This window comes from Tenrec ecaudatus, chromosome 4 (genome assembly GCF_050624435.1).
Source record: "Tenrec ecaudatus isolate mTenEca1 chromosome 4, mTenEca1.hap1, whole genome shotgun sequence".
NCBI lineage: Eukaryota > Metazoa > Chordata > Mammalia > Afrosoricida > Tenrecidae > Tenrec > Tenrec ecaudatus.
Genome location: NC_134533.1, coordinates 64,873,064 through 64,943,264, shown reverse-complemented (window position 1 = coordinate 64,943,264; position 70,201 = coordinate 64,873,064). Strand labels below are relative to the sequence as shown.

At 51.0% G+C, this 70,201-nt stretch overlaps 2 protein-coding genes and 1 pseudogene across 5 annotated transcripts; 1 reads left to right on the top strand and 2 right to left on the bottom strand.

The window, feature by feature from the left end:
* Positions 1-9,076: 9,076 nt before the first annotated feature.
* Positions 9,077-9,477, bottom strand: LOC142446741 (dolichyl-diphosphooligosaccharide--protein glycosyltransferase subunit TMEM258 pseudogene; annotated as a pseudogene).
* A 29,291-nt stretch (positions 9,478-38,768) lies between these two features.
* SMPD1 (sphingomyelin phosphodiesterase 1) lies at positions 38,769-43,647 on the top strand. Of its 2 annotated transcripts, none has more exons than XM_075546159.1 (6): positions 38,769-39,665; positions 40,654-41,423; positions 41,937-42,108; positions 42,380-42,456; positions 42,619-42,764; positions 42,943-43,647. In XM_075546159.1, the coding sequence occupies exons 1-6, from the start codon at positions 39,366-39,368 to the stop codon at positions 43,350-43,352; spliced, it is 1,875 nt and encodes a 624-aa protein (XP_075402274.1). In that variant the 5' UTR covers positions 38,769-39,365; the 3' UTR covers positions 43,353-43,647. The 2 variants fall into 2 exon arrangements, with proteins under 2 accessions (XP_075402274.1, XP_075402273.1); XM_075546158.1 differs by having other exon boundaries at positions 38,774-39,665; positions 40,651-41,423.
* A 101-nt stretch (positions 43,648-43,748) lies between these two features.
* APBB1 (amyloid beta precursor protein binding family B member 1) lies at positions 43,749-69,669 on the bottom strand. 3 transcript variants are annotated; one of them, XM_075546156.1, is made up of 15 exons: positions 69,262-69,401; positions 66,269-66,439; positions 61,528-62,265; positions 54,395-54,570; positions 54,230-54,286; positions 54,062-54,147; positions 53,882-53,945; positions 53,337-53,486; positions 52,663-52,790; positions 52,155-52,269; positions 51,883-51,967; positions 51,563-51,646; positions 44,722-44,837; positions 44,408-44,584; positions 43,749-44,324 (listed from the first exon to the last, which is right to left on the bottom strand). In XM_075546156.1, exons 3-15 carry the CDS (start codon positions 62,249-62,251, stop codon positions 44,157-44,159), a joined length of 2,130 nt encoding a protein of 709 aa, XP_075402271.1. In that variant the 5' UTR covers positions 62,252-62,265; positions 66,269-66,439; positions 69,262-69,401; the 3' UTR covers positions 43,749-44,156. The 3 variants fall into 3 exon arrangements, with proteins under 3 accessions (XP_075402271.1, XP_075402272.1, XP_075402270.1); XM_075546157.1 differs by lacking the exons at positions 66,269-66,439; positions 69,262-69,401 and adding an exon at positions 69,652-69,669; XM_075546155.1 differs by lacking the exon at positions 66,269-66,439 and having other exon boundaries at positions 69,262-69,412.
* Between the last annotated feature and the right edge of the window lie 532 nt (positions 69,670-70,201).

The following is a 70,201-nucleotide window of genomic DNA, read 5'->3' as shown; positions in this document are numbered from 1 at the left end:
TAAAGGATGCTGTCGAGCCTGTGTGGGTCTTGGGCTCCCCACGCCAGAAGCTGCCTCTCACATTCCTTCAGACAATCTGAGGCCTTCAGAATGAAAGAAAATGTTAGAAGAAATCAGATTTTAAATGTCAAATTCTTTGAGAAACAAGAACAGAACAATAAACCCAGATTAGAATGAAAATCTCAGAAAATGGGTAGATTGAATATATATATATAATAAAAATAAATACCAAATTTAAGTAAAAGTTCAATGCCAACTGGGTGTACTTGCTGACTGGGTTTAAAAAGTAAAGTTGCCCTTTGTTTTGTCTGTCCTCTAGGCAGCCAGAAGTCCCCTGGGGAAAGGCCTGGTGATATGTTCCCAGAAGGGTTGCAGCCCCTAGACTTGCAGGGGTCCCCAAGCTTTTTAAACAGGGGCCTGTTCCCTGTCCCTCAGACCCGTTGGAGGGCTAGACTAGATTTTAAAAAAACTATGAACAAATTCCTATGTGCACTGCACATATCTTATTTTGAAGTAAAAAAACACCTGGCAGGCAGGATAAATGGCCTCGGAGGACCACATGTGGCTGGCAGGCCTTAGTTTGAAGACCCCTGCCCTAGAGCCTTAGGAGACAGCTCGACTCGATCACATGAAGTTCTTATCAGTCACAACGGCCTTTGCAGCACCTAAAGACAATAACTACATGTTACCTGTCCTTTTAAGCAGTACCTAAACCATTTAGGAGTCCTGGTGATGAAGTGGGTTATACTTTGGGCTGCTAGCCACAAGGTTGGAAGTTCAAGCTCACCAGTCCCTCCTCCCTCCAGGGAAGAAAGGTGAGGTTGTCCTCATGAAGACTTGCTGTATCAGAATTACTGTGGAGTAGTTCTAATTTGTACTGTACAGTGGTTATGAGTTGGAATCAACTTGATAGCAGTGAGTTTGGTTTGATTTTAAACAGATTAGGGACTCCATTGGTGGTATTAACCATGAATACGCTCACTGTAAAAAAAAAAAAAAGTTGGTCATTGGAGTCTACAGAGAGACACCTAAGAAGAAAGGACTGGTGATATGCTTTCTAATACCCAGCCTTCGAAGCCCTGTAGAGCACAGTTCTACTCTAACACACATGGCATTACCATGAAGTCAATGAGACAGCAACTGTTTGTTTTGTTAGGTGGACTGGCCCAACCCTTCCTGTCTGAAGGGTCTGACCTCTCGGTGAATGAGCCTGGGACTGTGCTAATGTTTTCATTAACCCTTCCCACCAGAAACAGCAGAGGTCATCCCAAGGGCCTCTCCCCTTCTACATGGATTCTAGTCAGCCATTACTTTTTGGAACAGAGATCCACTTGGCTAGAACTTACTTACCTGTTCTTCCCCTGATGAAACTCTTCTCCACTCCATACAAGAAACACTACAGTGTTGGGGCCAGAATGCACCTGACTTTAAACAGCAGGGCCTTACCCATATCCAGTTCTCTTCTAAACGGGTGGTTGTCAACACTGACTCGGTTTACTTAAATGAAGACTGCTTTGTTGGAGGTGTAAAGGTAGTGGAGGCCACCGCCACCCCATCACCCCGCCCTGGAGTACACTGCTAAAATGGACCTTATTGGGTCTGGAAACCTTCCTGAATTAACAAAGGCGGAGCCATTAAAGGATAATATCACCTATTTATCATTTCAATAGCTTCCCAGGCAGAGCAGGAAAGAAACCAGACCTCTTCTCTGAACAGTAATGGGGCCCACTAACTCTGGGGGAAAGGCGAGATGCACTTCTAATTGAGGAAATATATCCTTTCTCAATATGGGCTTGGACTGTACTCTCTAAAAATTAATGTCTGTTTGTAGGAACAGTGCCTGGGCCAACATCACAACTGTATTAGTCAAAGGAACTGGCAATATTCTTGTTCACACATGTAGGACTATTGGAAAGAAAAATCAGGCAAGAAGCTCTAAATCCCCCCTCTGCTAAGGACCACGAGATCTCTACTTCTGCTGCCTGCCCCAGTGTAATTCTGTAAGACTTGGGTGGCTGTGAGAGCCCTGGGGGCCTTGGGTGGCATACACCATTGAGCGGGCAGCTAACTAAAAAGTTAGCAGTTCAAATTTACTCGGGGGCTACTAAAAAGACCTGGGGATCGACCTCCTAAAGGTCACAGCCATTGAAAACCCAAGGGAGCACAATGCTACTGGGACATGCACGGGGTCGCCATGGGTCAGAAGAGACTCAACAGCAAAGATGTCATCTTTCAGTAAGAATCTGGGAAACCCACTTCAGATTGGCCCACTCAGGTAAGGGACGCTGGGATGGGGTGTGGGGAGCATGGTGAGTGTAGAGGGGTCAAGCAATGAGATCCCTTTCTGTGGAGAGGAATTAATTGGTGGGGTTTCAAATGAAAGGCATTTTAAAAGGGGAGCCTTTGAAGCAAGAGACTGTGAATCTGTAAAAGCCCTGTGGAGGAGCGAGGTCTGTAGGTGCCATCCCTTTGAGAGGCACAGAGAAAGTCTAAATTAAGGTGCTTTGTCCCTCCCTCTTTGACACCTAATCTCTCTCCTAAAGATGCCTGGGGGCTTCATTGGGGAAATCGGCATATAACCTCCCAGGCGGTTAACTAGCTTAAGGAATGGGCGCTCAAAGGGAACCCGAAGGGAAAGGGATCCTGCCCTAACCAGTCTCCTCCATGGCCTCACTGGAAAGAGACACCCGCTTCTTCATCGGTTGCAACATGTGCTCCTGGTGGTGACAGGTCAAGGAACATGCCCACAGGTCGGGATACTACTGCGAGATGATCACCACAAGGGCCGCAAGACTGAACCTTCCAGCGGTGTGCACCACTGACCCAGCAAGACTGAACCTTCCGGCTGTGTGCACCACTGACCCAGCAGATCTACAAGTGCCTCCACCATAAAAGTTCTGTCTGCCTAATCTTCAGAACGGATTGAGGAAGGCCCCAGGATCATCAAGAACTTTGTGTCTATTGTCAAGTTTGGGGACTTTATTTGATCATATACAGCCATTGTCAGGAAGCCTCCGGAGATTTCAAAGAGTTTTGTGAAGCTCGCTCTGGTGGCAGTATGAAGGGTGGCCTGGGGAAGGATGAGGCCCAAATCAGAAGACCCAGGGTGGGACAGCATTCACGGTGTGGCCTTAGGGCACTACCCTAGCCTCTCTGAGCTCTGATTGTCTTATCCCAGAATGAAGGGAACTGCTCCTACTGTACAGAGTTGCCATGATCAATGATATAATGTATGATCGATATTTATTGTTTAGGAAATGCTCCCATTTATCATTTTCCTAAACTCCCAACTTACTTACCTTTTAAATCTACCTCAATACAAAACCTTGTTCCTATTTCTCCTAAACACCTGCTACTCCCATCCGTTTTTCTCTTTCCTGCGGCGCAGTGGTTACAAGTTGGCCTACTAACCGCAAGACCAGCCACTCGAAACTACCCGCCGTTCTGTGGGAGAAAGATGAGGGGTAATTCTTCCCTGACCTATACAGGTTCACTATGAATCCGAATGGACTCAATGGAAGTGAGTTCTTTGTTGGTGTTTTTGAGTATACTTCTACTTTAAGGAGCCCTGGTGGCTCAGTGGTTAAGCACCTGGCTGCGAATTGATGGGCTAAGTGGATCAACCTGGCAATCTGCTTCTATAAAGAGTGGAGCCAAGAAAAACCCTACGAGGCAGTTCTACTCTGACACTTGAGTTCACTGTGAATTGGAATCAACCCTACCAGAGATTCCCACTTTACTTATCAGTTCTAACATGGTTGCCCATCTCGGTTCCTGCCTGCATTCTGGCCTCCTCCTGTTCAGGCCACAGCTGGCCACAAGCGTAATTAGAGAGAAAACTAAGAATCCCATCTGCCTATTTGAAAACACTCAGGATTCTTCATCGGTTAAGGGGCTGATCAACAGTGATGGGAAAACAACTTGATGGTCATACTTTCACCACCTGCAGACTCCATGTGAAGGGATGTTTGGGGGGAGTGAGGCAATATGAGACAAGGGCAGGCCCGGGGTCTCAGAGTGTGACTTCATTTCAAACAGGCTGTGATATAATCATGATTGCTGTCACTGAATTATACATGTTGAAATGGCAAATGATTTCTCACATATATACTTACCACCTCAACAATTAAAAAGAGGACTTTGATCAATCCCTATACGTCGGTGATAAAGTTCTCAGTGATCTTACCCCACATGATGTATTTCTCATTTTCACGCCTCCTCATGCTCCCGCCCACCCCTTCTTTCCCACACCGCCTGGTCTGTGCAAAGACCTCTCTGCACCCTAAGTCCCACCACCCCCATGTTCTTACTCATACTATTACCTCTGCCTCTCCTTGGTCCGTGCCTTACAAACAAAACTTGTAGTCATTCTTAAAGACCCTGGCTCAATGCTATCTCTTTTTCCTCTGTGTTCACAACCTCCTGAGATTGTACACGCTTTCCCTTCCTGGAATCTCACGGCCATGTGCTTGACCCTGCGTATGCAGCCCTGATCACATTTACAAGTGTGTTCAAACAAGTCACCTTTTCACCTCTAAGACTATAGAAGTCTCCATCAAAGTGACCTTGTTAAACCGCTCTGTATTCTCAATGCCTGTGGTAACATCTTGCATGCATTGAACGTACATTTACTAAATAAAAGGATTTATGAAGGAATTAAAAGTACAAAGTTCAGCTGAATTTGGAAGGAGTTGGTTTGATGATCATAGGTGCTAGTGGCCTGTGCTTAGGGGATCTGCTTTCGGCCATCGGAGCTTGGTTCCTCGCTGCCCCTGGGAGAGTGGTCAGGGGCCAACATAATTCCCCCTCTCACTAGTCTCAACTATCTGCACCTGGGTCCTGCCTTGGGAACCAAAGCCCACTGCCCCTCCTCTATGACACTGTAGCACCATCTACTGGTGACTAGAAGACCTACAGTCAGACCGAAAACAGAAAAGTCTCAAAGACCATCCTTCTTCCGTCCTGCTTTGGAATTTCAGTTATTGAACCCCCTCAGTGAACTGTTTTGTCATAGATCTGAGTACAAAGTTGATGGAGGAAGCCTCTTACTTATACTTGCCATTGACCAAATGCCCTCAGTCATGTCTCGGTGTCCAGAGCCTGTCTGCAAAGCTCTCAGAGCCAGGGACACGATTCCCAATCTTTGCGGAAGCCAGTGACCCTAACTCAGTGACCCAAGTTCCTCAGCCGTCCTCCCAGAGATGAGAGCCTCTCCTTAAGGGTCCATGGACCTCTGTGTCTCACCCAAGGATTTGTGACTGGAGTCCTCTCTCTGGCTTTGATGGCCAGAGACTTCCTAGAGCCCCTTAGCAAGCAGGCTCCCTCCCTCAGTCTGCAGTGACTACAGAGCCACAGTGAGCACCCACCTTGCGACCCCCTCCCTGGCCAGGGCCCTGACCTCGGCACCATCAGGGACCTTTACTCAGAGAGCTCAGTGACTGTCCTCAGCTGAGCAGCCCCTCGGTGATCAAGCACCTGGTACCCCCGGCCTTGAGAACCAGGTACCCTCTTTCAGGCCCCTCATTACTTAGGACCCTCACACCGACCCCTCAGTGATTATAGCTCTTCAATCGCCTCCCTTCACAACCAAGCCCCCCACTCAGATCTCTGCAGTCCTCACTGGAGGGCTGGGCTCCCATCTCAGGCCCCCCAGCCGGATGGACTCCACTATAGATCCACAACACAGAAAACAGGGGGAGAAAGTTTCTAACAAAAACATGACATTGGCAAAGATGCGTCAGTGTGGCCATCATGGAATAAACCAGAACGCTGGGACTTTGTTGGACTTCTATGCATTTATTTTATTGTTCACAATGTTTTATTTTGAGTGGCATAGAGACCAAGTATCATCTTTAAACTATGTAGGCCTCTATGACTTGTTCCGGCCCCATCACTCAGGGCCAGTGACTGACGGTTCCTAACGAGGGTCTAGAGGCAGACCTCCCGGCTGCCCTCTCACCACTCCCTGGAGAAGCTGCCAGAGCCTCCTGTGCTCCAGGGCTTCTGCCCCCGCTTTGTCCCCAAGCCCTGTGTCCAGGCAGGGGCCACAGCTGTGCCTTGGTCTTGTGAGGAGGCGGGGGCCCTGATGGGATAATTGGTGCAATCCCAGGGATTGTCCCCCCAAGGGGTATCTGGGTGATTAGCAATGACCTTCTTTGAAATGTCCCCATGGCCAGGGACCCAGGTCACCAGTGTAACAGGTAAACAAGCAGACTTTCCCTTCTACCTCAAATCCTCTAGGAACATAGAGCAGGGTCCAAAGTAAATAGGATTTTATGAGAAATTAGTGGGTCAGGTGTAGGAAATTATGACTCATTTGATCCCTCTGTTTGTGGCCTCAGCTGGCTCCGTCTGCACCTGGCCGGGCTGCCCAAGGCGTCCCTTTAACCATTAACCATTGCACTTGAGACCAAAGACGGCCCCTTTCACAAACAAAGGCTTAACAGAAAAACCGCTTTTCAGAGAAACACCGCCACCTCCTGTTTATTCAAGTCAAAACCAGTCAATTGCTCACTGCAGATTCCTTCATTCATTCACTCCTGCATCCATTCTTACCATCCATCTTGACTGGCACCTACTTTTTCGAGGGAGAGTGGTGGTTCAATGGCAGAGGTCTCGCTTTCTGCTCGAGAGAACTGGGTTTATCTCCCGGCCAATGGGCTTCAAGCGAAGCCTCTACTTAATTGTCAGTAGAGGCTTCCCTCTTGCTCTGAGACAGACTGTGTTTCAGCAGCGTGTCCAGACTTCAGACAGATGAGGAAGAAAGGCCTGGCAAACTCCCTCTGAAAACGCAATCGATGAAAACCCTGGGGATCACAATAGTCTGACCTGGGTGCGCCCTGGGTCATCATGGGCAGCCAGCAACACGTTCTAGGTCAGTGGTTCTCAACCTGTGGGTTGTGATTCCTTTGGGGGTCGAACGACCCTTTCACAGGAGTGGCCCGATCAATTCATCACAGTAGCAAAAAGACAGTGATGAAGTAGCAACAAAAATAATTTTCTGGTTGGGGTGCACCACAACATGAGGAACTGTATTAAAGGGTCAAGGCATTAGGAAGGCTGAGAACCACTGTTCTCGGTGCTGAGACTAAAGCGTTAAACAATGGGAGACACGGATATTAGACACAGCACAAGGTTATATCATAAGAAGTGTGAAACATGCCACAAGGAAGATGGACCTACCCTGTGACCAGACCTGTCCAACAGGCTCGGGGTGATAGAGAAAGGGGTGACACTAGCCTATAGTCATAATCCAGGTGAGGAGCCAGGTTAGAACTCCAGCCACCAGGCCTGGGAGGAGCAGGTTAGAGAAGTCCCTCAATCTACATACTCTCCAACTGTAGTGTGAGGACCACAGAGATCCCTGAGGGCTGGAAAGGGAGAGAGCTGGCTGGGTAACGAGGCCCAGACAATAGGGGCGCCAACAAGGAAAGCCAACTAAGCTTATACTACTTAAGAGCAAAATGCTAGTACCCTGGGGCCAGCAAGTGGGGAACAGAGAAAGTGGGGTTGCTTAGAGTCTGAGCAAAGGACACCCCGACTTCACAGCCACATGGGTTCCTTCGCTCATTTGTGAACGCTTGTCCACTGATCAATGGCAGGCACTGTGCTGGGTCCCAGGAAAACGGCCGGCCGCAGAAGGGCTTCGGGGGGTGGGGGGAGAGGGAGGAATAGACAGGTCACCTGACAGGTAGAGCAGGAAGGCTCTGCTGGCTCCCCGGCTCCCTGCCTGGAGGAAAAGCAGCTGAACTCCTCTGGCAGAGGTGGCAGCGCCCAACACCGGCTGGAACACCGGCTGGGCCTCTCCACCGGGTCCCTCAGCCTGACTGTTGAAGACGCTGAACGTTGTTTTAATGTCACCCAGAACAATAACTCTTAGTTGGAAGCAACTCCCCCAAACCAGAAATCCGGACAAAGGAACCATTGCAGGAAATAAAACATCATAATCGCTATGAAAAAACAGATGCCTGCGGCTTAACAAGGCCCTGCCGCTCAGGTTATCCCTACAACCACGTCATCGTCACTGATTCGGGAGACACAGAGGTGGCCGGCCAGCCGGCACTCAGCAATAGCTCTCCCAGAGCCTGCGCAGCCGGCCCTCAGCGGGCAGACTGCGAAGAGATGGACGGTTTCTGATTGTCCTATCGCATGCAGAGGCAAGAGTTCCTTTGACCCCCAGCCTTGACTTCCTGCAGCATTCTCCCCGGGTTTAGATAAAATTGGGTGTGACCTTTGAGCGCTTGCATGAATATGAACGCCATCAAGCACTTCTGTGGGATGAAGCAGAGCCAAACCCTGCTGCGGGGGAGGCACGTCCCCGAGCCGAGAAAGGGAGCTGAGTAGGAGGACCCGTGGAACAGAGCTGCGAGTGGGAATGGGGTATGTGGCTGAAAGCATTCCAGTGTTCACGATGCCTCTCCCAAGCAGCAGGACTTGGAAGGTTCAGATGCAGGCAGGCCTGGCGCCAGGAATGCCTCTTAGCAAGGCCATACCAGTTTCCATGGGGTCAGTTCCAGTGAACAGTGCCGCCACGTGGGTCCGAGTGGAACTGCGCTCCATGGGGTTTTCAATGTCTGCTTTGTTCTTAGAGTAGATCACCAGGCCTTGCTGCCGAAGGGCCTTTGGCCTGGCTGCTACCAAGAACCTTGTGGTCAGCAGGTCAGCGGGTTGACACCTCCCAGGGACTGCCATGGGCAGGAGAGGGGATCTTATTGAGGCTGCAGGCCCACTGCTTGTATACGATTTGTATTTCTCTTCCTGCCTGCTCTTCAGGAAGAGCTTCAGAAAATGCCAACTATCTCTGTAGTTGCACCCTTGCACAGGCACTACTTGTGGAAATGTTCAGAGATTTATTTATTTAAAACAATATAAAGGAAAGACCCTAAAGCGGAAATGCCCGTGTGGGCTGTCTTCAGAGGAATTGGTCCACATCCCCATCAGAGTTGTTAAAAAGTTGCAGCCCGACCCTGAATAGAGTTTTAGGCAGGAGTGAACAGTTTTTTAAGACCGAAATCTTTAAGGCTACTCTGGGTCAGGCATGAGCTATAGATCGCTGGACTTTGGCTCCATGGTCCCATTTTTTTTTTTTTTTTGTCACACCTCTGCCTTTATTGTGAGCATAGGGGCAACTCTTTCAGAAAGGGTTAAAAAAGACCCAAAGTGTAATTTACAAAAGGAGGGATCCAGTGAAGCTGCTGGTTGGTGCCCCGAGGGGCTGGGGGTTGTCATACGTAGATGCCGACCCAGAGCAGCAGGAAGAGGACCCCAAAGCCCATAAAGAGCGAGGCCACCAGAGAGATGAGGAGCTCTTTGTAGATGTCCCGAGTGTACTTGGTGGAAGTCACCTCGTAAACGAAGAACCAGGCGGTGAAGAACATGCTAATGGCCAGGAGCACCACAGTCAGATGGGGGAAGACAGCCGGGTTCACCGGGCTGGTATACCTGCTCATGGCCTCGAGCTCCATTTTGCCAGGCACTGGATCCACCGCCGCTTTGCCACCAGAAGAACGGTCCCAATTTTAAAACACATATACACACACACACACACACACACACGTCAAGCCAGGTGCCACCAAGTCAAGTCCAGCTCCCGGTGCCCCATGTGTTTCAGAACAGATTTGTGCTCCCTTGGTTTTTCTGGGCTGTGACCTTTCAGAAGCAGATCTCAGGACTCCCTTCCAAGGCACACTGGGTCTGAACCACCAACAGCTAGGTAATAGCCACCCAGCTACTCCTTGGCTCCACGCCGATCACCACCAATTCTCTGCTAGACTTCTCTGCTGTTCTGTGGCATGGTGTCTCCACGAGAAGCATCATGTCCGGCAGGCTGGATAATGATTGACCAGGGAGAGTCTATGAAAAAGTCATGCTTTGAGTCGCAAAACCCAGGCAAAGTCCAAAGGGAGTCAGAAGACAGTAGGGAGCAGAATGGCCCCAGAAAGATGGGGCATCTCTCCCCTCCGTCCCCTGAAAGTCTCTTATGTCAGGGACAAGCTCACACTCCATCCTGCCTGTGGAATAGTCGCTGGCTCTTTTGGCCACCACTGCCTTCTCCCTGGAATGGATCTTCAGTTATGAAGATTAAGGAGGATTCCATTTCTTTCCTCCCCAGGAAGCCATCTGATCGCATATATACTCTGCTCGTGTATTTATCCGGGGCCGCAGGGTTTCTTTTTCAATTTGTGGAAGTTCCTGCCCGTGGCTGCAAATATTTCCCTGGTTTGTTTCCTTACTTTGCTTTGGTTACCTTTGACTTTTTGACACATTAAAAATGTTCACCGCGCCTATAGTCAAGTCAGTTAATCTTTTTGCTTTGCAGCTGTTTCTATTCCTTCTAAGATGGAAACATTACTTCCTTCCAGATATTGGATAAATAGTTCAGTGTTTCCAAGTTTGTTTTTTTTAAGCTCTTTATTCCATCTGGAAAGTACTTGGCATGCAGGAAGAAGAAAAGTTCTAGACCTTTTTCTTTTTTCCTTTGATGCCAAGTACTTTTCCAGGGGCCCTGGGAGCTCGGGGACTCTGAGTCAGGTGGCTAACTGCAAGGTCAGCAGTCAAAAGCAGAGTGTCTCCAAGCTAAGAGAAAGCTAAGGCTTTTTGCTCCCATGAAGAGTTACAGCCTCAGAAACAAGCAGGGCCCGTCCTACTCTGTCCTCCAGCGCGGCTATGAGTCAAAATCGACTTCATGGCAGTGGATTTTAGGGTTTAACCACTCTTCCCCAAACCATGGACAAAATATATTTCTTCCTTTCCCAGTGATTGATGGTTCCACCTTTCTGGTAGGCTGAATTCATATGTAACAAAAATAACAACAAAAGAAAGAAAGAAACTTGCTCGTGAGTTGATTTTGATTCAGGGCAGCCCCTTGTGTTTCCGAGAAGAACTGTGCTCCCGGAGGTGATCATGACCACGGCCTTTCCTAAGTAATCCCCAGCCTTCCTTCTGAGGGATCTCTGAGTGAACTTGAGCCATCAGCCTTTCCATTTGCAGCCGAGTGCTGACCCAGAAAGGGCCTCCCACATGAAACAAGGCCCTCTTTTCCCCGGCAGCCGATTCATTTCCAAGCAAATATTGTTTTGACACTTGATTTGTACACTCTGCATTACTCTCTATTAATATGACCCTAGATTATTTGAAGGAAAAAACAATCCACATATCTTCCTTCCGAGTACTCATTCAACAAATATCCATTGTTGACTATGGGCCAAGTGCTTGCTGGGTGCTGGAAAGAGAGGCTAAATTGGACACAGTTCCTGACGCTGCTCAATTTATAATTAAATAATAAGAAAGTGTGGAAGGTGTTTAGCGGCAATCCACATGTCTTAGAGGTAATGAGAGGAATGGGTTGAAGCAAGGCCCCTGGAGACTTCCGCAAGTGCCGAACCAAATGAGCAGGCACTCGTGCAGGTTGCCGGAGTCGGGCAATCTACTAGAACCTTGGTGCCAGCTTCCTGGGATGAGTAGGGCTCAGAGAAAAAGCAGATACAGACAGGAACCCGATGAGCCCAGCTTGGCTGTCCTGGGGAGGAAAGGGCAACTCTAGCTCCAGCTCTGTACCATCAGCATGCCAACACCTTCCTACGATTGTCACTTCATTCTCACAGCCATCCTTGTGGCCCTAGGGTCCTTGTGGTCACACTGCATAGGGGAGGAGACCAAAGCTTGGATCGTTTCTTTCCCACATTCGCTAGGGACGTGGGATGCAAGTCACTGCCTGGGCAGCCACCTTGTCTGGTGACCTTCTTCAGGGGGCAGCTGCCATCTCTGAACCTTTGTGCTCCATCCTGGGTTTCCTACCATGCCATCCCGGGTCGAAGTCTTCATAAGACAGTAGGGCTCAAGTAGAAAGCAAATGTTTTGAGAATGATGATGGCAACAAATATATAAATGTGCTTGACTGGATGGATGGATGGATGGATGGATGGATGGATGGATGGATGGATTGTGATAAGAGTTGTATGAGTCCCCAATAACATGATTTAAAAACAAAACAGAAGACAAGAAAAAAACACAATAAAAGAAAGTTTTCATTGGTCTTATAAAAAAAACAGTGCTGGCTCACCAGAGTTCTTGGTCTCCCACGTGCCTGGGTCAGACCTTGGGACCCCCAGGGGTCATATCTACCCTTTCTTGACAAGACCTAAGCTCTCCACCCAGGTACCCTTAGAAGGGTAAGTATCTCCAGATACTTCCTCAGAAGCTGTAGCACAATGCATACAAATGCAACAGCCTTACCAGGGTCCTTTGGGGGCTTCCTTCCCGAAAGCTTCCCACCTTGGCACTCCGTCTCATGCCTCCCATGGCCTCGGCATCCCACACGCTCTCACTTCCTCAGCCTCTCGGTGCTCCACTTGTTCGTGCTGGTTGTCCCCATGCCTGCCCCTGCCACTCCACCCTAAATGCGCCAGCTAGTCGGTATGCCACAGAGCCCTGGTGACATGGAGGGACAAGCGTTGGGCTGCTAACTGCAAGGTTCACAGTGCAAACCCACCAGCCGCTGCTCAGGAGAAAGATGAGGCTATCTAGTCCCATCAAAATGCACAGCCTCAGAAGCCTGGTGGAGCGGTCCGACTGTCCGGTAGGCCAGAGTGGACTTGACAGCAGTGGGCATTCTCCAGAAGCACTGCTGTAGGTGTGGTCAGCAGACTGGTGCCAGGGCACGAGTCCCTTGCTGCCAGTCCACGATGAAGGAAGTGCAGAAATTGAGAGTAAATGCTTTGAGACTTTGATCACACTTTGGCAGAATATCTTCATGTATCATTTAATATCGTATTTTTAAAGACTATTATAAGGGCCGTGGTGCTCTGCCTTGGATCCTGGAACAAGACCAAGGAAGAAAGGACATTAGCCGAACTCAAAACAAAAGGCTGTGTTTTAGTTAATAGAACCAGAAAATCAAACCAATTATTATCAGATCAATTCTGACTCAAGGGGACCCCACGTAGTGGCTGGAATGAGGGGCATAGGGCTTTCAAGGGCACTCTACTGAGGGGCCTCTGGGTAGGTTACAATCGCCAATCTTGTGCTTGTAGTTGCTTACTGATTGACACCACCCGGGGACTCCTTAATCACACTGCACGGATGGAAATGTGTCCATTTTGACCATGGTTACATAAGATGTTCCCAGAAGGGGACGCTGGGGGAAAGGTAAGCAGTAACTCTCTCTTTGCAACTTTTCTGTAAACCTGCAGCACTTCTAAAATAGGAGGGAAAATGCCTACTTATATTCCAATGTCTCTTAAAAAGTTATCTCATTCCCTACCAATTTGTTTTAATCACATTTTATACAGCTGTTTGTGAGGGGGTGGAACATTGTAAAAGCCAGACTGGTCTTTCGCCACCGCTGATTTGAGAAACACTGCTTCCTACAGTCTATACCTCCACAGTGAAACTTCCCCAGACCAGCGGTTCTCAACCTGCGGGTCATGTCCCCTTTGGAGGTCAAAAGATCCATTCACAGGGGTCACCCAATTCACAACAGTAGCAAGATTATAGTTACGAAGTAGTAACAAAAATAATTTCATGGCTGGGGGGGTCACCACAACATAAGGAACTGTATTAAAGGGTCGAGGCATTAGGAAGGTTGAGAACTACTGACCTAGACTCACTGTCACTGAGTCCTGCCAATTCAGAGTGACCCTATAGGACAGGATAGGGCTGACCCTGTGGGTTTCCAAGACTGTGAATATCTCCGAGCATAGAAAGCCTCCAGCGCCTCCCAAAGAGTGACTGGTGATTTCAAACTGTTGACCTCGGGTTCCCAGCCCAACATGTAGTCCACCACACTACCAGGGCTCCCTTGTTTTTTATCTTTCACAGGAGAAAGATGAGTCTTTCTACTCTCATAAATACGTACAGTCTCGGAAACCTACCGTTCTATACCGTCCTAGGAGAGTAGGGTCACTCTGAGTGGGAATCTTCTCAATGACAGGGAGTTTATTCTTCAGTACCCTCCAGAACCCTTGCCACTGTGGCCATGATGGGTGCTGACACTGGGTGCTTGTGGAGGGTGAGTAAGCCCTCAGTCACACATTTTGGGGGAACAGTATCTGCACATATGGATAGAGTCACAATTCAGGGCCCTGACAGCCCTCAGATAGTAGCACAATTCAGGGCTCTGCCATGTCCAAGTTGGCAGAACCCAGAGCTGATCACATACCAGCTGTCACATACCAAATAGCGTCACAGCTCAGGAACAAGTATGGAGAGCAACAGGACCCTGGGAAGTGTCAGTGTCTAAAAACATTACAGGACAGGCCCCCGGGGTTGTCTCTGAAGGTGACAGGGGCCCAGGATGTGCCTGAACTTGAGAGGTGACAAAGCCTGCTCTGTGACTGTGCTGGGTGTGACAATGCCCTGGAGTTGGGTGGTTTTGAAATGTCACCAGGCCTTGGTTTGTGAGAGATTATTAACACATTCTGCACTATGACCATTCCTGGCTGTGCCAGGGTACAGACTCTATTTCTATCTGGGGCCCTGAAAGCCCTGGGAAACACTAGCTCTACTACCCAGGTGGCTCCTAGTTGTCTTGGTTCTGTAACAGGGATAGTCGATCCACCTGCAAGTGAGGCCATATCTGAGCGTGTTGGCCAGATCTGGAACAGAATATTTTTCCAAGTTCCAAAGCTATTGATCAACCTGACCTGGATCCTGGGGCAGGCAACACTCCCGGGAATCCCAACTCTGCAGAGAATTCAGTCTTGAGCCATCCCTCCAGGGAGTTTGGTCAGGCGCCTCCCAACCCCCTCCTCTGACCCGGAGCTCCCAAAGCTGGTGAAGGCTGCACCTGAGCCTGTTTCAGTTAAGCTTCCCCACCCACCCCAGAGACCATTGGCCAGCTGCCCCCTCTCTGAGTCCTAAGCTCCTTGTGTGAGCCCACAGTGCCATCTTCTGGCTCTTGTGGGTAATGCTGGTTGGGCCTGAAGCAGGCCAGTGCGTGCTGGTCTTCTGAGAGTACTCAGGCTCCACAGTAACCATGACACCTGGCTCAAGTTCATCAGGTATCAGGGCCCCTCACTCACCTTCCTACTCTTACTCAGACTAGAGCACTTCCCTTGGGCCCCAGTGATCAAGCCCCACAGGAGCCATGCCCTTCATTCAGGCTCTCCTTGACCTGGGTTCATATTCAGTCCACTCAATGACCAGGCTTTAGAGGCCACAACCGCCTGAAAGCAGGCCCCAATGACCAGAGTCCCTCAGCGGCATAGAGCTGCTCACTCAGGACCCTCTGCACTTCAGAAGCAATGGACACATGAAGGGCTGGGCAAGACCACCTGATTCTCCATCTACCTGCCCATGACCCCTGATCTCCAGAGAGGCCTAGACAGAGGCCTCCAGTCACCAGGACCTTGCTACCTCTTTATTTCCTGTGCTCTTGGGTCCCTGCTTCAGATGTGGCTGCAAATGGTCCAGTCGGGAGGGTGGGCTTTGCTCGGGTACTTTATCCCAGTGACTCAGTGACTCTAGCATGTGAAGTTTAGATTTGGTAACATAGTAGCCCACCGAGGCCCTCATTTCAGACCCAGAATCCCACTAAGACCCAACCTTAGGGTCAATCCCCTAGGGCTTTAGTACCAACTCTTCTCAGTCTCACTTTCATTTGTTCATAACGGTTCATCACGTGTCACACATGTGCCTCACTAACGCAAGATGTTGACAACAGGAGACACCATGTGGCATTGCCTGCCTCACTGTGGACAAATGTTTGGGGATTATTTCTTAAAACAGCTGTGTTATTTTGTTTTTGTTTTTTAAGTTCAAGGATTGTTTGTTGGCCTTTAGGAGTGTTTTCAGTCCAGTCTGTTAGGACACCATGCCCTGGCTCCAAAGTCCACCTTCAGCATTCCCTGGGGACCTTGCCGCTCCATTCCCTTGTGGTTCTGCTGCACTCCCCCAGTGCTTTGCCTCGGTGTGGCGGGATCAGGTCGGGCGCAATACTCACACTGTCTCCACAACAGCTGTGTTTCTTTTGTGTGTTTTTAATCATTTTATTGGGGCACTGTACAACTCTTCTCACAATCCATCCATCTATCCATTGTGTTGCTTATCCTGACTAATTGTTGGTATCTGCCTATCATCCATTTCTGACCGACAGCAACTCTGTGTGGGAACTGCCCCCCTGGGTTTTCCAGGCTCTGGTCTGTAACAGGGGCAAAGCATCGTGATTTTTCCCTCTGAGCAGCTGCGTGGTTTCTAATCACTCTTTGTTGAGTAGCTGACACTTAACTGTTTGTGTTGCCAAGACTCCTTTATTCCGACAAGTAACCAAATCAAACCACCAGTGGCAGGGAGTCCATTCAGGCTCACTGCCACCCCATCTGGGTTTCTGAGGCTGTACATCTTTGGGGGAACAGGATAACCTCAGCTTTCCCCTGAGGAGGGACTGGTGGGTGAGGCCCTGGCCTGCAGGTGGAAGTCCAGTGCTGAGCCTACAGACCCACCAGGGTTCCTTCTCTGGTGAGGGAAGGACCCAAATCGGTTTGTAACCCTATAAATTCGAAATTGCGTCCCTCGTTCATTGGAATTGGGGTCTTGGGGTTTGGTTTAGCTACTTTTTACTGTGGTAAAATACAGGCAACATAAACTCTTCCATCTTAATCATTCCGTGAGTGTACAGGTCAATGGCATTCGGCGTGTGCGCAGTCTTGCGCAGCCAGCATTCCACAGCGCTTTGCCCTCCACACTTGCACCCATGAATGATAACTCCAATCTTCTGCCAGCCCCCAGGCCCTGGGGACTTCTGATCCATTTTCTGACCTGTGTGACTTTGCCTATTCTAGATATCTGTATGTCAGTGGAATCAACGACCGTGTGTCCTCAGGTTTGGCTTAATTCACTTAGTGCAGTGTGAAAATCTCTGGGAGGCAGGCGATGTTGAAGTCCACTTCTCGCCGGAGCTTGGAATAGGGGCAAAGCCATCGTTGCCTGCTGGTCGCCCTACACACAGTGCTGGAAGGGGAAGCAGATGGGAAAGAGGCAAACATGCAGAGAGGAATATTCCTTCTTCTCCGTTTAGCTTCCAGAAAGGCCACCCAAAGAGGAAGGAAGGATCCGTGGTGTGGTTCTGAGAGAGCCCTAGGGCGGGATGGCTGAGTGCTGGGCCGGTAACTGACAAGTCCTTGGTGTGAGCCCACCCGTGGCGCCACGGGAGACAGGGCTTGGCTGCCTGCTGCCATCAACATTGTGCTGTTAGGTGCCATTGAGTCCGTTCCTGAGGACAACAGAAGGAAACACTGCCGGGTCCCATGCCACCCTCACAAGGGGTATGGATGCCCGCCCCAGCCTAGAAAGCAGTTCTGCTTTGTTCTCTAGCATGGCTCTGAGTCGGAATGGACTCCAGGGCACACAAGGTTCTGGCCAGACAGACAGAAAGCCTCGTTATGAGCCATGTCTCTAAGGGTGCCCGTCAACCTCCTGATAGATTTTAGCGAGGGAGCCTGAAATTAGCTGCCTGAGGGAGGAGGCAGTCTCCTCCAGCCCCCAACAGCAGGGCTCTTGCCTCGCAGGTTGGTTAGGTCAGAGTTGAGCGGTATCAAGAGAGAAAGCGCCAAGCCACGGAGACCATCCCAAAGTAGGGCAGGGCTGGGGAGGGTCAGAAATAAGATCCAGGGCATTGGGACTGAAAGCAGAACCTCAGGGTTGTTTGTCAGCTCAAATGTCATTCCTTACACCCGAACCTGCTGATGAGTCAGCTTCCTGGGAAGTAGGGCTCTGCTGTGAAATAACATTGTCACCAAGGGCGCTTTGTGTTTGGCAACACTCGCTGACTCAGCCTGGCTTTCTGCAGAGCAGGGCCAGGAAGCCAGTGTTGTAAAATACCTGCCAAACCTGAGCGCACAGAGGTGTGACAACCTCCCTGGGTCATACTGTGTCATGAAGAAAGACAAGGAAATGAAGCAAGGGCACCTGCTGCCCCGCGGCCTGCTCTACGAACCTGCCAACCCGGCCACCCTCCCCTCTGACTTCCATGAATCCAGACGAGACACTGCCAGTGCTTTTGACGCAGTCCCAAAGGAGGAAAACACAGTTGTGCACACATCTAACCGGAACAAAACACGTCCTTGCCTTTGCTCTGCATGCTGTTTCCTACTATATTTTGTGTCGTTGTTTTCAATGGCAGTTACGATCTGCTACAATGATTTCCCATTCCACCGATGAGTGGTCAAGTTGTGCACTGAACCGCTCGCACCACACCAGCATGTTCAGCCTGGGGCCGTGGCTGTTGGGGCCCCTCTGGCTTTCGTCCGCTGGGCTGTAAGGGCTCCTGGAGCGGGAAGAGCCGTGCCTTAGTAGCCGGTGGAGTCCCCACAGTACTTACCCAGCCTCTGAAGAATGGGAAGTGCCCCCCACTCCGAACTGCTAGCATGTCAGCACAACCCCTTCTATCTTTCCACGGAAGCCAAGAGCCCAAGAAAAACGATCGTGTTCACGCTCCCTTGTATCAGCTTCATTCGTTCAGTCAATAAGTACTTCTCTGTTGTGGAGGATTCTTCTTCAAGGAATTAATAAAGACATGCTCGAGCTAATCGTGCGTTTTGTTTATTGTCGAGCAGTCTTCAAGCAAGACTTCATAAGATTTCTTTGAACTGGAATCCGAATTAACATTGACTAGAATTACAATGTTAGTTCAATTATTAGAGTCCAAATCTTTCAACTTTTACCTAACCAAAGATAAGTCTTGTGGGGGGAAGCTTACCCCCTTGGTGGAGGTCCTTCGTAGCTAGAGACCAGCAGCAGCAGAAGAGAGAAGCCCAGAACCATTTCTGCCTCCCCTCCATGGGTGAACAGAAATTTAGGGTTGGCTGGACACATAAGCAAGGCTCTGGTGACATCATGGTTATGTGTTGGGCTGTTAATCTCAAGGTCAGCGGTTCCAAACCACCAGCTCACTCTGTGGGAGAAAGATGAAGCTTTCTACTCCTTGGAAAGATCACATTCTCAGAAACCCACGGGGGCAGTTCTACCCAGATTAGGCATTATTAGTCTCGTGAGCTGCTGTCAGTCTGAGACTTAAGAGTGAAGGGGTGGAGTTTAGCCTGTCAAACAGGTGGCCGTTTGATGACCTCATGTGGAGGCACAAAGGAGATAAATAGCTCGCTGGAGGCAGAACACAGGCTAACTCCCTGGGAGACATTCCTGGTGAGAAGATACATGGAGCTACACGAGAGCCCTGGAGCTGAGATGCTTCTACCACCACTGGATCCACAAGACTTTCCACCCACTGGCCTGTGATCGTCCTGCATTTGGCATCGTTGCATGTGCTTCATGAGTCCTGTTCAGACTCATTCCTCTTCAGAATTTATAGATTGGGGTCAGACATATGGGCTAATCTCGGACTTAGGGACTTGATCTGCACTGGGCTGGGATGTTTTCTCAATATTCAATTGCTCTTGTATATAAAGCTCTTTCCTATACGCATATGTGTGTCTATGGATTAGTTTCTGGACTGACGCATTGTTCTATGGGGTCTCTATGAGTTGGAATCAACTACACAGCCATGAGTTTTGTTTGGGGTTCTGTACAGGGAAACCTGTCACCTTAGCTCCGCATGAGAGGGGTTACTGTGACATCAAAAGTAGCCATGTTGTGTCTTTTCTCCAGGGTTAAAGATCAGCCAAATAACACATTTTTTCTTCAAGGTTAGAGAGTAAGGAGGTTGTTTAGAGATTAACTATGTTATGGTTTCTTGTGAATTTGAAAGTTGTTTGCATTCTCTATATAATTCATATGCTATGTCTAAGTTAAAAAGATTTCTAAATAGTGTTCCTATTTACAGGCTTCAGCCCTGGAAGTGTAGTGGGTTATGATTCATAACCGCAAGGCCAGCTATTCAAAACCACCAGCAGAAAAATGAGTCCTTCTGGTCCCCTAAAGATTCTCAGCCCCAGAAACCCAAGAGAAGGTTGCTATTAGTTGGAATCGATTCTAGAACAGTGGGTGGGTGAATGACATAGTTAATAACTACTGTTAATGTTACAGTCTCCTTATTATGAGTACTTATACACATGCATTTGAAAGCATAATAGTAAGCTGCCATATGGGGTTTGAGATCCCTTAAGAAACATACCGAACATTAGTGCGTGCTTTCTATGAGAAAGGATTGGAATTGTCCATGGTTTCATTTGACTTAGATTCACAGTCAACACTCATGGAAGTGGGAATCAAGGAATCAAACAGTGGGTTGCATCGGACAAATCTGCTACACGGGCCTCCTTCACGTGTTAAAAGGCCAAGATGTTCTGTGATAACTCAGGTGCGCCTGCACAAAGCCGTACCATTTCCATCGGCCCGCGCGTGTAAGAAAGCTGCGGGGCGAGTAAGGAAGAGCAGAGAAGAGTCTATGCAGTGGGGATACAGGGTCAGGGAAGAGTATGGGCGGGACCATGGACTGTCCGGATGTTCCTTCAAAGGGAGGATGCTGAAACTTTGTCTCACATCCTCTGGACATAGGATCAGGAGAGACGAGTTTCTGGGAAGGAACAGCCTGTTTGGGAAAGAAGAAGATCCGTGGAACAGAGGCAAATGCGCCATCAAATAAGTCGGCCCGGCGGCAGCAGCAATAAGCCCCAGCGTGGCACCAACGTGAGACGGCCACGGCGATGCACAGGAGCGTTGGGAAATGGAGTGGGCTGGATGACAGCAAACTAAAAACAAAGGCACTACGGACCCGAACCTGCCCTGCCCAGCGGATGGTGACCACAGGGGAGTCTAAAGAAGGGTGGGAGCGAGAGCTCAAAGAAACCATCACCCAAATTACCATCTAGTCACACAGTAGATTAAATGGTATGATACAGTATAAAGGGAAACCTAGGGGATCGGGAAAAGCCTTGTGAAAAAGCAACATTTAAGCTGAAAGTATTCAGGGACATGCGCAAGAAGTGGAGAGGACTGTCCCAGGCTCTGGAGGAATGCTTAGTCAGAACTGGACTCTGAGAACAGGCCGGGACCGGACACGCCATCACAGGCACAGGAGATGCTTCACCTCTCTGCCTTGGAGCGGATCTCCACTCACAGCAACCCTATCGGTCCCAGTAAAATTGTCGCTGTGGGTTCTGAGACTGTAGCTCTTGATGGGAGTACAAAGTCTCATATTTCTCCCTGGAAGCAGCTGGTAGATTTCAACTACTGACCTTGTGGTTCATATCTGACCTTGTACCCCACTACATCACTGACTGAGAGGTGGATTTCCAAATCATGAAAGTAGATGTACAGTTCTACTCTGCCAACCAGAAGGTCACCATGTCACAACTGACTCTTTCCAGTTACACGGTTTTACTGATGCCCACAATACAATGCCACGTACGTGTCTGCAGATGCTCGTAGTGCACAACATAGGGGAAAGGGAGAGTGGGTGGCATTGATATTTTTTTCTTCTTAATTGATCATACAAAAGGCAACCGAGTTTCAGCCTGCTGGGTCCTGAATCATCCTTGAAATAAAATGCTAAGTCATTCAATGGGAGGGAGTGTGATAGGGTAAGAGTTTCCAGTTCTGGAACAATTGTAGACATGGATAGAGCAAACTGAGTAGAGAACTGAGGAAAGAGTGCCAGACTGCACGAAGGCCCAAGTACGGTTGCAGCTTGGGAACTGGCCATCAGATGACTTAACTTCAGGGAACAGCTGTGCAGTTTCCAGATACTGGTTAATGAAGTGGGGTGGGGGGGGGGTTGGATTTCTCAGCCACCTTAATGTTGTCCTGCCTATCTCCTAGAACCCAATGGGCCACAAATAGGCCATAGATGAATTGATCCTGATCTCACTCACAGCCCAGTTCACCTCACCATCACCAAACTCACTGCCACTGAGATGATTCCAATACCTCTGGACCCTCGAGGACAGAGTAGAGGTGTCCCTTTGGGTTTCCCAAGACTGTGAGTCTTCACAGGAGCAGAAAGCCCCATCTGTCTCCTTCAGAGCAACTGGTAGAGTCGAACTTCAGACCTTTCAAGAAGCAATCCAAATTACAGTCCACTATGCCACCAGGGCTCCACCACCTCCATATAATCAGAAAATTTAGATAATCCTTAACTAGTTTCTTCAGGGAAAGGGCGGGGATTTGGCCTAATGCTTAAGAGTTGAGCTGCTAACTGCAAGGTCAGCCGTTCAATACCACTCGCGCACTCCTCAGTAGGAAGGAGAGGCTTTCTGCTGTCATAAAGAGCTCGTCTCAGAAACCCACTGGGGCGGCTGTGCCCTGCCCTGTCGGCTTGCTGGTCTGTTCCCTCTCTATTGGAACGCCGTGGACTCTCAGCTGGGACCCTCTTCTCTTCTATGTTGGGGAGTGACATCCGCCCCATCCCGCATCACCCGTGACAGTCATCACTTACTGCTGGTTGCCCTGGACTCTGATCCAACTCATGGTGCCCCTGTGGGCAACCCCCAAACTCTTGCCAGCTCTGCGCCATTTTCATCATTATTGGTATGTTTGAGGCTGCGGTTGGAGCTATTGTGTGGTACCTTCTTACCCGGGCTGCCCATCTTCCAATACGATATAGGATGATAGGTTTAATTGGCTAATTTTCAGAAGATGATCCCCATGTTTTTCTCCCGAGTGGATCTTTGCCTGGAAGCTCTGCTGAAACCATGGGTGCCCTGCTGGTGTGGATGGATGGCATCGCTCCGGCAGCATAGTGAGATGCACGGCATCATAATATGGCTTATGAATGGTGGGCTTTTATTTCCCTTTGAGATAATGAGGATCTTCTGATGCCTCTTCAATTGCTGCTATTGTTAGCTCCTGCTCAGTTGGCCATTGAATCCTAGAAACTCCCCAGTGCAGGGGAAGAAACTGCCCAGTTCTGTACCACCTCCCTAATGGGTTACAGATCTGAAGGGCTTTCTGGGCTAATTTTCTAAATTACACTGTCAGGCATTTCTTCCTAAGTCTGTGTTCATTTGGAAGCTCCCCACAACCTTTCACCATGGTAGCAGCAGACAAGCTTCCCAGGATGGAAATGTGGTGGCTGAGTATGAGGACATGGGCTGGGAGCCAGCCCTGGTCTACCCCAGGGAAGGTGAGAATCTTTTTTTTTCTTCCTTTTTTTTTATTTTGAAGGTGAGAATCTTACCCTGGAAATACAACTGCCCTCCTGACTCCTGCTCTTAACCATGGCAAAGCTTTCCCTGGGAACAGAAAGCACTCAGGCTTTGAGGGTCATACAGTCTCTGTTGCAACTACTCACCTCTGCCTTTCTGCTGGGAAAGCAGCCACAAACAGCATGCACATAAATACAGGCCACTATGTTCCAATGAGATTTTATTTATGGACCCTGAAAACTGCACGTCATATCAATCTTCAAAGATATTTTTTTAGCCACTCCAAACTCTCAAAATTGCTGTTAGCAGGCAGGCTGTGGGAAAAACGAAAAAAAGGTGGTAGTCCAGATTGGACCCACGGGCAGTCGTCAACCACATGGTCGGTGACTCTGTCCAGGAGTGAGAATGCACACACTGTTCAAAGGAAGGTTTGAAACCATTTGAGCCAGAGATACCATGGTCTTATAAAGTAGAATCTAATGCTCTAAAACAGTGGAGTCCGGGAGGCACAGGAGTGGGTACCCAAAAAATCCAGAAATTTGTTTGTTTCAAAGCTATATATTTTAAAATTTTAATAAAACAACCTTATCACCTTCAAAGTGTTCTCCATTACATTTGTAAAATCTGGGATTAATACATTTGTCAAATCTGGGATTCCATTCTTAGAAACATTTTTTCAAACTCATCTGTTTGGATGGCTGACAGCACCTCCCTCATTTTTTTCTTCACTTCTTCTACATCCTCAAATCACCGTCCTTTCACGTCCCTCTTCTTTCACAGAAATAAAAAGAAGTCGTATGGAGAGAGGTCAGGTGAGTCAGGTTTGGGGGGCTAGACAGGCATGCTGTTTTTTTCCCCAAAACTGGAGCACTGAGATGGCTGTGTGAGCAGGTGCATGGTGGTGGTGGCAAAACCAGTCTCCTGTCTGATTTTTGTCACGCACTGTTTTCAGACCCTCTAAATAGAAAGCTCGATTAACAGTTTGACCTGGTGGGACAAAGTCCAAATATACTATTCCCTCCACATCAAAAAACCAAATGATCATTGTCTTGATCTTTGATTTCACTTGAACTTTTTCTGGGTGAGGTGAAGATGGCATCTTCCACTGGCTTGATCGATGTTTGCTTTCAGGGTCGTAAGAAGAGCATCATGACTGGACATGAGTAATGAACTTGGAAAAGTCTGGGTCAAGTCAGAGCTGTTCTTTCAAAGCACAGCCTGTTTCCAGTCGAGGCTCTTTTTCCTGGTCAGACAGAACCCAAGGCACAAATTTTACAGCAACCCTGCTCATTCCCATTTCTTTTGTTAAAATTCACTGAATGGAGCTCCAAGATAGTCCAGATAACTTTCCCATTTCTTCAGTGGTCCATTATTGGTCTTCCAGCACAAGTGCACAAATTCTGTCCACATTTTCATCCATTCAGGACACACGCACCTTGCCGAGACCAGACATTCCAAGGATTGCTGGCAGGTACTAGGAGCTGAAATAGACAAGAAGGTCTTCCCAATAAAGCTACACATTGAATTGCGATCTCTAGCCTCTAGAACAGTGAGAGGGAAGAACACGGTGTTCTTTAAAGCCACCTGCTTGTGGTATCTGTGTTACAGCTGCACTAGAAAACTAAAGGTTTCTGAGGTGGAAGAATTGTCTCATTTTGATTTTCAACACTCACTGTCCTATATTAAACTCTCAGTCCTATCGAAATCCAAATATAAAACTAAGTTTCAATTCTAAACTTTCTCCCCACCAACCCTGAACTCCCAGCTCATGCCTCTGGCTGGGGGACCTGCAATTGTTTCCCTGCCATCGAGCCAGCTCTAACTTGTACAGACCCTATCAGACGAAGTCGAATGGCCCGGTACATTGCTAAGGCTGTAACTTTTGCCAGGAGTAGAAAGCCTCATCTTTCTCCCAAGGAGTTTCTAACTACTGATGTTGCAGATGGCAGCCCAACTATGCCACCCGGCGCCAAGAGGTGTGAACCACAGATAGAGATGCAGAGGTCGAATTATAGATACACCTATACAGACTTTCTATTAGTCTTGTGCTTCTGAAGAAGGCCGAAGGGTATCAACGATACGAAGGGTAGGAAGAATACCAAGAGCTCAGTTATAATGGGCTGGTACCACACACGTCATCTCACCAGGCTCTAACACCCCACAGGAAACCACCCCTCTGAGAAACCAGCCGCAAGAAGTGGGTGGAAAATGTGAACTACCCTTTCCATCCTCCTCCTGCAGCTGGCTCCCTCCGTCACCGCAAGGGTGCTTGAGCATGTGTGTGAAATGATGTGTGGACTCACCTGTCATAACTGAGCTCCTAATACCCTCTATTATCAGTCAGAGTTATCCAAAAGAACAGGACTGAAAGGAAGAGATATAGATCTATTGTATATCTGTAGCTCTATCTGTATCTATATCAACTACTGTATCTATCTCTATATCAAATCTATCCCATAACTATATTTGACTTGGCACATGCAATCTTGGGGGTTGGCAAGTCCAAAGTCTTTAGTTAGGGCAAGAAGCAGGCTAGAAACTCAAGAAAGAGTTGATGCTTTCAGTTAGAAGTGTGTAGAGCAAGCTAGCAGATTGGAAACACACAGGATTTCTATGATAAAATCTTCAAACAGAATTCCTTCTTCTCTGAGAAGTTTTTGTCCTTCAAGCCTTTACCTGTTTGGGTGATGAGACAAACTAGCAAAAGAAACTCCATTTTTGTCAGCTGCTAAGTAACTTGTCCGTTCCTCCCTCCCATCTCAGAAAGTAGGCTGCTAGTCTCCCTGACCTTTTGGGAAAGTCTCTGCTGGTGATTAATTTTAGAATGTACTCCCGTGTTCCCAGGTTCTGGACACTACAATTACTTTGGACTATTCTTCAACATATCATTTGTTCTGATTCAATAGTGTTCCTTGGATGTTGTCATCTGAATGGTGTAGTTAATTTTGTCAGGATAGCCAGGATGTTACAATGTTATTTTGTGATGGTAACCAGGATGTGAGCATCAATTTGGGTATAGTTTCTTTTATGATAAGAAGTGTACCTTGTAATGCTTGCTCACTCTTTTGAAGTTACAATTAATCCATTAATTTTGCTGTCTGCTTCTGTTCATGCTTGCTTGAACCCTAGACAGGTGATAAATGAGTTTTTCGGCCTTACAGTTGGATGAGATGTGGACTCGGGACTGCAATCAAAGAATCACCTTTAGATTCTAGCAGTCTAGTTATAACCGAATAAAGACTCTTCCAGATGACCAAGACATTATCATGGGTCATTTATTCGAATCCACAACAGATGAGGCTACCCACACTGTCGGTATGAGGACCCCTTGAGTCTGTTCCAACACATAGCAACCTTATGCACAACAGAACAAAACACTGCCTGATCCTCCACATCCTCACAATGGTTCCTGTGCTTGAGCCCATTGCTGCAGCCCCTGTATCCACCATCTCGTGGAGGGCCTGCCTCTCTTTTGCTACCTCTCCACTTTACCAAGCATGATGTCTTCTCCAGGACATTATCCACATTATCCAGGGGGTAATCTCCTTTATTTAAAATCAATGGATTGGGAATGTTAATAATATCTACAAAATATCTTTACCGAAACATCTAGGCTAATCTTTGGACAAGCAATGTTGTCATTGTTATGTGCTGTCAAGTCGGTTCCAGTTCATGACTTATGCCTCTGCATAATCCAGAAAGCACTCTATCTTCAAGGTAATGACATGTGATTTCTTTTTTTTTTTTCATGTGTGAGATTCCCCCACCTTCAATTGTTAACCTCAGCTGGCTTCTCAACCTTAGTTAATTATAACTTCCATGGTTTCTGCTTAAATTCTTTTCAGGTTTTCCTCATCACTCGATTGTCAACATTCTCCTGCAGCCCCACAAATAAACACAGCTCTTGGAGTGGCTAAACAGAACCTTGAAGGACCGGGAGAAGGTGGCAGAAAGGGGTGGGTGCAGTTTAGTTCAACACCTGCCCTAAATCCCGTCTGACTGAGTTCACTGAGCTTGTGAAATCCTTCACATACATCCCATCTGACGGAGTTCACTGAGCTTGTGAAATCCTTCACATTCTGTCCCACCACCTACGTGACTGAAGCACTTCACTGTCAACCTCAGAGAGGATCCCTCTCTGTCCCAGGGCAGCACTTCCACGTGTCCTCCATCTGCCCGGCTCCTAAACCTGAGACCCAGGTGTCTTTAATGTGTGCATTACTTGATCAGAGGTTGCTACCTAAACGCCATCGCAGAGCCCTCTCTTCAACATAGTTCCGCGTTCCCAACATTTCTTCCCTCTGTTCCCCATGCTGATCCCTGCACTCTTCTGAAGGCATCATGTCTAACGTCACGTCCATGACCAAACATGATGTCCTTGTCTAGCATTGGTCTATCCTGGCGACTTGTCTAGAGTAAGCAAGTCAAAGGCACACTCTCCTCACGTCTACAGAGCTTTCTGGTTGTCTTCCTTCTAAGACTAGTTGGCTTGTTACATCGTCACAACACTGTACCAGCATGGGAGCTAATGAGTGATCTTGCTCATGGCCCAAAAGACTGCCCACCATGAGTTGGGACAAACTTAATAGCAGCTAACAGCTTTGCCTACTGCCTTTCCTTTACCAATGCCTCACCTTTACCAGCCTGTCCTCACTGCTGCCTGAAAGTTTATCAGGACAAACGTTTATTGCTGTTATGAGTTGCTACGAAGGTCATTCCGATGCTTAGTGGACCAGAGGCCATGTCAATTAGAAGCCTTCCATGATTCACAGGTGACCTGATAGTAACTAATTGCTCCAACATTTGGTCCCTGCCTACTTCCCCGTCAACTTCGCTTGCTCCTTCATTCAAACTTTTCCAAGGCTCCCTGTTGTTCATGTTACTTTCTCTTCTAATTTACTCAAGCAATAGTATTTACTGAGACAAGGTGCCCAATAATATGGTAGGTGTTGGGGATGGGACGGAACACAAACCCAGCACAGGTTCCTGTGCTCACAGGCTATTGGAGAAGGCAGACATTCATCAAAGAGCGTTATGAAAATCCGCTGCTGTGATTCGTTACGAGGAAGGATGCAATGAATCAACGATTCAGTCGTGTTAGAGAAAGCTCCATCAATTGAATCGAAGAAAGTAGAAGTTAATGAAAAGAAGGAAGCGTCTCTTAGAATAGCAAACGCAAAGCCCCGAGGAAGGAGTAGTTGGCTCTTGTAATGCCTCAATTCATCTCTATTGCCCTGCTCAGGGCTCGAACGTCCACTGCACGGAGCTCACAGAGAGCATCCAGGATGAAGAGGTTCATGAAGGACGTTCACAAGTTCTAATGCCAGTGAGAAATGCCCAGCGTAGAGTTGCTTATCAGGACACGATACAAAGTTCTTTCAGATCTACTGGTAAATGCCCAAAGCACTCAGCTTTTATTTCTTCCATGGGTTGGGAAGTTCACCACCCTGTTCCGTGCTCTGGCTCCTTGTTCTGCCGCTTCTCCGCTGATGTTATCATTGTCTTCTAGACTCACTGCACAGAGATCTCTTGGCTTTTCTTGGTCACAAGGTCCCTCCCCCTGCTTCTCAAAGGGCTCCTTTTAAACACAGCAGGATGGCACTCCAGGCACTCCTGTCCACAATTACCTACTCACAGGTGAATCCCATCAACAGCTGCCTGCAGCTTCTCACCAGACCCAGGCAGGAGAGATTATTTGATGGGAGTGAGAGCCTTTGGCCAGAAGAGCCACCTTAAATAATGTCCTGCCCCTGCACGTGTGCAGCGACACTGACAACTTCTCTGAAAGGGAACAGTTAGAAAGCCCCAGCTGGACTGGGAGACAAACATGGAACAAAACTAAAATCGTGAAGGACACCAATCGTAATTTTTTTTTAAAGGACATCAGACTGGTCTGGTAGAAGCTAGTGGAACCTTGGAGACGCTGGCCCCTAATCACACTTCAAGTCTGGAACTGAACTCACCTGGCTTGATTTTCAGGCAAACAATAGCGAGGTCTATAACAACACTAGTAAGATACTCCCACTTTAGAATAGCCATCCATTTATAACCAAACGGACAGAAGGCACCCAGGAGGAAAGTTCAGAAGGTTACAAAAGTAGGAGGAATGGCAACAAGAAGCACAGGGCAGAAGTGGAATAAGTGGGGTTACATCATAGGGATTGCAATGAATGAAATGAAACAAAATCTGCATGGATTGTTCAATTAAAAATGGGTGATGTGCTCTCTAAACCTTCGCTTAATTTACAACAAAAAAGTTATGTCCAAATATATATCTCCAAGCACGTGTTCTCCTGCATTCCTCAAATGTCCACAAGAGGACAACCTTTCTCTATTTTTTAGATTACTGATTTTGAGATGTTAGATTTGTTTCATAGGCAATTCCGGGTTTCCTGAAACAATGAAGTATGGCTAGCCTAAGTGGTAGAGATTAAATTAGATCAGTAAGTTTTAACTAGGAAAGTCTCCATCCGAACCCAAACTCGAAAACCAAATTCACTGCTATTGAGGTGATGTCTATAGGGCAGGCTAGCACTGCCCCTGTGAGCTTCTGAAGCTGTAACTGTTTACAGGAGTAGAAAGTCTTCTCTTTCTTCTGCTGAGAGGTGAAAGAGAAAACTGCCACAAACTGCCGACCTTGTGGATCATAACCCAATGTATAGCCACTACACCACCAGTCTCTATTACGAGTCTGCCAATCCCAGCACCAATTTGTCTCTGGTGGAACAGGCTGTATAAGCCTTAGATTTCTAAATACCTGTCCCCACCCTCTTCTCTTCCCCAAGTAGCCAAGAAGTCTCCAAACTAGGCTTCAGAGGTTGTAAATACATGAACTTGTCATCCCCACTCGTCTTGCTAATCTTGTCACAGTCCAGCTCCTCATGACTCATAAGCTAAGCCACAGGACACCCAAGTGATGTCCTTGGCCTTTCCTCTGACACTGGTGGACACTAGCATGTTTCCCAGATTCCCCTTGAATGAAGACCTTAACCCTTCCCAACCGGGAGGGTGACTGGAAGGATAGCCCTCCACTGTCAGCCCTGACAGGAATTCTCTCCACTGAGGACAGTCCCCTCATTCAAGGTCACGTGTCAGTTGGTATTGTTGTTAGGTGCTCTCGAGTCAGTTCCAACTCACAGCGACTCTGTGTCAGTCGGTCCTGTGACATCCTCACAATCGTTCTTGTGTTTGAGCCCATCGATGCAGCCCCGTGTGAATCATCTTCTCAAAGGGCTTTCTCTTTCTTCACTGCCCCGCTACTGTACCGAGCATGTTGTGCTCCAGGAACTGATCTTTCCTGACAACATGGCCAGAGTACTTGGGACAGAGGCTCACTGTAGTCGCCTCTAAGGAGCATTCTGGTTGTGTTTCTTCCAAGACAGATGTGTCTGGTCTTGTGGCCGTCCTTGGTACTTTCAATCTCGTATGCCTGCACCATAATTCAGATGCATGGAGGATTCTTCTTTGGGCTTCCCGATTCAACGTCCAACTGTCACATGTAGATGAGGCGAATGAAAATGGCTTATGTCAGGTACGCCTTAGTCCTCAAAATAGCATCCTTGTTTTTCAACACGGCAGAGAGGACTTGTGCAGCAGATTTACCCAATGTACTGTGTTCTTTGATCTCTTGACTGCTGCTTCCATGAGCACTGATTGTGGATCCAAGAAGAAATCCCTGACACTTACAGCCTTTTCTCCATTTATCATGATGCTACCCACTGGACCAATTGTGAACATTTGGGTTTTCTTTATAGTGAGTAGCGATCCATACTGAAGGTTTTACCCAATTACTGGTCTATTTGTGAATAAAGGGCCAGCCCCTTCTCCTCAGCTTGGCGCAGTCCTCAGGGGTCTTCTTTGGGAAATTAACTTTCTCTCCCGGCTCCTGGAAGGGCAGGGGGTAACACCTGGCAAGGGTTCATAGCGACCTGATAGAGCAGAGTGGAATCACCCCAGAGGATTTCCCAGGTGCAGAGAGCCCCTGGTGAACTGGAATGGCATAACTGTGAGAAGAAAGACTTTCACTGGTTCTGTGCATTGAGCTTGACACCTCAACGGAAAGAACCCAACCTCATCCTCACAAGGAGATCGACAAACAACGTCACGACAAATGGAGGAAATATTGAAGGTGTCAAGTGCTTCATCTCCCTTGGATCCAGAAAGCCCACCAAATAGCTGTGTTTCGTGAGGGAGCCAGCGGGATAAAGCAATCACCAAAGCAAGAAGGAGCATGTGGTGAGAGCCACACGGGCATCATTTAAAAGGCCCAGGCCACCTCTCCTCCAAAAGTCAAAGCTGAATGGTAGGATTGTCTCCCACTAAGGAGGCCTGACCACCACTTGTCTGTCAGGTTGTTGTCCTCTGGGGGCTTGTGTGTTGTGTGTTACTGAAAGCCAGGTCCAACAGGGGCACCAAAGTGAAAGCATATCAGCAGAGCTTCCAGACCGAGAACAGACTATGAAGAAGGAAGAGGTGGTCCACGTCCAAGGGAGTAGTCGCTGAAAACCCCATGGCTGCGGGGGGTGGGGAGGTGGGGTGGGGGGTGGGGGATTAGACCAGCTATCCCACATCAAGCTGGGTTCGAAATGAGGCGTGCAGATGAAAGGAAAAGAAAGAGATATATACAAAGCATGGGATGGGGAGGACTCCAATCTGATATTCGAAGCTTGGTTTTTATACTCTTCTTACATGGGATTGGTTACAAAACAAACATCAAAGAACTTAAAAAACACTCTTAAAGTCTTATCTATGCAAATGTTACTTAACTAGTCACAGTTTCTTAACCTTAGAATAATAAAAGCACTAGGTTCAAAGACAATCACACGGATATGCAAGATTCAAGAGTCTCAAAGATATCTTAAATAACTGAGTTATCTCAATGTTTTTAGCAGCAAAGTCACAAATAACAGTCAGTTTGCAATGCTTTTGTCTGCAAAGACACAGAGGCACAGGGGACTAATTGATCACCCATTAGTAAACACCTTGATCATCTGGATGCCTCCTACACATGGCTAGCATCCAAACAGCATCAGTTACTGGGAATCTAATGAACAAAAGCACAGCATGGTCAGAGACTGCGTCAGACGATGAGCAATTGAATGCAAAGAGGAAGGAACTCTAGTTGGAAAATAAGGCTTGGTGATCGAAATGAAGCTTTAGATCACATGGTAGAATTTTGCAAGACAAATGACTTCTTTACCGTAAATTCCTTTTCTTTTTTTTTTTTAACTATACACATGGACTTCTCCAGATGGAATATATGGAAATCAAATTGACTACCACTGTGGGAAGAGGCAATGGAGAAGTTCAAGATCAGCAGCTAAAACCAGGCCAGGGACCAACTGTGGAACAGACCATCAATTGCTCATTATGAGTTCAGGTTGGAGTTGAAGGAAATGAAAACAAGTCCATGAGGGTCACAATACCACCTGGAGTCTATCCCACGCGAATTTCAAGGACAGATTTCATGCGATCAATACTAGTGACAGAGACCTGGTGGGCTGTAAGAGGACATCAAGGACATCACCCGTGAAGAGAGCAAAAGGCCATTTCAAAGACAGAAAGAACTGATCAAAGTGCAGGTCAGAAGAGACCCTGAGACTTGCTTTTAATTATACAACGGCTAGGGCAAATGGAAGAAATGATGAAGTCAAAACACGGAACAGAAAATTCCAAAGCACAGCTCAAGAAGACAAACTAAAAAATTGTAATGAAATCTGAAAAGACTTAGCCAAAAATCTGCAAAGACTTAGCCCCCCCCCCCAAAAAAAAACCAAAAACAGTGTATCTTAAGCTGAAAGAACTCAAGAAAAAAAAATTAAGCCTTCAGATGCAATATTGAAAGATTATATGGGCAAGATATTGACTGATTCAGAAAACATCAAAAGAAGATGTAAGGAATACTGAGTCTGCATCAAAAAGAACTAATCAACATTCAAGCATTTTAACAGGTCACATGTGATCTGGGACCAATGGTCCTGCAGGAAGAAGCCTAAGCTACACTGAAACCCTTAGCCAAAAACTAGGCCCAGGAATTGATGGACTATCAATGGAAACAGTTCAACAATCTGATGAAGCACTGGAAGCACTCATTGGTCGATGCCAGAAATTTTGGAAGATAGCTCTTTAGTCAACTGACTGGGAGAGGCCCATATTTGTATCCATTCCAAAGAAAAAAGACCGAACAGAATGCTCAAATTATAGACCAATATCACTGATATTTCATGCAAGTAAAAATTTTGCTGAAGATCATCCAACAATTGCAGCCATACATTGATAGGGAACTGCCAGATGTTCAGGTCAGACTCAGAAGAGAATGTGGAACAAGGGAATCTTTGCTGATATCTGATGGACCATGGCTGAAAGCAGAGAATATAAAAAAGACATTTATTTGTGTTTCATTGACTCTGCAAAGGTATTAAACTGTGTGGATCATAACAAACTATAAATAGTCTGGAGAAGAATGGGAATTCCAGAACACTTCATGGTGCTCATTGTGGGGTACCAGCCCCCACAATCAACTGGGTCCAAGGGGCAGTTGTGTAATTGAGGAGTAAAATTAAAGAGACATCAGACAAGATAAGGCATGCAAGTGCTTACCTCTTGGACTGCCATGACTTTAGGAGCCAGGGTCACACAGAGAGAGAGAATATATTTCCAACCAAAGCTTATATATACTGTAGGGGCATGCAAGCCCCCCTAATTACAGGTAACCATATATGTAACAGGAAGGGTTGTACAATAGGCCTATGAATAACAGAAGGGGGACAAGCTCGGGGTGTATACACAATAGGAAGAGGAGGCACTAGGGACACACATGTGATAGGAAGGCACATATGTAACAAGATGGGCGGACTTTAGAGTCCAGATGGCAGCCTAACCTTGGTCATCCCTGAGTTGGCTTGACCTTAGAAGTCTCTTCCTCAGGGGAACAATCCATTATCCTTATCAGAAGGAAGGGGGGCATACTTAAGGTGGGACAGGCAATAGGGTCTGATTGTCTTAGATGGCTGACAACCTTCAGACAGATAACCTTCAAGTAGTTGTCCTCCAAGTGTACAGTCAGGTTTCCTCCACGGGAGCCTTGGCCTCCCAGACTCCTTAACGTATGAATGCTGAGAGTTTCTCTGCATGCCCTCTCTTGCCAGTTCTGTTTCCGGCAGCTCATCTAGAAACTGGACATGGATCAAGAGGCAGTTGTGCAGACAGAACCAGGGAATACCGCATGGTTTAAAATCAAGAAAGGTGTGAGTCAGGATTGTATCCTCTCAAATAAGCAGAGAAGCTGGATTATATAAAGACAAACAAGGTATCAGGATTGCAAGAAGATTTACTAACAACCTACGATAGGCAGATGATGCAACCTTGCTTGGTGAAAATGAGCAGGGCTGGAAGCACTTGCTGATGAAGATCAAGGATTACAGCCTTCAGTATGGATTACAACTCAATGTAAAGAAAACCAAAATCCTCACCTTGGGCCAATAGGTAACATCATGATAGAAGGAGAAAAGATTGAGGCTGTTTTGCTTAGATCCACAATCAATGCTCAGGACAGCAGCAGCCAAGAGATGAAAAGACACGTTGCATTAGGTAAATCCACTGCACGTGACATCTTTAAAGTGTTGGAAAATGAGGAGGTTGCTTTGAAGAACAAGATGTTATCCCAGCCATGAAGAACCCTAGTGCCCACAGTGGGCTACGCATTGAGCTGCTGATCTCGGGGTCAACTGGTTGAAACTATCAGCTGCTCCAAGGGCGAAAGATGAGCCTTTCTGCTCCAGTAAAGGGTTAGTCTCAGAACCCACAGGGCCAGTCCTGTGCTGCACTACAGGGTCCCCATGAATCAGAATTGACTCGATGGCAGTGAGTGAGACCCAAGTCATGGTATTCGCCATTGCCTCAAATGCATGTGAAAGTTGGACATGAATAAGGAAGACCCAAGAAGAATTGATGCGCTTGAACTGTGGTGCTGGAGAGGAATATTGAAAGTACCGTGGACCGCCAAAAGAACCAACAGCTCTGTCTTGGAAAAAGTACAGCGATCAGTGGGAGGGGTGGGGGGAGCATTAGAGTTGATTGTGATAATGTGTAGGGAAATCTGTTTAGAAGTGGCACTGTGGAAGTATGTCATGAAGATTATATGAAGAAAACTGCTAAAAGAAAAGAAACCAAATTCGACCTGTGGTTGCCATGGGAGAAGGAGGAAGCAGTTTTGCATAAGGGGCATTGAGTTCATTTTCATGCTGGTGGAACAATTTGGAGAGGGATAGCAATAATGAATTTACAACACAAAGAGTAAAACCAACGGCACTGGCTTATACATGGAGAAGTTTTTGAATTGGTGAAAGTTTTGTTGTGTATATTTTTTCCCAAATGGAAAAAATTACATACATAACAATGAGTTGTTTATGGGGGGAGTAGAAAACGTTGTAAAATTGATTGTGGTAAAGATTGTACAACTCTTCTTGATTTGGTTGAGCTATTGAATTGTATGATAGGTGAATAATTCCCTGCCATCGAGTAGACTTCCTGTGACTCCTAGTGTGACTCAGAAGGACCAGTAGAACTGCCCTTGTGAATTTCTGAAACAGCAACTCTTTACAGAAGCAGAAAGCATCATCTTTCTTCTGAGGAAGGGCTGGTGGTTTTGAATCACTGACCTTTAGAGCCTACGTGGCAGCATATGACCGTTAGAAGCCTCAATAGCATCAGCCCAACAGCACACTCTCCCATGTAAGCCAGACAGATTGGCCTTTGTCAACTATCTAACCCGCCAACAGCAAAAGCTATAGTCAAGTCTCCAACATGACACCACCTCTTGAGCAGACCAACCAGCCTATGGTGGTACTGACTACATTGAGTATAGTCTGCCTTAGAAGGTGAAGCAAATTATTGTGGCCAAAATAAACATCTATTTCAGGTGTTTCCTGCCCACTGGCCCACTCTTTCCTGCCCCCTGGGGTGCAACCATGACCACTATTAGAGGGCTCATAGAGTGTTTAAACCAGAGACGTGGGATTCTAGGACATGAAGGTATGGCCGTGAGATTATAGAACTCGCAGGTCATATAATACCACCCAGAAGCTGCCCGTCTAATGCAATGACTTAATGACCTGCTGAACGCACAGCTGTTGGACAAGTTTGAGGGTGCCACCTAGCGAGGATGGAGTCCCATGCTCTAGGAAGCAGACTTTACACTTACAACCTCTATTTTGGTGCTGTGGCCCCAATAGATGGAGCACCTGAGTCCAGAATGTCCCTGCTTTATCAGTGACCCACTTAGGGAATTGTGCTGTTTGCCTCACAATTCTAGGCTCTGTGGATTTATAAGTTCTGCTTCTTATAGGTCAAAATGTGCTTCACAGGTGAAACAGCATGTTTCCCAGCTGCTGCCTGGGAGCCTCAGGTCCCTTGTGTGATAGGACTAGCAGGCAAAAAGAAGCCTCACCATATTGGTTCTAAAATTAGATTCTCATTATCAGGAGGAGTGAGTCAGGGCAGATGTTACACAAAGGAGACAGAGGAACATGCCTGGCATCCAGCTGGTCTCGTTGGGAGCCTCTTGGTCAGGGGTCCTCAAACTTTTTAAACAGGGAGTCAGTTCACTGTCCCTCAGACCACTGGAGGGCCAGACTATAGTTTTAGAAAAACTATGAACAAATTCCTACACACACTGTACATATCCTATTTTGAAGTAAAAAAACAAATGGGGCAAAAACACCCGGTGGGCCGGATAAAGGTCCTCGGTGGGCTGCATGTGCCCCGCGGCGGGCCGTAGTTTGAGGACACCTGCTCTTGGTACTCCCCTGGCATATTTTGTTCATCAAAGGGCAAGTATAGCAGCTTGGGGAAGACATGGACATCTGGGCTCAGGTCCCTGAGAGCAGAAACCACCAGGCAAGCATCAGAGAAGTGAAGTTAGGGGGAAGGACTGGCTAGTGGGGGCGGGAAATGATGAGTAGCAATCTGTTACCATCTGCAGATGAGCTGCCATGTGTCAGTTATCTCACTTAGGGACTTCCTCTTTTTCATGGACACTCAACCCAGCATGCTGTCCTCTCAGGGGCTGGTCATTCCTGATAACATACCCAAGTCTATGAGACAAAGCCTCCCCACCCTTGCTTCTCAGGAGCATTAGCTGTACTTTTCCCAAGACACATGTGTCGGTTCTCCTGCCAGTCCAGGGTATGTTCAGCACTCTGCCCCAACACCATAATGCAAAGGCAACATTCTTCTCTGGTGTTGTTTATTCATTGTCTGGCTTTCACATGCAATATAAGGTGGGGGGGGGGGGACTTCACTGCCAGCTGGCCTTCAGGGAACTTCCGGTCATCTTACTGGACTCACTTTCAACTCACTTGCCATCGAGTCAATGTTAATTCATAATGATCCTGTAGCACAGTGTTTCTCAACCTTCCTAAAGCCACGACCCTTTAATGCAGTTCTTCATGTTGTGGTGATCACACACCCACCCCCCCACCATCACCACCAAAAAATTCTTTTTGTTGCTCCTTCATAACTGTAATTTTGCTAGTGTTATGAATCGGGAGACCCCTGTGAAAGGATAGTTCGACCCCCAAAGGGGTGCAGACCCACAGATTGAGAACCGCTGCTACAGAGTCTTGTAGAACTGATCCTGTGGGTTTCCAAGACTAACTCATGACAGGTATAGAAAGCCTCATTTTTCTCCCAGAGTTGCCAGGTTTTGAACTGCTGACTTTGCAGTTGGTAGCTCAATGTATAACCACTGAACCACCAGGGCTCCTTGGCGTACATAAGAGGTGACAGAAGATACCAGATGTTAGTTCAGAAACATCTGAGTCTTCAAAGAGACAGCTTTGCAACACTTTAAAGATGTCTTTTGTAGATTGGCCCAATGTCATATAGCATTTGATTTCAGACATTGGGTTATTATTAACCTCAAGATCAATGGTGCAAACCCATTAGCTACTCCTTGAGAGGAAACGAGGCTGTCTGCTCCCATTAAGGTTTACAGGCTGGGAAACCCTTTGCACATGGGATCAATATGAATTGGACATTGATTGTGGATCTAAGATAAATCAAATCCTGACACTCAATTTTCTCTCCATTCGTCACATGACATCCACTGCCACTGAGTTTACTCCAACGCATAGCAACCTTATAAAGGATTTCTGAGACTATACATCTTTTTAGTGACAGCCTCGTCTTTCTCCTGCAGAGGGGCTGATGTATTTGAACCCCCCAACCCCGACCCCACGGTTAGCAATCCACCACCTGATCCACAGCACTACCCTGGGACATAGTATAGAGGTCCAGTCAACATTGGTTTTTATCATTCTGGATACCTGGAAGTGGGAAACCCAAGTTCTAGTCCACACTCCTAGACTCTCATTTCGGTATAATCTTTACTGCTTCTCAGTTCCTTCACCATCTCTGCATCGGTCTTCTTGCTGTAAAGTGAAGCCGCGGGTATCCCAGCCTGTGTCCAGAGTCCCTTTCATGCTAAGAATTCGGAATCAAAGGTTACCCGAGCACTCAGGGGGCCAGGGTGACTCAAGAGTGCAGGTGTCTGTGGCAGCAGCGTGGGAAGTCAGGGGAGGCGTCTCCTTGACGGGGAAACCAGCAAGAGAATGCCTGCCTGGCACAGCCCTCTCTAAATCGCCACCCCCAGTGAAAGGCCGGCTAGGCATTGGAGAGCAGGGTGGGAAAGAAGGTGACGCTAGGCGTAGCCAGGAGGTCTTCCACCAGCCTCTGATTCCGCACTGCGCTGCGATCCGCAAGGTCGGCGGCTCAAGACCATCAGCAGCTGGACTTTCTACTTCCGTAAACAGTTACAACCGTCTCGGAAACCCACGGTGGGTCGCGGTGAGTCTGCGCTGACCCGATGGCAGTCAGTTGAAAGCGAGTCCAGTAAGGTGGCCGGAGCAGCCTGCGGCGCTCAGGGCGCCCGGCGGTGCCCGCGGAACCTCGGACTGCGGCAGTGCCTTCCCCCTCCCCTCCCCGCTGCCCCGCGCCCCACCGGCCGGCGCAGCCCTGGCAGGGCGGGGACCAGCTGGAGCGCGCTGAACCAGGGGCGGGACCCTGGGCGGGTCCCGGCGCGCCCCATCCGCCGGTACCGCCTCCGCGGCGTCGTGGTGGCTCCGGGCCGCCGCCGCTGTTGTCATCCGCACCGGGTCAGCTGAGAGGAGGAAAGGGCGGAGCTGCTCTTGTGGGTCCCCGCAGAGAAATCAGCCGAGCGCAGCCTCGGGGAAACGGGTGCCCCGGGCTTCGTCCGGGGCCCAGGGGGCCAGAAGGGTCGAGGCTGGCGGGGGACGGACGGCGAACGAGCCCCGTGCAAGAGGCCTGACCATGCGGCGCCGCGGAGGGTCTCCTGGGCATCGCCAGCGCAGGTCCGACCGGGAGCAGGAACCGGATAGGTCCTCGGAGGCTGCCCAGCTGAGACGGCTTTGGATGGCCTTGGGCCTGGCGCTGGCGCTGGCCGACTCCCTAGTTCTCTGGGTGCCGGTCGGGGCCCACCCTCTGCCTACCCAAGGCCATACTGCCAGGCTCAAACGCATAGCGCCCCAGCTCCGGCACACTTTTAGCTGGTGGAACCTCACTTGCCCTGTTTGCAAAAGCCTGTTCACCGTCATCGACATCGGCCTAAAGGTGAGCACCAAGGGGATGCGGGGCGGGACGGGGGGCTGGGGGGTGGGACGGGGTAGGGGGAGGTGTTGTGTGTGAAGTGAAGGCGGCCGGCCCGCAGCCGGAGGGCGCCCCCAGAGCAGTCCTAGCTGCAGAGTGCTATCTGTAATTGTTCACCGAGTTGACTTCCCCCCTTAGACACCTCGGCTACGGGCTTGTGACACGTGCAGAGGAAGAAGGAAAGAATGCAAATTGCATGCTAGGCACTGTGGTAGCCATTTCAGACAGGTTGTCAAGCACAAGCAGCTTTTGAACCCAGCTGATCTCCATTTCACAAAAGAGCAGAATCCCCAGACCTGGGGTCTGTTGCCCAGGGCTACACAGCTGGTGGGTGGTGATTAGCCTCCTGAGTTTCTCCTGCCCTTGGGAGTGCCATGCCTGGTACAGAAGCTCAAAAAGGAGCTAATTACAAACAGCACTAACTGAGATGGGCACTAGGTAGGGCTGCTATCTCTCTGGATATTGAGAGGCTTCAAAACGTTCTTGGGACACGTGGAATTGAAAGATAATGGGCTTCTCCACGGACATTTGGAAGCCTCTTTGTATCTAGGTGCTGGTTTGATGGTGGGCTGTGTAACAAAGCCCTGCCGTGTGTGTTCACTCCCTCCCCACCCCACCGGCACCAAACACCACTTAGCCTAAGGCTGCAGTCAGTACCTAAGAAAGTTGTTGGAAGAGTCCCGGAGTGTGTGGTTTGAGGTGGTTGTCCTAGCAGAAGGCAGCTGGTCAAACGGAGATCTGAAACGCCATTGGCCACAGAGACAGAGAGGAATGCCTGCTCAGATGCCGCCTCGGCCACATCTGTGAGGCCCAGTGGGCGCGGTCTCTTCCCGGTGATGCTCTGAGACCAGCCACATTCCCATATGGTGGCAGAGCAGTGGTGCTCAGGACCTGACTGGGTTCCCCTCCACTGTGGTGTCTGACCTGTTGTCACTTGCTCTCCCCACAGCAGGAGCCCAATGTGGCCCGGGTAGGCTCCATGGCCATCAAGTTGTGCAACCTGCTGAAAATAGCACCGCCTGCCGTGTGCCAGTCAGCTGTCCAGCTCTTTCAGGGCGACATGGTGGAGGTGTGGACGCGCTCAGTGCTGAGCCCATCTGAAGCCTGTGGCCTGCTCCTGGGCCCCAACTGTGGACACTGGGATGTCTTCTCGTCTTGGAATATCTCTTTGCCAGCTGTGCCCAAGCCACCTCCCCGCCCTCCCCGGCCCCCAGCCCCAGGCGCCCCTGTCAGCCGTGTCCTCTTCCTCACTGACCTGCACTGGGACCACGGCTATCTGGAGGGTGCAGACCCTGACTGTGTGGAGCCACTGTGCTGCCGCCAGGGCTCGGGCTTGCCGCCTGCCTCCCGGCCAGGTGCAGGACACTGGGGCGAGTACAGCAAGTGTGACCTGCCTCTGTGGACCCTGGAGAGCCTGCTGAGTGGGCTGGGTCCAGCTGGCCCTTTTGACATGGTCTACTGGACAGGGGACATCCCTGCCCATGACATCTGGCAACAGTCTCGAAAGGACCAGCTCCGGGCCCTGACTACCATCACAGCCCTTGTGAAGAAGTTCTTGGGTCCAGTGCCTGTGTACCCTGCTGTGGGCAACCATGAGAGCACACCGGTCAATGGCTTCCCTCCGCCCTTCGTCCAGGGCAACCATTCCTCCCGCTGGCTCTACGAGGCCATGGCCAAGGAGTGGGAGCCCTGGCTGCCTGCAGAAGCCCTTCACACGCTCAGGTGCTTGAGGCCTATAGAGGCCCAGAAAGGGGGCACTGGGGTGGATAAAACAGAAGGGAACGGGGAACTAGGGGCATTATCTCTGCCTGCTCTCCCACAAGTCCTCAGCATTCCTCACTGGTCCTCCCTCATCTGACCCCACCTTCCCTCTCCAACCTTACCTCTAGCTACCTTCCTTCGAAGCCTAACATGAACCCATCTGGCTGCTTGCTCATGTTGTCTCTCTAAAACTCCTTGTCCTTTTAAAAGTCGTCAACTCACCACCAACTCATCTTGCGGATGGCTTTTGCTTCCCACTCTAGTTCACTGAGCTTCCTCCTGGAACTGCCAGCACCCGCAACCCTGAGGCATTTCCAGTCACCTGAGCCCTACACACCATTTGGTCTTCAGCTAGGATGAATGCTCCGGGGGGGAGTCTGCCACTGCCCTCCACCTGAAAGCCTGGCACAGGGCTGAGCAAGCAGGGCCAGGCATATGAGTGAGTGCTGACCGCTCATGTTCACTTTGTTTCAGAATCGGGGGGTTCTATGCCCTGTCCCCATACCCGGGCCTCCGCCTCATCTCTCTCAATATGAATTTTTGTTCCCGGGAGAACTTCTGGCTCTTGATCAACTCCACAGATCCTGCTGGACAGCTCGAGTGGCTGGTGGGGGAGCTCCAGGCTGCTGAGGACCGAGGAGACAAAGTAAGTGGGGTGGGGGGCGGGGGCAGGGGATGGGGGGAAGCTGGCCTTTCACCAGCCAGGCTCCTGTTGGAAGCTGGGGCACCTGTGTACAGAGAAGGTGCTGTCCTGGTGCTCTCAGCATTAGTGTTTCCGGTCAACTTAGTTGAAAGCCCTTTCATTCCCCATTGGACTGGCAGTGGCAGACACTGTAGGTCAAGTGAGAACCAACAACCCTGGTAGGGCTGCCTGGACCCCTCGGTGCCCTGCTAACCACCCCTTCACCTTTTCCCAGGTGCATATAATTGGCCACATCCCCCCGGGACATTGCCTGAAGAGCTGGAGCTGGAATTATTACCGAATTGTAGCCAGGTAGGAAGCAGATGGAGTCAGGGCTGGGGAAATGAAGAGTCCGAGTATTCGAAACTACCCAAAGCGTCTCACTGTTGTGGCTGGGGCTGCTCCTTACTTGAACAGAGTGGGGAAAGATCTCCCCTTCCTCTCTAGAGTCCTCTGAATAAATCTTCCTACCAGGTATGAGAACACCCTGGCCGGTCAGTTCTTTGGCCACACCCATGTGGATGAATTTGAGGTCTTCTATGACGAAGAGACCCTGAGCCGGCCACTGGCTGTGGCCTTCCTGGCGCCCAGTGCCACTACCTACATTGGCCTTAATCCTGGTGAGTGGTCATGGATGAAGTGGCTGTCCTTGAGCTAGGGGGAGGTAGGGGGAGGGAGGAGGAAAGAGGCAGGAAGATGGAACCCCTGCTAAAAACCCAACCGGTGGGTGGGGCATATGGCCCCTCCCTGGGACGGCCCCTTGGCTCCCCACCTCCAGTCAGCCCTCCCTCCTGGCAGGTTATCGAGTCTACCAAATAGACGGCAATTACCCCGGGAGCTCTCACGTGGTCCTGGACCACGAGACTTTCATCCTGAACCTGACGCAGGCAAATGCCCCTGGGGCCACACCGCAATGGCAGCGCCTCTACCGGGCTCTGGAAACCTACGGGCTGCCCAACGCGCTGCCGGCCGCCTGGCACGACCTAGTATACCGCATGCGGGGCGACACGCGCCTATTCCAGACTTTCTGGTTCCTCTACCATAAGGGCCACCCGCCCTCGGAACCCTGCGGCCCGCCCTGCCGCCTGGCTACTCTGTGCGCCCAGCTGTCCGCCCGCGCCGACAGCCCGGCCCTCTGCCGCCACCTGGTGCCGGAGGACAGCCTCCAGGACGTCCACAGCCTGTGGCCGCGGCCACTGTTCTGCTAAGCGCCCCGTGAGGCCAGCCGCTGGTCACCTCTGTGTCTTGGAGAGGAGGCCCCACGCTGGGGATACTGAGGACTGCTGCGGGACAACTTGGTCAGAACCTCCGGGAGCCCCGGGCACGCCAGGGGACAGGAACCGGGCCCTGCCTTCCTGGAGCTGCTCTCCCGGTGCCAGCACCCAGGCTGCCGGGGATGCTGTCCTTTGGTGGCCCTGAGCTGACAGGGAGCCAGGTGCTGTCCAGGCAGAAAAAAGCCTATGCTGCTGGGGTTGCCTGTTTAAATAAAGGTGTGAGACTAGACTCGTCCTCAGTGACTGTCCTAATGGGGAAGACCCAGAGGCCTTGAAGGAGGGAGGACCCCGGTGGTGGTGCGGTGAGAGCACAGGAAGCCACGCAGCTCAGCAGGGTAGACAGACTTTATTAGTGATATCAGTACAGGGGAGGTGCCCACTGGGCAAGGGGGAGGGGACCCATGCCGGGACTGTCCCCTCCTCCTCCTGCCCCGCTGGGCCCTAGGAGGCTGGGGCATGGCACTGGCCAGTCCCTCCTGCTTCACCTGAAACACGTGGGAATGGAGGGCCTGGGGCTGGCCTCGCTTCCTGCTCCTCTTGTCAACCCAGTGTTGCCACTTCCTCGGGGGAGTTAGACCTCTCCCACCCCCACTCCTAGACAGGGAACCCCAGCTACGAGAAGGGGCAGCTTTGGGGGTGCCTGAGGCCTAGGAGCAGCCTCTAGAGTCACCCCCCACCCCATCCCTTGAGTTCCCTGGAGCCCGATGCAAGCAGACAGGAGGAGTACTGGGGGTCTCTTCAGGGGGCATGGGCCCCCAGCCGTTTGGGCTTGAGGGAGCCCCAGAGTGACTGAACGCCCCTGCGGACAGTCCACCCTACGCGCCTGGCAACAGACTCAGCCGGGGGTGCCGGGAGGCAAGAGGTGGAGGTCTGGGATCGAGCATCCAGACACTTCTGGTATCGGAGCTGCAGAGAGGCAGGTGAGGCAGTCACTCTCCGGCCTGCCTCATGGGGGTTGGGTGCCCCCACCCCAACCCATGCCCACTTACCATGCACGCAGCCTGCACAGCCTCCGAGAGGCTGGCAGCGTTGGGCTCACACCAGAACATGTGGCAGGAGAAGGAGGCTGGGCCGGCAGCCATGATGAATGCAAATGTGTGGACATCTCTGCCCACGGCCAAGAAGGAGAGGAAGCGTACCCTACACTCCCCCAGCACTGCTTCCGTCTGGAGGGAGGGAGCCTCATTAGAAAGGAACACCCCAAACCTCTGCGTTCCACTGAGGCATGCCTATCCCATGGGCAGTTCCTCTCCAGCCCCCGGGCTCCCAACCACCAAGGCAGGGTCCAGCTGTGTCTTCTTACCTGCTGGTGCAAGATGGTGAGGGTGGCAGGGGCCACGTTGACATGGCTTGGTGTCCACTGTTCACGGCTACTGGAGGACAGAACTGACTCCAGGGCCCCGTTGATGATGTCTACCCCTAGAAGATAGGCACAACATATACATGGCACTGCTGTGGGTAGGGAGGGGACGCTTCAGTTCTATGTTAGACCTCGAAGCTCAAGGCATTTGCACCATGCCCACTTCACCGCCTGTGGCCACGAGGGTGATACAGCTACTGTCTCTGTATCCCTTCCCAGGCGCTCTCCTTGGCGTCAGTGACTTGGCATTTTCCTGGTTTCTTCCATCTTATGCTTTGCTTTCTTCACAGACTCTGCCTCTTCCTCTTCCGTGGACTGACCCCCAAAGCTCTTGCCCGCCCTCAGCACTCTTCATTCACACCCTCTGCGGCCGCACCTCTGGGACAGTGACTCCCAGCTCCCCCTCCACATGCCGGCCCTCTCCCGGACTCACTCTTGTTTTTTTTTTAACATCAACATGTGATGTGCAAGTGCCCTGTCCCAGGTGCTGTCATTTGATTGCGTTATCTCATTTATGCCTCACAACATCGCAAAATAGATTCTTCCATAACCACTGGGCAGATGAGGGAACAAGCCTAAGGAGGTCATCTACTAGGCCTTCGGCCACATGAAGTACAAGGGATCCGAACGCAGGCAGTCGGACTCCTGGCGCAGCCTCCTCTCTGCCCTCCTAGTTCACAGGACTGCAAGTACTGTCCAAGTCCTAGCAATCATCACCAAGATCTGTAGGCACACAAAGGCCGAAGAGCCCAGGTTTCCAGACTTGCAGGTTAACCAGTCTACCCTCAACACAGTCTCCTCCCCCTTGGACACCAGTTCAGCATCTGCACGTTTGGCCCACTTTTGCTTTGCATGCAGCAGAGAACAAAGACTGGAGCACAGGTGGTGGAGGCCTGGGCCTAGTCCCTGCTCTACTCATGAGATGGCGGTGCAATCCCAGGCTGCTTCTATTGTGAAGCCAAGAAGCCAGAGTTAGCAAGGCTGTGCCTGAAGCACATGCCACTCTAGGCCACTCCTTGGCCCTTGGCCCTTTCAGGGACTGCCACTGAGCTCCCACCAAGAGCAGAATCTGGTGGGCCCTTCATGGGGGGGGGAGGGGAATGCCTGCCTCGAAAGTCCTTCCCCATCCTGCCCTTGCTCACCTTATCTCGGGCTGGATTTGGGCCAAACTCCCCTCCTGGGCAGGCCAATCCTCCAACTCCAAAAGCTGGTCTCCTCCAAGCTGTCAGGCCTTGTACTGTACTGCTCCCTCCGTGCGGATGCTTGGCGTAGCCCTTACTAACATCTACTCTTGGCAAATGCCCGGTGAGGCAGATGGGGAATACAAAGCAACACAAGAGGATGCGCTGGAGGAACAGACTGTCAGTGAGGGGACTGGGGGGTGGGGGGCTTCCCCCCTGGGCTACCCCAGGAACTTCCCACTCTCAGCCTTCGGGACTCCCTCCAGGCAAAGTCAACACCTCTGGGACAGCTGGCACTGCGGCATGGTGTCCCTGGGCGGCAGCCATCACAAGGACAATGTCATGGATGGAAATGTATCTTCCAGATTACTGTAGGTGATCCTAGCCTCTACACCTGTAGATGGATTTCCCTTCGGGAATAAGGTTTTTCCTATTGGCTAATGGGACCATAGAGCATGTTGCTGTTAGGTACCACGTGAGGTGCCACTGAGTAGATCCAACCCATGTAGCGAATCCTCACAACTTTGGGCCCATTGTTGCAGCCAGGCTGTGTCTTAGGCGTAATGACTTTAAAGGTAGAAAAAGAGCCATTAGACCAGCGGTTCTCAACCCTCCTAATCCCGCGGCCCTTTCATACAGTTCCTCATGTTGTAGTGACCCACCAGCCACCAGATTATTCTCGTTGCTACTTCATCACTGTCATTTTGCTGCTGTTATGAATCAGGCGACCCCTGTGAAAGGGTCGTTCGACCCCCAAAGGGGTCGCAACCCACAGGTTGAGAACCGCTGCATTAGACACAGAAGGAGAAAAGAAAGAGGCCAAGGAATGCTGGAGCTAAAAAGTCAAGAAGGGGATACCCCCCCCACCCCCACCCCCCACCTCTAGGGGCTGACAGAATGAACCTTCCCCTGGAACTGGTTTCCTGAATTCAGGAGTCAAGTCGCCAGAATAGTGAGAAAACACTAAACCTCTATTCTTTAAAACCACCTGGGTGTGATGTGTCTGCTGAGGCAGACAGAGGCCCACCATAACTCATCTGGGCCCGATCCCAGGGCAGTGCTTATCCGCTCAGGGAATTCCACGGGCATGAGCAAGCAGCCCTCAAGGCAGCACGGGTAAAAGCACTCAAACTGGTAGAACCAAGCAGCACAAAAGTCCCCAGAAGTATGATGCTGCTGTCAGAAGCGGCTGGGCCAGTTCAGGTTGCACAGGGCAACAAAAGCCAGGTAGGTGGCAGGGTGTGGTAATGACAGCACAAGGGCCAGAGCCACAGGGAATGCCAAAGTTTGCGAGTATATGTGGGAGGCACACCAAAGGCAAACTGCTTCCCACACAGAGGGAGGGGGGACAATGGGCTGGAGCCTAGCCCGAGTCTTGGGAGGATCTGTATGGGGTACACAGTGGGTAGACAGGAGCATGCGTACCAGTGACATGGCAGTACCTCAGGACTGCAGCCTAGCCCCTGCCCTCAGCCCCTCGCGCCCCCAAGCCCCTTGATCTTTTCCCTTTGAGCAGGCCAGTCCCTGAGCAGTGCCACCTGCTGATCTAGGCATTCTACTGCTCATGGTAGAGGCCCCTCACCACAAAGGCATGGTGGTCTAGTGCCCCAAAAATCAATGATTGAAAACCTTAGTGATCACTCATGAAATTACATGAATAGGGCAAGACAGGGACAAGTGAAGTACCCCCTAGGTAAAAGTCACTTTTTGCTCATAGAATAGATTGGATAGCACCGAATATGGGGGTCGGGGGGTGGCTGCACAGCGTAGCTGATGTAATGATGTCAATAGTTCTGTCTAGGGAAAAGGGATGAGCAGGCAAATGCTAGGGAATACACGGCTTTCCAAGAATAACAGTAAGCCCGAAAGTCGGGGCGGGGGGCGGCGCCTACAGATGCTGGTACACTTCATGGGGTTAGTTCTCTTGGTCTGGGGGCTTAGAAATGGTCTTGTGAGGGAGTCCAGTCAGTTGGTATAACATCGTTCTTAAATTTTACGTTCTGTCTCCAAGTATGGTTGAGTAGTGTCTGAGGGGTCTTAAAAGGTAACAAGTACTTGTCTTTTTTCATCGAAAGCATAATAGACGCATGCTGATTATTCAGGAGAAAGCTTTAGAACAGAACTTCAAATTCATAAAGAATCCAGACTGAGCGACCTAGTGGGGCTACAAGAGCCTATGAGACCATGGCCCCGAATTCCTCTGCAAACAGTGACTTGAGACACCCCCCCCCCCGAAACTTTCTGCCATTGAGTCAAGTCCAACTCATGGGCCGCCATGCACAGAGCAGAACCGTTCTGTACGGTTTCTGAGATTGTAGATCTTTATGGGGAACAGACAATTTCACCCCTCCCCAGAAAGGAACTGGCCCACCAATTAGCAGGCAAACACTTAACCTACTGTACCACCAGGGCTCCTGGAATCACCTTTAAATGAAGTACCAGTTTAGTCCAAAAAGTACAGATATTCACTGCTGTCCACTGTGTCTTGGGGTGAGGAGGTGGGTGTTACCTAAAATCAAAGGGCCCACAACTATTTTAAACTGAGACGAAAAGACTGAGGGGGAGGAGAATTAAGTAAATGGGTGTGATACAACTAGATATGAAGTAATGAGAATGTTAACAGCACAAAAAATGGAAGTGATAACATAACCGTTATGATGAGAATCTGGGGAAGGGGGGTGGAGTGGGCTTCACACATACTGGGTAGTTGACTTAGTTCATTGTCCATCTCTCCTTGCTGGAGAGTAACCTCCTTTCAATGGCAGGGAACTTTGGCCATTGCTGTATCCCAGATCCTGGGACAGTGGCTGGCACAAAGCAAGCACTCCACGGTCGCTTACTGCACGAAGGCGTGAGGAAAAATGAACATCACAGCTTTAGGAGGAGCGATGGAAACTTTGGGAAGTTAAAGGGGAGGATAAGACAGAGCTGGCACCGAGGAAACAAACAACTTTCCTCTAGTTCTTTAAGGTTTCCTCCCCACCACTATCATGTCCTGAATTCTACCCTACAAATCCGGCTAGACCAGAGCATGTACAAGACACAGAAAAGAGCTCGCCACCCAGGGAATCCAGGACAGATAAACCCGAGGGCCAATAATAAGAGTAGGGATACCAAGAGGGGAAGGGGAAGGTGGGCGAGAAACGGGAACCAATCACAATGATTGAAATATAACACACCCCCCAAGGGGGATAAACAACAGAAAGTGGGTGAAGGGAGATAGTGGTCAGTGTAAGACATGAAAAAAATAATGTATATTAATGAGGGAGGGTGGGGAAGGGCAGAAGGGAAAGGAGGAGCTGACACCAAGGGCTCAAATAAAAAGAAAATGTTTTGAAAATGATGAGGGCAACATATGTACAAATGTACTTAACACAATCATTGGATGTATAGATTGTGCTAAGAGCCCCCAGTAAAAAATATATATATATATATATATATATATATATATATATATATATGACTAGAGACCACTGGTCTGCAATGTGCCAATCAAAATAAATCTAGAGAGCTGCCAGGCCGTGTAGGGGCAATGAAATGTCAAATGTCAAATGGCTGAGTTAGCCTGGTGAAGACCTGATATGGGGTTTTAGAAGTTGCAGGGAGGAGAGGAAAGGAAATAGGGACAAAGATGAAGGGTCGACTAACCCCCCGAGCATGCCATCCACATTACCATTCTCAGCAGCCCTGTCAAGGAATTCAACTAAAATATCATCTCCTTTTGCAAATCCGAACCTTCCTTCAGAACCCCAGCCCAATGCTTACCTTTCATAAGAGTTCTCTCAATGAATGCGTAGGTCATTGAAGAGAGCATGGTGTGAGGCAAGTGTGTGTAATTTAAGGTAAGTCCCATTCATTCGCTTGTTCAGTCACCAAACATTTCGTGAGGTCATCCTAAATGTCTTTTTGCACGCTCCCCAACCACTTCCTATAATCTCGCTCTGTTGTCCTCAGGATCCCTTGCAGCTGGATCCTCTTCCACCCATCCATTAAAGGTTGGAGGGCCTCACAGGGTAGGCCTCATCTCATTTCCCTTTCCACTTTGGGCTGCCTATTTTTCGAAGTCAGACTACTCCACGCCCATGGCTTTGATTACTTCAGTGGTGCCCAAATATTTATCTGCAGCTCAGAACTCTCGTCTCAGCTCCAGACCCGTGAATCCAGCTGCCACTTTGACTTTACCATCGAGCAATCCCCAAAGCACTTCAAACTCGGCCTGTCTGAAAGCAGGTTTCAGATCTGCGGTGAAACTGGCCTCTTCTGGTGCTTTCCAGTTTTAGAGCCAGTGACAAAGGGCTAATGACGACTAGTCAGTAATGATTGTGACTAAACTGTCAGCTACAAAATCCAGGAAGCAGGAAGTCATCCTGAATGCCTCTATCCTACAGCCCACATGTGATCGCTGAGGCTTGTTCACTCAACCACCTAGGCAGCTCTTCAATCCTCACATGCCTTTTCAGTTCCACGGAACCCAAGATACTCTGGCCACGACCACAGCAAGCGTCTCCTGACAGGGCTCCTCGTCGCCACCTCTGTCCACGTTACATCTCTCCCCAAAGGACAGCCAAAGCGAGCTGTACGAAGGGCAGGGGGTCTGATCGGTGTCGACCCACTGCTCCAAACTCTCAGATGGCTCCTTGCTGCCCTCCGGATGAAGACTTAACTCACTAATGTGGCTTCCAAGGTCCTAATTTATTAACGAACAGATACACAGCAGGCACGGTGACAGCATTGACATAGGAACCGTGAAAGTAAACAAGGCAGTCTCTACTTTTGTTTTGCTTATTATAAAATGGGTGTGATCATAGGCCCAACCTCAGAGGATCATCAAGAAATTAAATGATTTGTAAATCAGTACTTTACAAAGATCACAATCCTCATTGCTTGTCTCTCCAGATCTGTTTTCTAACGTGGGCAATCCCACCCCCTGGAGGACACTGAATTGATTACAAGCAAAAACCTAAACTTGCGATGGAGTCAATGCTTATAGCAACCTTAAAACACAGGAAAACTGCCCCTGTGGGTTTCTGAAACTGTGTAACTCTTTACAGGAATCGAAAGCCTCATCCTTCTCCTGGGAATGGGGAGTGGGGGCTGCACGGCAAATCGCTGCACTTTATCCTGGAGTAGGGGCCACAGTACCAACAGTTTTAATTGCTAGGGGCACTGGGTCATCTTTTTTGTTGTGGTCTAAAATGGGGTCCGCAGGCCAAATCAGTTAGGGAAACTGTGCTCTCGGTGTCCAAAGCCCACAGTTGGTGCTGTAAGTCAGAAATCATCTCCAAGCTACTCTAGGAATTGCCAGTCCTCCAAGATCAAGATCATCTGCCTTCCAACCTTTCTTGCTGGGTGCAGGGGTGAGGTCTCTGCCTGCGCCAGTTCAACACCAGCTAAGTGGCGAAGCACTCGGTGAAGGCTCGGCCCCTCTCCCACCCCGCCCCAGGACTACAGGCAGGACACGAGTAAACCCAGGATGGAGGTCCAGAGGGGAAGATGCACTCTGCCGGGCTGGGAGACCCCTGAGCATGGCGAAGGCTTGCTAGCAGCCCTGGAGAACTAAGGGGGTTGAGAGGGAGCGGAGCTAACGGGCTGACGACACATACCAACAGGCTTAGCAACAGGCACGTTCCCCAGGTAGTAGACTTGGAACTTTTGTACCAGCTCGTTCTTGGGGGCTGGGAATTCCACTGTGAGAAAGAAGAGGAGAGTCAATTCTGGGGGCAGAACTTGCTTGTTCTCAGTCCCCATCCCTAGGGCACAGGCTGGGCCCTGCCTCCCTTGAACTGAGTCCCTTCAATTATTCACACTCTGTGCTTATTTCCCTCACTCCTCTGTCCAGCAGCTGGGGCCCCACCTCTCGCCCCTCCCCAACACCCCCTCCCCCCACAGGTTGAGCTGGACCCGGTGGGGCTGTGACGCTGACCTTGGAAAGGGACATCCACCAGTTTAGAATGGTCCAGGGAGAGTCCATTGACCAAGCAGCGGGCATTGCGCCGTTCGGCCATAATCTGAGGAAGGAGGGTCTTGTTAGACTTTCATGGCCCTGAAGCCCCCCCTCCACTCCCATTCAGTGACACCCCCCCTACACACACACACACACGCGCGCGCGCGCGCGCACACACACACACACACACACACACACACCCTCCTGTAGAGCAAAAGGGGCAGGGAGTCCAAGGAGAGGCGTGGGCGTGCCTTAGAGCAGATCTCATGCAGGCTGGTGGCGATGTTCTTGGCGGGTGCCTCACAGCGGAACACGTGGCACTTGAGCATCTGGGTCAGCTTATCCCGAGCTACGTAGGCAAAGTCCCTGTTGGGGGGAGGGGAGCCTCAGTGTCTCCCAGCGCCATTCGGTACTGCGCCCCATGCCTACCCCACCTGCACCCTCCCTATCCATCGCAGCTCTAGCAGGGCCCCAGCCCTTGGTGTGGTGTCTTGGGGGAGCGGCCTTCTGGCTGGAGGGTAGGCAAGCAAGCATGCGGAGGAGGTGGCCTGTGCGAGCGCAGCAGGCAGGCGGGAACGGGTAGAACGCGGAAGGCGGGTGTTCGGTGGAGGCTTCCGTCCAGGTGGGAGGACAAAACAAGCAGGCATGTACCTCTCTCTGGGTCCGGCAGCACAAGAGAGGCAGAGAGGGGTTAGAAAGGAGGGTCTGCACTGACTACGGGTTCAGCCCCGACCCTCGGCTCCCAGGCCCAGCTCCCACCTTCCGCTGTCCCGACCGACGCCCCACACGCGGATGCTGACGATGGGCTGGGCGTGCAGCAGGGCCTGGTTCTGCGGCTCCACCAGCTTGAGCGTCTCGTCCTCCAGCTGCAGCAGCAGGTCCTTCCCCTGCAGGCCCCGAAGGGAAGCAGGCATGCAGAGTGGCCCCAGCTGGCACGGTGGCCGCTTCCTGCCACCTCGGGCGCAGGGCAGGCAGACACCACTCTGCAGCCCTGGATTGGGTGGCAGTTTACCCACCCTTGGGGCCTTGCTCTGAATAAGGTCAGTCCTGCCACCTTTCCCTCCATCATCCTGATGGCTGGGAGAAACTCTCTAAGACAACACACACACACACACACACACACACACACACTGGGGAGTCACATACCCATCTCACAGTGGCAGTTCACCCACCCTTGGGGCCTTGCTCTGAATAAGGTCAGTCCTGCCACCTCTCCCTCCATCATCCCGATGGCTGGGAGAAACTCTCTAAGACAACACACACACACACACACACACACACACTGGGGAGTCACATATCCATCTCATAGGGCTGTCACCTGGCTGGGTCCCCCAGTTCTTACTCATGAGGAGGTCAGACCTCCTAGCCCTCACATATCCCTTCTCTCCTCCAGATGAAGCCCTACTCCTATGCCACTGGCCTCGGGCTCTCACCTCCCCCCAGCCCCCAGCCATGGGGTCGTGGAGATTGTTTTTGTGATAGGAGAGCTGTCGGATGCAGTTGTTGACTGCCACACTGCTGCGTCCAGGGGCCAGCTCCTCCTCGGTCATCTCCACCCAGCCCAGAGAGCGCACGGCGAAACACTGCCAGGCACAGAAGGGGGGAGGAGCAGAGGATCTCAGACCCCAGGAGCACCCCCACCACACACACACACCTGCACACAGGCCTCAGGTCTGTGTTGACAGAGAGGAGCTCCTGACTCAAGGAGTGTGGGGACAGGGGTCTGAGCTCAACCAGCAGGATGGTGTGTCAGAAGGGGGCGTCCCCAAGGAGGCCTTGCTAGTACAATGCAGCATCTGAGCCAAGCCTGGAAGGCCACTGGGCTGGTGCCTCCAGCTTAGCCATAGGATTCTGTGCTGAGCCTGGAAGATCTGGTACCTCAGGACCAAGAGAGTGTTCCTAAGACCCAAAATCCCCACCACCACTTGAACCCAGAGGAGCCCCAAGCTTGAGAAGTGAGAGCTGGTCTTGAACAAACCTTGATCCCTGGGTTGGCATTCCGTGGGGAGAGCTTCTCCTCTTCTTGAGGCAATGGCTCTGGGCTGTGGGCAGATGGTTAACGCTTGGCACAGGGCCCCCATCATGGAGCTGCACCCCAGGTCCCTTCTGGAGAAATCCACGGCACCCCCAGCCAACGCACTGGTGCCTCTCCACTCACCTGAGGCTCGGGGCTGGGAAGGACAATGTTCCCTCCTGGGCATCCTTCAGTCCAAGCTCCATAGGGGCCTCCTCACTGGGCTCATCCTTGGGCAGGGGCAGGAGGAATCAGGCCCCAGAATGCTGCTCCTCCCCAGCTCCTCCCTTCATGAAGTAAGACCTCACCTACCTTCCAAAACTCTCCATCCTCAAAGACTTCTCCGTGAGCAAAGCCTGCCCAGGTGAGCTAGGAGGCGAAACAGGAGCAGTGAGTGGGGGCCTCCCCCTGCTCCAACAGCACAACCCACCCCCCAGCTCTGCCCTGGTTCAAAGCTAACATGCCTTTGAGCCTTACCTGGGACTCCTCTCGGGGGCTGCTCCCCTGTGATGGGGAGGCCTGGCCTGGGGGCTCCCACTGGGTGGTCCCTGTCGGGATGTGCCAGTAGTAGGTCCCTGAGGTATCCTGGACCCTCATCCATCCAGCTGGCAGGTCGGAATCCGTCTCGAAGGCGTTGGGGTTCCAGAAGGAGTCTGCCAGGTAGAGGGCTTGGTGAGGGTCTGCCTACCTAACAGTGATGCCCAGTTCCTTCCTGAGACCCTTGGCAGAGGAGGAGTGACAGAAGGGCCACAGCACAGCATGGGAGGCCCCTGCTTTCTCCTGGAATCTATCCTCGGGAGGAACAGCACAGGGGGCCCCCAGCAGGAGACATGGCTTTGGCCTCTTCCTGGGCCCTGCTGGGGGCTACTGTGGCCACATGGAGAGAAGGCAGGAAGCAGAGAAAGATGGGAGGAAGGGCAGCTGGGTAACCTGAAGTAACCTCCCTTCTAGATCCATAGTCCAGGGTCCATGGAGGGGCACGCACTGACCAGCTCCTGCACACATACATGTGTGCAGACAGACAACATACACTAAGCACAGTCAAACACCTGTGCAAACACCATAAAGACCAGGGTGTGCACGCACACACAAGCATAGTTAGCTATTGTTACTCAGGTGCCCAAACTTGTGCAGTCACACACACAAAACACGGCTCACAAACTATCTTAATCCTTGTACACAGAGGTGTACACACACAACTGAATGATCCAGCCCCTGTCACACGTGGGGAGATACCACACCCCCAGGATGCCTAACATATGTGTGTGCATGTGACACACTCAGACACACAGGATACATGTCCACTTCTGCCCCCCGTGTGCACACATCCCAGACATTCACGAAAGAACTCATCACAGGCTGAGTGTGGCCAGCACGTGTGCCCTGCCCCTGTGGCACGCACGCGTGCACACACACACACACACAACACAAACACACCCTCCGCCTGCCCTTGGCAGAGTCACACAACTCCATCCCCACCTGAGCCCCCTCCTCCAGCCTCTTTGCTCTCCCAGTCAGCCCAACCCCATTCCAAGCACAGCCCTTCCCTGCCCCTCACCTGGGCTACTGTCCTGCAGGATGATGGCCAGGAAAAAGTCCTGGGAGAACATGGCGCTCATTGCTGGCCCCTCCTGCCTCCACCCTCCCTCCTCACAGCCCCTTCAGCCCAGCCAGCTGGGCTCACAGCCTGGTGCTGGGCTGCAGAGAAAAGCTCATCCCGCCCCCTTCTCACCAGGGCAGAGCGTCTGCCAGGCAAGATCCTCCCCCGCTTGGAGCTCACATGGAGGGGCAGGGACCACCTTGATAGGGGGGCCTCGCTCGGTGGGGCAGCAGAGGAAGGAGGGGCATTATGAGACCCCAACCCTTCCTGCTCACATCTCTTCTTCCTAATCTCATTCCCACCTCCTAAATCTGTAATGCCACCCCCACCCCAGTGGTCTCCTGCGGGGGGCGGGGGGAGGACATAGTCAAACCCAGTGGCAGGGACACCGGGAGGCTCAGCCCCTCAGGAACACCCTAGCCACCTGGGACCCTGCTGAGTTTACAGCCCTCAGCACAAACAGGGTGTGGCTTCCAGGCCCCCAGGGAGGCATCCCCTGCCAGAACTGCCCAGCAGTTTGAGCTAAAGGGTGGGCCTGGAGGACCTGGGTCCCAGCAAGCTTGAGGCCAGGCTTGGGGTTCCCAGCCCCACCCCACCCCCCTCACCTGCCAGGGCCCAGCTAGGCTGCAGCGTCTCCTCGGCAACCGCAGTACCAGGACGGCTGGGAGTGCCCAGACTGCTGACGTGTTTCCCGTTACCAGGGAAACCAGGAATCCTGACTGGTCCAAGAGGCAGCACTGAGGGATAGGCAGTCCCCAAACCTAGGCTGCCGGGCAACGGCCACCTTGGGGATCTAGGTGTGGCTCCAGCAAGGTGACTGCACACCTGCTGTGAGAGGCAATCAGGGAAGGTGCTGCACCTCCTCAGCTGCTACATAGGGGGAGCCAGCGGACACCCATAGAGGGACGGGCTCTTTTCCCCCAGGCCTCCCAGGCTGCCATCCCCCAAATGCCTCTCCCCCCACAGGCTGCCGGCCGGGCTGAGGGAACAAGGTGCCTGCTGGGTACCTAAGAGAACACCCACTATCTCCAGAGACCTTAATTCCCTTAGGGGCTTCCCCCCACCCCCAAACCTTCCAGGAACCCGACTACTGAGGGTCTCCAAATCCTCAGCAGCCACACCTATACACTTCAGCAATCCCCGGAGTTTCCTCTGCAGGTCTCTGCCAGCCTGCACCTTCCTGTTTCAAAGAGCTTCATCCTTCCGGTTTGTCCTGGAGGGGCAGATTCTCCCAGACCTTGACCATCTGGGAGGCCCTTCTGGAGCCTGGCACACTCCCTCCACACACAGCCCTGCCCCGGGCCCTTGCTTCCACGTTCATACATTTGTTCCCGAATGCACACCTTCGCTCTCATGGGGATTCATTCAGGCGCTCGCACACAAATTCAAACATTCATGCATCATTCAGCCAGCCAGCCAGCCAGCCAAGCATGCCTTAATGACTGAGCCAAGTGCACTCATCGGCTCAGGAGGCAGTGATTCACATACAGAGGGTTCTCCCCTTCACTCCACCCCCATGTCATGTCATCTAGGCTGCTAGTATTGTGTGGGATTTTTTAGGGGTGTGTGTGTTTTTTTGTTGTTGTTTCACCTGAATCTGGGCTGCACTCTATAGCCTGAAGAATTCTTCCAAATGTTAAGCTGATCGAGTTACTCTCCAGTTTAATGCTCTTGTTTTCTCATTATCCCTTGGGATAAACTCCAAATTCCTCCACAGGGTTTGTGTGCCGTTCACTGAGGAGAGCCCTAGATATCTGCCTGTCTGCCTAGCCACCCTCCACTCCCCTTCCCTCTCTCTACCCCAGTTTGGGAATGCCCCTCCTCCTCTCAGCCCAGCTGCCCACCCTCCATCTTCACCAGCAATCCCCCTCTCCATCCCCAACCCCCACCCACCAGACTCCTACTCCCTTACCACCCCCACCCCCTGCTTCAGTGGAAAAGTCACTGGTCAAAACTCCTCCCCTCTCCCTGCCATTCACACAGGCAGGGTTAAATGTCCCTCCTGCCCCTCCCATACCCCAATGTTCATCATACAGCCTCCCCAGTAGACTGCATGTCATGGGCATGAACATTTGTCCCACACAGAATGTATTCCTGCGTCTAAGAAAAGGTCTGGCACAGAATGTATGTGCCCAACGCAGATATTAAAGTTTATGCACTCATTCATCCATTCATTCATTCATTCATGTGTTCATGCATTTACACATTTAATCAACAACACGGTCAAGTTCGCAAGATAGGAAAGAGAAAGTAACGCATCCTCATTCCTAGCCCCCTTCCTGCTGGAACACAGAGCTCTTCCGTGGCCTTCATGGCCACAGCCACACAACCTGAAAAGAGTAAGCCCTCCCTGGGCTGGCCCCACGCCCCGACTCCCACTCTCCATAGCATCCACCTGAGCATGGCCCTTTGCCAGCCTCTTGTTTTGCTAAGGTCACTGCCCAGGCCTAGAACGCTTTCCCAGCTCCCCAGCATGTCTATCCTTTGACTCTAGAAGATTCCTGGGTATAGCCACTGCAGTGACCATCCCATCCCAGGAACCACTGCACAACCAAGCCCTCTGGATTTTGGCCTCTGGCTCATACCCCTAGAACACGGGTTATAAACTGGCAACCTGCAGACTGATGCAAGCCTCAGGTTCTGTGTGGCCAGCACAGTCATCTATATAGAGAGCGTAAGAGACACGTGTGTATGTATGCATGTGTATGTGTGTGTGTGTATTTGCTAACATCCAAAATTTTTTATTGGGATGGATGTGAAACATCAATACCTAGGTTTCAGTTTTCCTTGAAAAGTTGTATGAATTAGCTCCACTGAGATGACATTTCCCCCAAGCCCAGCCAGCCCTATAAATAGCCAGAAGCAATGGAACAGGGGCTGTTCCCGTTAAAGTGGGTCAAGGCAGTACCCATTCAAGGCTACTAACACCACAGACAGAGAGGCAATCACACACTGTGATGGGTCCTTGCAAAAACAAAACAACATGAAATAAAACCTCACATCTGAATGTGATCAAGTCTCTTAGAACTACCTGCCTATTTATAGGAGATCCAGGGGGAGGAGGAGCATGTTAAAAACCACCACAGGGAGAAAATCTGCAAAGCCCAGACCATGCAGAAGCTCAGGACAAACAATGGGGTTTTCACACACACACAAACACACACACACACACACACACAAATAATACAAGCAAGAAGTAAAGAGAGCGGGAGGGAGAACTCAACAATCAAAAGAAGCTCTCAAAGACCTATCAACCATCGCAATGTGTAGACCTGCTTCTAAGTTCAGACTGATTTGTGTAAATATTTATAGATGGAAATACTCCAAAATAACCGAGACTGGAACCGGAGGCATGGGTGAAGAGAGAGATGCAGCCTGTATTGATCAACTGTTCAAATTGGGTGACAGATAAGTCAGGGCCCTTATTCTATTCTCGCTACTTTTGTCCAAGTGTGAAATTCTCCAGAGTTCTCTGAAAGGGAATGGAGTGCTCACCTTACCTGCTGCCTGGTGCCAATTGAGGTCTTCCCCGAGCTTTTCCCTTACTCTCTCCTTCCACTACGCCCAGGCAGTGGCTACAGCCCATGACCTCTTCCTTTAGCTCTGTCTAATGTCTAGGTGATATTTAGCTAAGGTGGAGACCCACCTTATTGAAATGTGACAAGTTTAATAGTCAATCTTTCTTTATACCCTTTTTTCCCTTCTTTTCTTAATGCCAAAGAAGCAGGTCTGTTCTACCTCCATTTCCTAATTTTCAGTCAGTATCCTACCCGTGACCAAGCATTACCCTTACTATGTCCAGCTTAGTGCTCTGCTCAGGACATGTGGATCACATGCAAACAACAACCTGCCCCCAGGCTTTCCAAACAGACCTCACAGCCAGCGGTCACTGGCTGCTCCCTTCACACCTGGCAGGTGAAACCTGCCCAGACACCTCTCAGTTCATCGTCTGTGCACAGGGGGCAGTGTGATGTGAGGCTGAGAGCTCAGGCCCTAGATTCAGGGCTGGTTTGGATTTCGTTCTATTGTTTGGCATAGTGGTTATGCGTTGGGTTGCCATCTGAAACATCGGTAGTTACGAACTACTACTTGGGAGAAAGATGGGGCTTCCTACTCTTGTACAGTTACGGTCACAGGGTTGTTCCACTCTGTCCGACAGGGTTGCTATACATCAGTCTTGACTCAATGGCAGTGAGTTGGGTTTTGTTTGTTTGCTTCTTGGTTTACAGATAGTAAGTGGCCTTGGGAAAGCTACTAAATCTCTCTGGGTTTCTTTTCTCTGTCGGCAATGTGGGCTTACTAATAGTATAGGCCTCACAGTATTATTGTGAAGATTAACACCAGCCTGTGTGATTATGAGGTGCCAAAGGGATCAGTTATCAGGCATCAAAGAACAAAAAATCGTATCATTGTGTGCTCACCTCCCTGATACGACCTCTGAAGACAAACGGGTGCATAAGCAAATGTGGCGAGGAAAGCTAATGGTGCCCAGCTATCAACAGATATAGCATCTGGGGTCTAAAGGCTTGAAGGTAAACAAGCAGCCATCTAGCTGAGAAGCAACAAAGTCCACATGGACAAAGCACACCAGCTTGTGCATCACAAGGTGTCAAAGGGATCAGGTATCAGGCATCATCAGAACAAAAAATCCTATCATAGTGAATGAGGGGTGGGGTGCGGAGTGGAGACCCAAAGTCCATTTTTAGGCCACTGGACATCCCCTTACAGAGGGGTCTCAGGGAGGAGACGAGCCAGTCAGGGTGCGATGTAGCAACAATGAAAAATACAACTTTCCTCTAGTTCCTAAATGCTTTCCCCCGCCCTCACTGTCATGATCTGAATTTTACCTTGCAAGTCTGGCTAGACCAGAGGATGTACACTGGTACAGATGAAAACTGGAAACATAAGGAATCCAGGGCGGATGATCCCCTCAGGACCAGTGGTGTGAGTGGCAATACTGGGAGGGGATAAGGAGGGTGGGTTGGAAAGGGGAACCGATTTCAAGGATCTACATGTGACCTCCTCCCTGGGGGACAGACAACAGAAAAGTGGGTGAAGGGAGATGTGGGACAGAGCAAGATATAACAAAATGATAATTTATAAATTATCAAGGGTTCATGAGGGAGTGGGGAGGTAAGGGGAAAAATGAGGAGCTGATCCCAGGGGCTTAAGTGGAGAACAAATGTTTTGAGAATGATGAGGTCAATTAATGTATAAATGTGCTTTACATAATTGATGTATGTATGAATTGTGATAAGAGTTGTATGAGCACCTAATAAAATTATTTTTTAAGATAATTAATGAATATGCTAAAGAAACAAACACACTGCCATCAAGTTGATGTGACTCATAGCGACCCTATAGGTCAGGAGTCCTCAAACTTTTTAAACAGGGGCCAGTTCATTGTCCCTCAGACTGTTGGAGGGCTGGACTATAGTTTAAAAAAAACAACCATGAACAAATTCCTATGCACACTGGACAAGTGGGCTGCTAAGCAGGACAGGCAGCAGCGGCAAAAACACCCAGCAGGACAGATAAATTTCCTTGGCGGGCGGCATGTGGCCCGCGGGCTGTAGTTTGAGGACCCCTGCTATAGGACAAGGTAGAACTGCCCCTTGTGAGTTCCTGAACTTGTAAGTGTTGACAGGAGTAGAAAGCCCCATCTTTCTCCCAAGGAGCTGTTGGTGGTGTTGACTGCTGACCTTTAGGATTGCAGACCATGCATAACCACTAGCCCCCCAGGGCTCCTAGTCACTCTGTAAGTGCTCAATAAATGGAGCTAGCCCACCAAACATCCAGGTGTGCACGATGGATAGAACTCTCAGCTTGGGCAAGCACTCCCCTACCCGCCCACCCCCGATGCTTGGAAATGCTAGGAAACCCTAGGTCTACCCCGCTGTGGACTCAGTGACTTGTTCCCAGAGTGGTCTCAGCCTCTGTCTGGAGAGGCCTGACCTTTACCTTCAAGCCCCCGCTCCCCCACCCAAGCCCACCACATTCCACAATGTACCTGTGTCCTCTGGGGAGCCGCAGGAGGGGCTGCCCTGAGATAAGGTGGCCCAGCTGGAGTCTTCGTCACTGGCAGCACTGTTCCGCATGCCGAACAGGAGGCTGGCACTCTTGCTGTGCTCCCGGGGACCCTCGACAAGCGCCTGGGGCCCGGGGGAAACCTCCACACTCTCCACGGGCTCAGGTAGCCCCGGGGGAGAAGACAAGTCCTCCTCCTCCTCCTCGTCATCCTCTTCCTCCTCCTCTTCCTCCTCAGCCTCCCCAGCTGCCTTCTCTTCTCCTTCCTCTGGCCCCTGCTCTTGAGCGCTGATGAGCAGGCCAGGTCCCCGGAGCACCCGGTTGGCAGCATTGTGGGCCGAGAGCTCTAGCTCAGAGTAGAGGTGCATCAGACCTTTGGGGCCCAAAGGGGCCGTCTCCGGCTCCTGGCTGGGCCCCTCTGACAGGGTCAAGGTCACGTTGCGGTTCTGGTCACGGTGGGCCGTGGCAGCCCGCCGGAGCTGGTTCTGGCCTTCCTTTAGCCACTTGGCGTTGGCAGGGCCCGGCTCGGGGCCCCCGCCCTCCCCCATGGCGCTGCGCAGGTCCTTGGACCCCACAGCCGTGGCACGCAGTTTGGCGTTGAGCAGCTGGTTGTGAGCTGCGTGCAGCGGCAGGGGTAGGCTCAGTGAGGGGCCTCCATGGCTGTTGGCATTAATGGCCGACTGGCTCAGGGACGATGGAACAGACATGGCCCTGGAAGAACCTGTGGGGTGGGGAGGGGAGATCGTGTTGAACCTCTAAGCCAGGGTGGCAGCACCCTTGCTTCTGCCCCAGGATCCTCAGCAACGCCTGCTCTCTGTTCCACCAGCTGTTTCCCCATAAGAATGACCGCGCTCAGCTTTAGTCCCAGCACCACTGCCCCATCACAGGCCAGCACGCAGGTCCGCCGGCTACTCCACCCAAGCTCGCCAGGCCTGAGCATCTTGGGATTGCACTGCCTGTCCCTGCTCCACCCTCTCTCCCACCAGCAGGGCCTCCACACAATGGCTCTCAGTGCTCCCCACCCCCAGCTCCTCTGGCTGGAGTCTGCTGTGCCAGGGGCACAGCTGGCGTGGCCTGGCTGATGGGGGCAGGACCCGGTTTGCTGACCTTCTTACCACACTGCTATTCTGAGCCTAGGCTGTGTTCCTGTCATTCATCAGCAACCAAGCCCACCCCATCCTTGGATCTGTGAGGACAGGACGCAGACCTCATGAGCAAGGCACTGGGATGGCAGGTCATGGTGAATGGCCTCCAGTCCCAATCCATGGCTCCCGTGGTCAGAGGGAGCTTTGCTTTGGTGGCTGTTCCTACGAAGTATCTCCCCTTGGCACCACTCTCCCTGCCTGCCTCTTCCATGTCTCCTGCAGAGGTCACTGTGGGAGCCTTTGATCCAAGTTCTCCAGTCCTTCTGGTCTTTGCCCAAACAGCCCCTTCTCAGCCAGGCCTTCCCTGAGCATCTTTTTTAAAACTGTAGCTCACCCCTCCTTGCCCCTTGTCAGCAGTCCCCAAACCCTCCATTATCCCCAGATCATCATATGACAAACAGATCTGTTATGGACTTTGTTTAATGATTGTTTTCCATGACAGCTCAAGCGCCACACCCCTACCCACTACGCCAATACAGGACGCCCCGGAGCTAACAGGGCCCCAGCGTTGAGCATGGGCTCTGTAAATGTTTGTTAAGTTCATGTGCGAACTGACCCTCCCGTCCACTGTCAACTCCGAGGCCCCCTTCTGCAGCTCCCCTGCGAGCTTCAGAAATCCCACTTTGGTCATGTGACTGTCTCCACCCCACAGATGGAGCCCGGAACAAACTCCACCTATCCCCCACTGTTCCACCCCTCCCATCACAAGTCCTGCATGGGCACCTTCTTCCCAATGGTTGAGTCTTACCTCTCCTGCTAGCTCCCTTACCCCGGAGCCCCACTGCCAAGGCCCCATTCAGTCGGCCCCATGCTCCAAGACCTTCCTCTGTTCTCCTCACTGTCCTTCCCCGACCCCGGGCGGCCCCACGGGGCAGTGCTTTCTCCCTGACCGACCACTCGCCGTTCTCTCTCTTCCTGACCCTTCCCTGCAGACCCCCTCTTCACCAAAAGAGCAAACTCCTTGTCATCAAGTCAATTCCCACTCGTGGTGACCCACAACGTGCAGAAATGAACGACGCTCCATAGGGTCTGCAAGGTTGTCACCTTCCAGAAGCGGGTCACCACACCTGTCTTCCCCAGAGGGTCTGGATGGGGCCGACCACTAACTTTTTGGCTGGCAGTTCAGCACGTCACCGTCTACATCATCCTCCAAACGGCCTCTGCCATAGAGCTGCCTCCTCCCTTCCAGGTATCCTTTCCAACGTGACCCCACCCCACCTCATCTCACAAGCGTGCACACACACACACACACACACACACACACACACACACGATGCTCCTGTGCTGCAGTGCTTTCTCTCTGACTCCCATTAGACAGCTCTTTCCACTCAGCTTCTAATCTCAGAGTTCCCTCTCTCCCTGGGTCTCCACTGAGTGGTTCCTTCTTCTCCCAGCTCCCTGGGGCCCCACTTCTCTCCGGGTCCTTGGTGTGGCTCTCAACACCAAGCACTGGTGGCCGGCTGCAGTGCAGGATCCGGAGGCAGAAGCCTTTCCACTGTTTTCTAGCTCCTTGGACCCTAACACAAATGTCAGGCATTCATCTGTGAAATACATGGTTGGTGGGGGGGGGGGATAGCTTGTGTCCAGGTGTCTACCTCACATGTAAGTATTGGGCTGCCCAGGGTAGCTGCACCTGGGTAATGAGAAAACTCATGCTCCCTGGAATCGATGGAGACAGGAAAAAACAAAACAGATGGCTCTGCCTCTACCCAGAACCACAGTAATCCTCCAAAAATGGAAACCTGATTGTGTCATTCCCTGGTTCAAATGTTAGATGGCTCACTGCTGCCTTAGGATAATGTCGGAGCTCATTAGCAGGATACCCAAGAGCCTGCTTCCGTAGATCCATCTGACCGCTGGCATCTCACCCACGCCCTGAAGCCTTCACACCTTAGGCTCCAGCCCCAGGGAGTGTGGCAGATTCTGGAACACACCATACTCTCACTGCCCTGGGTCTCTGCCCCCCTCAGCCTAAAATCCTGCTCGGTTTAGTAGTTACAGCGCCTCAGCCCTGTCTTCCCTGTTGGGTCCTCTCCCCTTAGCCTATCAAAGGACCCTCTCCTCCTCTGTGCTGAATGCTGTCAAAGCATCTGGAACCATGTCTTATTCAACTCCGCACACCCAGTCGTAAGGTGAGCGAGTTGCATACTTGCCACACAGGTGACCCTTGGTGTGGAAGGAAGGGAGAGGAAGTGGAGAAAGAGGAAGATGTAAGAGGAAATAGGAACTAAGAAGCTTGGACCTGGCTTGGGAAGTAAACACTCCAAAAGGCTTGGATGGCCCCCTGGACGGGGATGGGCACTGGGAGGGTTCGGGAGGGTCCTAGGGAATCATGAAAGGTACTTGTGAGGGAGGTATGGTCAGAGAGGGGTCCTGGGCCCACTAGGGCTCAGATCTTAGGAGGAACTTAGCTTCAACTGACATCCTGATTCAAAGAGTGTTCAACAGTGGCATCTTCATCGCTGGAGGCCTCTGTCAAGCTCAGAGAGCCACAGGGATGGCGGTGTACAGAGTCCCGTTTCTCAGAGGCCAGGCCAAGACCAGCCATCTTTCGCACTTAGAGATATGGTCTCCAAAGGGCAGAGGTACCATGCGACTGGAGCCAGGTAGATAGACTGCAGGGAAGCCCTGCCCACCTGGTGCAGGCTGAGAAAGTACTGGGGGAAAGAACAGAAGTGTTCTATTGTGGATACGTGCGGAGGCCTGAGGCTAGCCCCAATCTGTGTGAATACCGTCACCTCACCTTCTGAAGTCAAAAGCATGACCAGGGGCCCAACTCAAACCCTCTCTGCTCCTTGCAGGGGTCCATACCTGAAGTACTGCAAAGGAATGGAAAGGGTTAAGGTGTTCTGGTTCAAGGCAGTGAGCTGGCCAGGGCTTAACGTTGAAGGCCGGTGAAAAGGAAAAGGTAGCGAAGGAGCTGATAGTAAGCCACAGGATGGACTAAGGGGTGAGCTCTGCTTAAAGTCAGAGAGGCAGTGAGGTGCTTCTATCCTATCAAAGAGCTCTAGGCACTGCACTGGGCACACAAGAGAGTGATGAATGACAAGGAGAGGGCTCCTCCCCTCTTGGGGGTCAGACTCTAGTGGGGAGACCATTGTGGAAAAAGCCATTAGAAAACAATGTCATGCCGTGATCCACAACAGTGCCTGGTAAGCAGGCACTCTTTATTTGTTGAATATTATGATGAGGAAAGAACAAACCCGACTGGAAACCTAAGACTTTTCTGAGTCTGAATACCAACCGAGGCCAGCCTGAAGAAGAGAGGGCTAGGCGGAGCCCACCTTCCGACACTCTGTGTGTGGCCAGCCTCTTGGTCAACCCCTCCCTCACAGAAACAATGGCCTCCCCTCCTCATTCATAGAGGAAATGGTAACCCTGCGTCAGAGTCATCCTCAGACATGCCAACCACTTCAGCGCTTACTCTTCTCTTGCCTTCTCCCCAAAACCAATCACTTTGCACATAATTTGGCCCCAGACATTTCCACTATTCTTTAGTTGGCATCCCTGGGTGGTGCAAACAGTTTCCAGGCTTGGCTGTTCATCGAAAAATCAGGAGTTCAAATCCCCCCAGGGTACCTTGGAAGAAATGTCTAGGGATCTACTTCCAAGATCGCAGCCACGGTTCTGCTCTGGCATCAACTGTACAGCAACTGGTCGTTTGTTTGTTTTCTTTCTTTCTTTGTTGTTTATGTACTTGTTTCCCCTTTGATATAATCCACTTCTCTCTCTTACTGGGATTGATTGTCTCTGTTGAAAGACAAAAGCTTTCTTGACCCCATAACCCTCCAGAGTCGCTCTCTGCCCTGTCTTTTCTCTTTTACACAGGCAAGCTTCTTGAAAGGAGCGTCTCTACTACTGCTTGTCATTTCTTCACCTCAACCCTTTCCAATCCGGCTTCCGCTCCCAGCACTGCTCTGTAACAGCTATTGCTAAGGCGGACATGAACCTGATGGACACATGAACTCCCCGACTTGATTGTGCTATCTGTCAGCAGCACTTGTCTCTGTGGGTCATTCCGATCGCACGTCCGTACCTTCCACCCACGACATCTGGTTTTCTTCCCACCTGTCTGGTCTGCTTGTTGCCTTTTTAGGTTCCTTTGCTGGCTCATTTTCCCCTCTGAGCCACTACGTGATGGAGTTCCTTTTCTTCTTATCCTCCATTTCAACCCCTCTCAGGGCTCCAGACAGGCACATTCAATCTTTTACTCAGCAACCCCTCCTGAGTGTCTCAAAGACCCATGGAGCCAGTATACCCTAACCAGTATACCCCATGTTTCTCACGACTCCCACCCCACCGGGTTCTCTTCCAAGACTCCAACTCATGGAGTGTTTGCTGTGCAAACCAGAAGCAGAGATACCATCCTTGACGCTTCCCTCCCCCTCAGGCCCCCTATCTAAGTCATCCCCAGGTAAAGACAATTTTCTCTCAGAATAATTTCTGAGCTTCATTGGTGCTTCGAATCTACTACCATCAACATTCCATGCCAAGGTCAAATACCTTAAGACCCAAATCCCTACCAAGCCTTAACCATCCTGCTCAGGCTGGTCCTTGCCCTCCACAGCTATGGTCACTCTGCTTTCTGGTCTTACGGACCTAAGTTCAAGTCTTCATACCAGACATACCAAGCTCTTGCTTGTATCTGATTTCCCTTTTGCTCCCCCTGCCCTCTCAGCCTAATGAACTCCCTTCTCCTCCTCTACATCTTAGTCCAAACATCCCGTATTCAGAGAAGCTTCTTGGGTCCTCTTACCCCAACTTGACCAATTTTGCTTCTGCTCTTGTGTGTTATCAAAGAACCATACACCTTTGCTGCATAAACCCAAGAGACTGACTGCAATGCATTGAATCTGACTCATAGTGACCCCTGAGGATAGAGTAGAACTGACCTTTCAGGCGGGGTTCCCAGACTTTAAATCTTTACAGGAGCAAACAGGCCCAACTTTCTCCCATGGACAGGCTGAATGCACAGGCCACTATGCCACCAAGGTGCCTCCTTTCCATCATGGCGTTTACTAAACTTGAATTTATACTACATTCTTAGTTGATTACTGTCCCCTCTCCAAGACTATCAATTCCATAGGAACACACACTGGGCCTGTTTTGCTCAAAATTGTATCTTCAGTTTCACATTACCTGGTATGTATGTGGTGCTCAAAACATATTTATTGCGTGAATAGCTATGATTTTTTTCTTTGTTGTTTTTTTAAGGATGGCTCTGGGTGCTGTGTTGACAATAGTTAGAGGACAATAGGCAAGAGGCTATGGTATCCGAGTAGGAAAAAAGGATGGTTGCCTAGAATAATTTTGGCAACAGTGGGGATGGGCTAAAATCAATGGATTTTAAAGTATTTCAGTATGATCCGGACAGAACTTAGCAACATCAGATGCAGAGAGGGAGAAAGAGGTTAATCAGGAATGTTGCCCAAGAATTCAACGTGGGCAACTGAGTGGAAAGCAGCGTTTTCTGCAATCAGAAGGAAGCGTCACTGTTTGGGATCGGTATGCCTGGACTTCTAAGAGGATGCCACGGAGACAGTGGAACACAGGAGTCTGGCGTTTAGCAAGGAGGCCTGAGGGATCATCGCTCAGTAGTACACAGAACGTGAAGCTTTGGGGATGAATGAAGTCTGGTGGGAGGAAGTGCAGAATGAGAGAAGGCAGCTCACCAAGAGCCTCCCCAGCATCTACTAGGCGGAAAGGGAGTTATCAACTGAGAGTGAGAAGATGAAGACAATGCGGTTAGGAGAGAGGGCCAGCAAATGGTCGCAGGAGAGTGAGTTAGCAGGCACTACTGGATGGACCAAAAGGTAAAGGGTGATTAAGAAAGGATGCACTGTATTTAGCTCCACGGAGGTCTCTGGTGACCTTGGGGTGAACCGTTTCCGTGGCTGTCAGGGACAGAAGGTACCGTGGAGTGATTTTCGGAATGAATGGGGAGTTTAGTTTAGACAGGATTGGGGGCTTTGGAGAGAGCGAGATAGGACTACCAAGGAAGAGAGGGAGGCTCGGGATTCAAGAGACCCGCAGGCTGATTCAAAGCAGGTTTGGAATAGCGGCTGCACAGGCGACGGGAAAACTGTTTCTCAGTTGAGCTCCTGCCGGCGCTAGGCCTTCAAGCTGCGCTGGGACGCGATCTGCCCCAGGGCACACCCCTCGGTCAGCCGGTCGCTTGGTCGCTCGCAGGCGGCGACAGACTGCGGCTTTGACAGATCCCGGGCCTGGGACTCCAGCAGGAATCCGTGCGGCCTCTATCCCCATCGCACTCCACGTCCCCTTCCCAGCCCTTGACCTCCCCTCCCCCACTGCCCCCCCTCCGGGCTACGCGTCCCCTAGCCTCGCGCCCAGTTCACCCCACGGGGGCAAATGGTGAAGGCCAGCGCAGGGGGGCGGCGTCCGCGAGGGTGGGCGCGGGAGGGTGGTTTCGGGCGCGCAGTGGGAGGGCCGCCCGCGGGGATGGGGCCTGGCCTGGAACCCGGGCCGCGACGGCGCAGAGGCTGCAGGGTTTGCTGACCGCTGGGGCCCCCGGCGGCCGGCCGGCGCTGGGCCGGGCCCGCGGCGGCTCCTACCTGCGCGGCGAGGCCCCAGGCCCAGGTGGCGGCGGCGGCTCAGGCTGCGGGGCTCCGGCTGCGCCGCGGCTTCTCCATCACAACATCCCCCGCCCAGGAACGCGCGGGCCGCGGGGCCGCGCCCGGAGCGGCGGCGGCGGCGCGCGCGGGGGGTGGGGCGCCATCTTGGGCCGGGCGCGCGCGAGCGCGAGCGCGAGCCCCTCGAGGGCGGCCCAGACCGCAGCCCGCGGGAAGGCAGATGCACCCGACTCCCCGCCCTCCGGAGTCCGCCCCTCCCCACGAAGACGCCCGGACCCGGCCCTCCCTCGCCCGGGGTCCGCCCTGCGCTCGGCTCCCCGACCCCACCAGCCCCGCCGGGCACCCCCTTCCAGGAGGATTCCACCGACTCACCGTGCGCGCCCCGCAGGGCCCTGCCCGGCAGCCTGCAGAGCCTCGGCGCCCGAGGCTGGAGGGGAGCTGCGCGGGGCGCGCCGGCGCCGCCGGGAGGGGCTCGCGGGAGGCGCCCCGCGCTGCGCTGCGCTGCGCTGCCCGGGCAGCTCCTCTCCCTGGCGCCCTGTGCGGAGGCAAGGAGGACACACTGTCAGGGACAGCGATGGCTCGTCGGTAGTGACCACTTACAGCGTGCTGGTCTCTGTGCTAAACGCTTGACGTGCGCTCATCCTCACAGCCGCCCTCTGAAGGCGCTATTATTGTCCTCGTTTTTTTCACCCCCAGAGGCAGATGCCGAGCTTCCGAAAGGTAAAGCAACTTGCCCGCAGTCACAGTAAGCGGGGGAAATGAGAAGAACCCAGCTGTGTCTTCACGATCCTTGGAAGATTATGGGGCACCCAGCGCTCACAAATGGCTCCCTGGTAGAAATCCCGCAGGAAGGAAGAAAGCCAAGGAGAGGGAGAAGGTGAAAAGCCAGGAGGAGGGAAGGATCTGGTTGCCTGCGTGTTGC

Coding starts and splice junctions, on each gene's coding strand:
- SMPD1 (XM_075546158.1), top strand. CDS start 39,366: ATGCGGCGCCGCGGAGGGTCTCCTGGGCATCGCCAGCGCAGGTCCGAC. Junction 39,666..40,650: donor TCATCGACATCGGCCTAAAG/GTGAGCACCAAG, acceptor CTCTCCCCACAG/CAGGAGCCCAATGTGGCCCG. Junction 41,424..41,936: donor GAAGCCCTTCACACGCTCAG/GTGCTTGAGGCC, acceptor ACTTTGTTTCAG/AATCGGGGGGTTCTATGCCC.
- APBB1 (XM_075546157.1), bottom strand. CDS start 62,251: ATGTCTGTTCCATCGTCCCTGAGCCAGTCGGCCATTAATGCCAACAGC. Junction 54,148..54,229: donor AGGATGGAGAGTTTTGGAAG/GTAGGTGAGGTC, acceptor CCCCTGCCCAAG/GATGAGCCCAGTGAGGAGGC. Junction 44,585..44,721: donor TCACCATCTTGCACCAGCAG/GTAAGAAGACAC, acceptor CCCTCCCTCCAG/ACGGAAGCAGTGCTGGGGGA.